Genomic DNA, 67,222 nt, shown 5'->3' with positions numbered 1-67,222 from the left:
TGCTCACCTGAATTCTCTCAAAGCTTCTTGAAACATCATTGCTATTGCTATTAAATAGTATACATATTAATAAGAGTTGCATAACTTGGCTTCTGCCTAAGGGTGCGCTCTGAATAACCATTATAGCTTGGCCCGGATGGATAGTAGATAGCACAAGCCTGGAAACTGAGTCTCAGGGATAGTCACTATTCTCAAGGTCAGCCAGAACACCAAGTCACCATAGTAACAGCTCTGACACCCCTGGTCACTGAGGTCCCCAGACATCCTTGCTGTGAAAACTCTACAGGGGGTCCAACCTTAGGCCTATCACATCACTTTGTTTATTTCTCATGTCACATAAATTTGGGGAAAGACTGTTTTAATACAAGATACTCTCATTTTATGACACCCTAAAGGTGTGTAATTATCTCCAAGTGTACTGCAAAATTCTCAAAAATATCTTCACAAAATGAATTTAAATGCCATCGGTCATAAATTCCAAACACAGTCCACCCTGGCTGAGTAGCTCAGTTGGTTAGAGCGTTGTCCCCATACACCAAGGTTGTAGGTTTCATTCCTGGTCAGGGCATGTACAAGAACCAACCAGTGAATGAATGCAGAAATAAGTGGAACAACAAATCAGTGTTTCTCCCCCCCCTCCTTTCTCTCTAAAGTCAATAAATAAAACTTTTAAAAAAATTATAAACACAGTCCAAACAGGACCTTTAGTCATAGAAAAGGTGGGGCAAAGTTGTTGACCTAAAAATTCAAACTAAGGCTCTAGGAAAATTAGCAGAACATTGCATATGCCAGCTCGTGTTAACTCCACATTGCTTTCCCCAGGCCCCTCTGCATACCTCTCATGCTGTTGTGGCTGTGAGCTTAGAACTGCTCTCTAGCCTCAGAGGAAAGCAGTTTGGTTGTCTTAACTTTTTGATGTGCAGGTTGATTGACAAATGAAACTGAGTAGGGTGGGTGGGCAGGCAGTTCCCCAGCTTGCGACAAATGAAATGACCACAAGGTGGAGTAAACATCTAGTTAGCAAAGTTTAAAACTACAGTGCTCAGACCTGCAGATTTGAACGGAAGAGCTGGGATCTCTAACACTGGGAGAGGGAGTATGTACTTAGAATTCTAGGTAACCATATTTCAATTATGCTGCTGATTTTTAAAAACATGTGTCTAGCCTTCAACCTGCTGACTATCTCCCTGACCTTATCTGGGATCTTGATATTAAGAAAGCACTTACTGCCTGACCAGGCGGTGGCGCAGTGGGCAGAGCGTCGGACTGGGGTGCGGCGGACCCAGGTTTGAGACCCCAAGGTCACCAGCTTGAGCGCGGGCTCATCTGGTTTGAGCAAAGCTCACCAGCTTAAGCTCAAGGTCGCTGGCTCGAGCAAGGGATCACTTGGTCTGCTGTAGCCCCCAGTCAAGGCACATATGAGAAAGCAATCAATGAACAACTAAGGAGCCACAACAAAGAATTGATGTTTCTCATCTCTCTCTCCCTCCTGTCTCTCTGTCCCTATCTGTCCCTCTCTCTGACTCTGTCTCTGTCATAAAAATAATAATAATAAAAAAAAATTATGTATGTATGTGTGTATGTATATACATAATTTGTGTTTAAAAAAAAAAAAAAAAGAAAGAAAGCACTTACCAAAATCAATGAATTAAACCAGTTCTCAATCAGGGGGTTACTTTTCCCCCTGGGAGACATTTGTCAATATCTGGAAATATTTCTGGTTATCACAACTAGGGGTGTGTGTGCTACTGGTATCCAGTGGCCAGAGGCCAAGGATGCTGCTAAACATCCTATAATGCACAGGACAACCCCTGCAACAGGGACTTTCCTGACCCAAAAAGTCAGCAGTGCCCAGGATGAGACGGCCCAGATTAAACCAGCGAACAACAAATTCCTGCCCCCAATGAAAAGAGACGTGGCTCCTTGGGTCTCTCCTCTCTGTGGCCCTGCCCCTGGCCCGGGTGGGGCTGGGACGAATCACTCAGTGACTCTAGAGTGCTGAATTGTATGAGAATGCAGGAAAATAGATCACATCGCTGTCCCCAAGGAACTGACAGCCTGAGGGGGTTGGGAGCTCAGATGCCAACATGGTTGGTGAGGTAATAGGAAGGGGTAAAGGAGACCAGAAGAGGATGAAAGGGGGTGGGGACGGATCTGAGAATGTGGCCCTCCAGGGGGCGCACTGCCATGCAGGACTTGTGGCCTGGGGGACAGGATGCCCTATGACAGCATCCTGCCACAAGCTGGGCGCCTGTTGGGCATTTATTCACCTTATGACCTTGTGGATGTCCCAGCTGTCTTTCACAAGTAATTATTTTAAGTCTAAAAGAAATGCATGAACTCATTTGCTAGTCAAATAGATAGATAGACAGATTTAGATATAGGCACCTATTTACACCTATATCTATATCTATCTATATATCTGTATGTATATATCAGAACACTGAAGGTAAGGCTAAAGCCCCTTTGGTCTTTTGCAGTAACAGGTGAGCATCCCCATTTGATATTGTCAAACTTTAAAATCAATGTTAACCTGGTGGAGAGCCACACAGCTTGGTCTTAATAATAACGACCATTTATTGAGCACCTACTGTATGCTGGGCATGGTGTAATTTAGTCTTCATAATTTCATTTGCTGGATGAATAAACTGAGGTTCAGAGAAGTTAAACACCTTGCCCAACATCACAGAGGAGGTCAGTCGCATAAAAGAAATAAAACCCAGGGCTGGCGGGCTCCGTGCCCACATGCTTGCCCCTCAGCCCTCCTGTTTCTCCGGTAAGTGGGCATGACCAGCCTCCTCCTGCAGCACAAGGGAGTTGTGGCGGAAAGCTATCACAGGTGGATGCATTCCCGACCTGCCACTTGGAGTGCTCCCCGTTGAAGGCAGGTGCCCCTGAGGGGGTGGGGTGGGGAAGGCTGTCAGCAACCAGGCAGGGAGGCTCTTCTCTCACTCTGCCTATCTCCACACACCTTTGAGAAGAGAGAACGAATGGGGAAACCGATGCTCCAAGAGCAGAACCAGCCGCCCTGCGGTCAGACCCTCAAGAGGAGGTAAATCAAGATTAGGACACTGAAATTTTGATGCCTGACCTCCTATGCATTCCTCTTGGTCTAGGGGATGCAGAAACTGGAGCTCAGGCTCTGGAGTGGGCTGCTCAGAAAATCTGCCCCTCTGCGCTCTCTGCTTGTCAGGAGTCTAAAAGCCCGCTGCAAACAGGCTTGAGTGAAAGAACGTAATCATTTACTGAAATTGCTTAACTGAACATCCAGGTGACTCCGGCTCAGGCCCATCAGGTGTGGGTGCTCCAGCAATGGTGCCAAGACTCTCTCCCTCTGGGTCTTGGCCCTGCTGTCCTCTGTCGTCACACTCAGAGGAATTTGCTCCAAGCAGTGGCTCTATCTAGCACCTTACAACCCAGGTAGAAACAGAGCATCCTCTGCCTCCCAATTCTAGCAAATGCCTTAAAGTTCACTCTGATTGGCCTGGATTTGGTCATGTGATGCTCCCTGATCCCGTAACTCTGATTGGCCAGGTTTGTTATGGACCATCTGTGGGGCGAGGGGCAGAGTCAGCCCCATGGATCCACATAGAGTGAGTGGTTGGGGGCGTGTTCTGCACTGTGACATGAGGGGGTCATTGCCAGAAGGTGTAAGTTGCAACTTTCCTTGCTCAGTAAAATGACATGTGTGATATCTTGGCAATTTTCAAATACTGGAAGAGTATTTCCTCAATGTTTTGTGTAATGGTTACACATTTCAGGTTTAATTGGCATTATCAACACTTACTGCCTCACCTTCTTAAGTCTAAACAATCAACAGCCGAGCCCTGCTCCACAGGGTTTGCCCACTTAGAGCGTGTGAATACTACATTGTCTCAAGCTCCCAGTGCAATGTCCCCGAATGCAGAGTTGGGAAGAGGTACGCAGTTCTGCACTATTAGAGAGCACCTTCATCAATGAGCCACAGTAGATGTAAACACGCTCAAGAACAGAGACCAAGGGTCAATAAACTTATTGGGCCAAGGGTCAATAAACATATTGGGCCAAGGCTTATCTTTGAATGGCCTGAGCATTATTCTACATTTTAAAGGGTTGTAAAAATAGTTAGATAGATGATAGATAGATAGATAGATAGATAGATAGATAGATATTGGAACTACACTTACTCATCAATTGCTAACCATAGATGGGCTGCAGATACAACAGTTCAGCAAAAATCACTGACCACATTCTGTGAAAATTAAGACTGTAGGGACAGTATCAAGTGCAATAAAGAGCATGGCATCTTTTGTATTTTTATAAACTATGTGGGTTTTTTTCTAACTATCCTCTCTATTATAATTTATAGTCAGTTTATGTACTCGTGTATCAATGCACGACTCATTTTCACTGATCCGTGCTTGTTGCAGGCCCAGCACAGCGGAAGTACCCGGGAATGAACAAACAAAGAGCCAGAGTCATGCTGTTCCCTTGTCCTGTAACCCTCTGTGGCTCCACATTATCTGGGAAATGGCCAAACAAGTCTCTGTTTCCTATCTCCAGGCCTTTCCTTATACTCTCCCGCCTTGGGGTGGGGGGTGGGGGGCGTGCTCTAAGGAGAGCTCACGTGTGCTCTTCAGGCACTTCCCCTCCAGGGGAGCTGCTGGCTTTGGGGGGTTTGCCTTGCTCTTTCTTCTGTACCAGGGCCCCACCCTGTGACCCGGGGGGGCTCTACAGAACCTCATCTGACGAGCACAAAGGACTCCCTGCCAGGAAAGTGAGTTTCCCAGGACTGAGAGTGGCGAGCCCCAAGGGCAGACAGGAAACATCAGGGTTACTCAAAGAAAACCTCACCCAGGGCGTGTGTCACAGGCCCGAGCAAGAAGGCAGGAGGCCCAGGATGGGAGGCCAAGTGCAGGCCTGGTCCTGTTCTGCCCTCAGTCTTAGGTTGGGGGTGGTCCCGTGATGCCATGGAGGAAGCCCATTGCCCCACCACCTTCTCCAGAAGATAACTCCTTGTTAGGAGCAATGGAATTAAGCGGGGGTGGGGGGGTGGGGGGAGGAGATTTGTTGGAAAGGTGAAGGTGGGGACTTTGGGGGGGCATTTGTTAGAAAGGTGAAGGTGGGGACTCCAGGGGGAGGAGCATTTGTTGGAAAGGTAAAGGTGGGGACTCCAGGGGGAGGAGCATTTGTTGGAAAGGTAAAGGTGGGAACTCGGGGTGGGGGGAGGAGCATTTGTTGGAAAGGTAAAGGTGGGGACTCGGGGTGGGGGGAGGAGCATTTGTTGGAAAGGTAAAGGTGGGGACTGGGGGGGGAGGAGCATTTGTTGGAAAGGTAAAGGTGGGGACTGGGGGTGGGGGGGAGGAGCATTTGTTGGAAAGGTAAAGGTGAGGACTTGGGGTGGGGAGGGAAGAGCATTTGTTGGAAAGGTGAAGGTGGGAACTTTGGGGGGGTAGCATTTGTTGGAAAGGTGAAGGTGGGGACTTTGGGGGGAGCATTTGTTGAAAAGGTGAAGGTGGGGACTTTGGGGGGCATTTGTTGGAAAAGTGAAGGTGGGGACTTTGGGGGGACATTTGTTGGAAAGGTGAAGGTGGGGACTTTGGGGGGACATTTGTTGGACAGGTGAAGGTGGGGACTTTGGGGGGACATTTGTTGGAAAGGTGAAGGTGGGGACTTTGGGGGGACATTTGTTGGACAGGTGAAGGTGGGGACTTTGGGGGGACATATGTTGGACAGGTGAAGGTGGGGACTTTGGGGGGAGCATTTGTTGGAAAGGTGAAGGTGGGGACTTTGGGGGGAGCATTTGTTGAAAAGGTGAAGGTGGGGACTTTGGGGGGCATTTGTTGAAAAGGTGAAGGTGGGGACTTTGGGGGGGACATTTGTTGGAAAGGTGAAGGTGGGGACTTTGGGGGGAGCATTTGTTGAAAAGGTGAAGGTGGGGACTTTGGGGGGCATTTGTTGAAAAGGTGAAGGTGGCGACTTTGGGGGGCATTTATTGGGAAGGTGAAGGTGGGGACTTTGGGGGGCATTTGTTGGACAGGTGAAGGTGGGGACTCCGGGACCAGGTGGAAAGGGGGAAGGAGCAAGGGAACACCATGGGGTAGCGACACAGGATCCACAGGCCTGGACTCAGGGCCCAAAGAGTCTGGTTGGGGCATGTGCCTGTGACGAATGTCCTTGGAACTCATTCTAGCCCACATTTGAGCCCCCAAGGGGAACGTCTGATCGGCTGAGGCTCCCTGGAGAGCGAGGGTCCGAGCGTCTAGCTTTTCTAGCTGGACCCCCAGATCCCCGTTCCCTCCAAGGCTGCACATAATAGGGGCAAAGAGAATGTCCCAGAATGAGGTTGGGGGAGGGATGCCAGACAGCCAAACCGGATCAACGCCCATCACAAGCCCAGTCCAGCCCCAGAGTGACGCCTCTGGGGGCAGTGTTGCCCTCGCTCTCTGAAGGACCATGTTCCCATGGCAATGCCTCTTGCCTGGGGTGACCCAGTTACTGACCCGCAGATGGAGGTTCCAACTTAGACTCTTTTGGGAGCGCTGGGGGAAGTGACCTGGAGACAGAGCAGAGTTCAGGCGGTCTGCATATGGCTGTCCCGCCACCCCCGGTGATGCTGATGAGGAATCAGGCAGGCCAGGTGGGGGTGACGGGACCCAGGTCCCAGCCCCCAGGTTTGCTAGGCCGCCTCTGGGATCCCAGGGACTAATCCACTGCATTCTGCATATCATCCAAGCCTCTATGACAACACCCACTTCCTGGCCCTGGTCTCCAGCCCCCTTCCCGGAGCGCTCAAGAACCACCAAGCCTGTCTAGAGGGGGGACCCCGGACAGCAGAGAAGTCCCTACAGCTGCCCTGAGGCAAAAAGAAACCCCAGCCAAAATTCACACAGATCCCAAGCCCTCCCCTTCTCACTAAGAGAAGACTCTGCAGAGGGGAGGGAGGCCGCCATGGAGGAGGAAAGGGGCCAGGAGGGAGTCGGCTCAGCAGCTGTGCAGCCTCTCTGGGTCCCTAGAAGACAGAAGTACCGCCCTCTCCGCAGAAGCAGGTCTGTATATAGCTCGGGCTAGTTGTCCTGTGACTACCACATAGGGTGGGTTCTTTGCTGTCCCCTGACATATTTCCATGTACTGTATGAGCTCCGGGTTCTGTTTGTTCCTGACAGGTGCACCTTGAATTTATGCGGCTCAGGAGAGAGGGTCCGACTGGTCCGGTGTCTGCCAACACCAAGCATCTGCGCCGGGCAGGGCTGTCACGCCAGCTTTGCCTCCTCCCAGAAGAGCCAGCCCATTCCCACCGAGGCTCTGCTCAGTGCTGGCCCACAAGTGACCCTGTGAATGAGTGAGGGAGTGAGAGAATGAATGAAGTTTTCTCGACCTTCTGGTCAGACTGAATGACACCCTTTGCCCAAGGCTTCTGCACCTCTGCCTTAGCTTCTCTCTCCCACTCGGCCTATCCCAGAGTCAGTGTGCAATGGAGCTGTTCTCACCCTGGCTGGGTCGCTCAGTCAGGTACAGAGTTGTCTTGATATGCCAAGGTTGCGGGTTCGATTCCTGGTCAGGACACATACAAGAACCAATGAATGCAGAAATAGGTGGAACAACAAATCGATGTTTCTCTCTCTCTTTTCCTCTCTCTAATATCATTTTTTTCAATTAAAAAGAAGAAGAAATGGAGCTGTTCTCGTCAAGGCAGTAATGTTCAGACTCTGTGTCATCCTCTGCCCCGGCTCAGCCACTGAATCTAGAAGTGACAAATAAATGCTCCCTGAATTCAACAGGGACTTGAAGTAAGAGCTCCTTTGACAAAAAGAATGGATCTTATTTATGTGCTACCTTCCCTCTCTGTGCCCAGCACAATGCTCTACATACAGAAGGGGTCCAATAAATGCTCCTTCCATCAGATATTTATACAAAGCATTTATGGATTGCCTACTGATTGCAGGCACTGTGCCTAGCTGAGAGGGAAGTAACACTTACTAAGCAGCTGTTATGTGCTAGGGACTGTGCTCGACACATTTAACCTCAGGCAACGTTATGAAGTAGACACTGCTACTGTACTCACTTTCCAGATGAGACAGATGAGGTACAGACAGGCCACAGAACTTGCCTGAGCAATGGAGTTACGGTTCCAGCCAGGCGGTCTGGTTCCAAAGATGACACGTTTAACTGCTTTCCCAATTAAACACGGTATTAACTTCTGGAATTAAACAAGGTCTTTCGATGCAGCCAAATGAAATTAGAAAAATACTATCATCAATTAATCTCTCCAACAGATATTCATAATGTGCATGCCCCGCCCAACCCTTGGGGAGATGGTGTATGGGAACAGAGTGAAGAAGCCACTTCACACGTGGCTCAGAAAACAAAAACAAAAAACTGCAATGCAGATGACTGTTGTTTGTCAGGCACAGTGAAAACATTGTGTCCTCTTGTCTAGAGAGGTTTGGCAGATGTGGTTCCAAGAACAAGTTGTGAAAGAGCAAACACTGGGCACATCTGTGGTGCTGGCACATCCAGGGGCACGGCCACCTCACACTGCTGCTCAAACCCCACGAGCTCCAGGCCAGGCTCTCTTGCCAGGAAAAAGCGGCTGGGACACCAGCCCACCCACGCCACCGTGGTTTTCACAGCGTGGACTCCCAGGGAGGCTGGGACGGCCTTTTCAGCCTGCTTTGCTCTCTGCGAAGCCCCCTGTCCCGTCCTGCATGGCAGAGCCTGCCTGCCACAGACAGACAGGAACAACGTCCCTCTCAGTTCCCTCAGCCATCAGCGTGGACAGCCATGTGTTAGGGGTGTGCTTCAAATACCAACCGGGGCAGAATGCTTCCTGGCAGAAGTTCATTTCATTTCAGTAAATGATTCTGTGTGACCGTCAGAGCGTTACAACCTTAGGTACTTGTTTAAAATAGTCCCCCTAACCCATACTAGACCTAAGAAGTCAGACTGAGGCGATGGCGGGAAAGTGGGGTGTGGCTTGGCATCCTTCCCACCTCTCTAAGTGATTCAGCTGCGTAACCAGGTTAGGAGTTGTTCAGATGAATGAGGCACGTGGCCCCTACTCCCCTCTCCAAAGTGTACTCGAACTACGCCCCTCCCACACTAGCCCAGGCATGCTGGCCTGTTTCCTGAACACGTCAGCCTCTCTCCGGACTCAGGGCCTTTGCTTGAGCTGTCCCGAGAGGAATGCAGCTGCCTGGTCTCAGTGCCAGGGTCTCTCCACTCGGGCTCACCCTTCCGCATTCTCAGTGCCAGCCACTTTGTTTCCCCTATGCCGTCACTGTCCCTCTCCAGCAGTCTAAGTTTCATGTCACCTCACCACTGAGAGCCCATGGCCTGGGCATACAGTAGGTGTAGCAGAGGGGCTACAGAACGGATACTCGCAGTGACGCAGATACACAAAAAGGTCGGGGCCCAGTTAATTCTAGAAGGTGGTAGAGGAAATGCTCACAAGGGAGAGAGCCAAGGGCAGGCCAGACCACGGAGAATGTGTTACCCACCCTCACTTCCTGTGCCAACCACGCCCCTCCCCTCCCCCCTCCATCACGGGCGCCCCTACAGCCCACTGCGGAGAAACTCCCATCTCCCCAGAACACCATCAGGAACGTGGAGCCAGACAGTCTAGATAAGTTTATTATCATTCAAATATTTCATACAAAAAGGAACATAGCAGTTGGATCAGGGTTCATTTAAAAAAAAAAATGCAGGTTTGTACACATTGCTCTATTTACAAGGGGGAGCAGGCTCTCCCCCACGTCACGCACAGCAGCTGCACTTGTCCAGTGCTTCCTTGCAGACGCAGCCCTGGGCACACTTGGCACAGCCCACAGGGCAGCAGGAGCAGCAGCCTGGGGAGAAAGGGCAGAGGGAGAGGTCAGAGCGCACATTACGGGCACCTCCTGCCCACCAGCCAGCCTGGCACAAGCTCCTCCCAGGCCGGATGACCCTGAGTTTGAGATGCATGTGTTCTTCTGAGACCATGGGTAGAACCTCTGGAAAAGGTCCACTCACTAGGAAAGGGCTGCCCTGCCGTTCTGAGCCCAGAAGGGGCAGAAACCCTGGAGAGACGGTGCCAGGGCCTCCGGGGGCAATAGAAGTCAGTCCCTAGCCTCCTAGAACCATACAGTGAAGGGAGAAAAGTCCTCAAGCTCAGAGAGGGGCAGCACCCTGGCCACAGCAGTGCCCCGGAGGACCAGGTCAGCTCTGGGCTGACTCTACAGGAAAGAGCTGCCCCAGCAAGTCAAAGAAACCAAGTTCATGTGCATCAAGTGCTGGGGACACTAGAGAGGTCAGAAGGCTGCATCAGGAGACGGGTTCTAGTTCTGGCTCCATCCTTGACACTATCTGGTGACCTCTCTGGACTGGACTGTCCTTGTGCTAGCGTGAGAGGTTAGGCTCACCACCTCCGTGGCTCTCTCAGCTCTGATTCTCACTCAGCGGCTGAGAGGAGGCGGCTAGAGATGCTGGGTCACTGGTCTGCTGCCCCCTGCTGAGCTCGGGGCCCCCTCCTCTGAGGCAGCCCAGCCCCCAGGTTCCCAGAGAAGGTCCCCCACTCACTCTTCTTGCAGGAGGTGCATTTGCACTCTTTGCACTTGCAGGAGCCGGCACAGGTGCAGGATCCACCTGCAAGGAGGGAGAGACAGCAGTCCATCAACAATCGCTCCCTGCACCTCCTCTGTCAGACACAGCAGAGGGAGCTCTTTCCCACTTAGGGCAGATAAAGACAAGCCTCCCTTTTTTCAGTATGAGGGAGGTAGGTCTCTTCCTGATTTTACCCCAAAGGGAGGCCCCAGGCTCCAGACACAGCCCAGGTAGGGCCTTATGTCCTGAACTGCAAACAGGCAATGTCCCCACCGCCCACCAAGTCTTGGCAGTTCTGCGGCCAGTCCAGCAGCCCTGTGATCCACTGGTTGACTTGGAGAACTCAGTACCACCAACTCTAAAATCCAGGCAAGGGGAGACTGGAAACGCTCTCAGCACCTTGGTCAGTGGAAGGACGCACTGACCAACTACAGGAATCCACTCCAGTCCCGATTAAAATACTCCCTGCTCCACCACAGGGACACGCGGTCCCGTGCCTGGGTAAGGGGCAGCCTAAGGCCCAAAGCCGGGCGTTCTTACCAGTTGAGCAAGAGCAGTTGGGGTCCATTTCAATCAGAGGCGAGGCCTGACGTCCAAGTCAAGAGAAGAAGAGGAATTCGTCCTTGTGCAAGGCGTGCTGGTGCCTAGGAGCCCGCGTGCTCATTTTATAGCCAGGCAGGCGGCCCGGGCGCAAAGGACCCGCCCCGGCCCTTGCACCCCGCCCTGCGGGATCCGCGCCGGCCGCAGCGTCCTTGGCTGGGCTGAGTGCACCTGGCAGGGCCGCGCGCACTGTTTGCGGAGGCCTTTGGACTCGCTGCGCACCACGCGGCCCGCGCCTCTGGCGCCTGATCACGTGGAGGAGCTGGCGTGCCGAGCGGCACACGGTGTCCCAGCTTCGGGCCCTCCCCAGTTTTCCCCAGGGGGCAGCCAGCCCTGTTCCCGGCTTTTCCAGGAATTCAGCCCCTGAGTCCTAGCAGTATTCCCCACCCCTGGTCCCCTAGTTTTGTACTCTGGTTCACTCTTTCCCGGAGCACGTGTGCAAACCCACCCTGTGCTCACATCTCTGACTTGGCTGGAGCCCGGGAGTGGTGTGCAAAGACCGGGGGTGGTTCTGACCTTCACCTTCTAGCTACCCCACCCCAACCCCTGTGTTGATGTCTGTCCTTGCCTGTCTCCTGTTCACAGCAACGCGGGCAGTTAGAGCGCCCTCCTCCTTCCTTTCGCCCTCCTTTGCCTAAACTTTCCAGGGCTTTCCTCCGCTTGGCGGACCCACCCCAGGATGGAGTTCCCAAGGCACTCTGTCCCACCCCTCTGTCCCAGGGAAGAAAGCGTTTTAGGCGCTAAGCTGACCTAGCTAAATAACAAGCAGGGAAAGTTACTTTCCTTTTCCCTTTCAGTGTCCCTGACAATGGCATAACGTTTAGTCCCCGCCAGCCTTGATCAGTCCCTTTCACTCTTTAAACCCGACAACAACTCTGAGGGGAAATCCTAGAATTACACACAGCACAAGTTTACATGAGCACACTGTGCTGGGACGTGCTGGGGGGTGGTGCTGGGTCTGATTCCTGTCACTTCCCAAAGGAAAGAGAAAGAACCTTCCCTGTGGCCCAGAGGTACGTCTTCACCGCCTCTGTCGTGTCCAGTCGAATCCTGGAAGTGACAAAGTGATGCCTACAAAAGAAACACACACATATATATATATGATTTTGTGGCTACCTTCTATGTCTGGAAGTAAACTGATTCTCATTTTGAGAGTGATAAGGTATTTGCTTTTCATATAAATATATTTAAGGAAATATGAATGGTTTAAAAATTGTTGCATAAACTACTCTCATCCTGTATCTGTGATGAGATACGACTGCTCGTGCTCTGCATCCGTGGTGCTGGTGCGTCTTTGTGGGAAGAGAGACTCACCTCCTCTGGGCCACTGGACTCCTCAGGTTCACGTGGTGGATGAGGCCAACACAGGACACAGAGCCAGGCACACCAGGCCTGGTGTATTTGTCTGCAAGTAGGAAAATGTCTCCTATGCTATGAATGGTAAATAGAAATGAATAGCTGAATTTATAGGTTACTTGCAGTGCTCTAAATTCTAAGTTCTTTGCATGTATCAAATCATTCAATTCTAAGAACCAGATGCTACTATTTTCAATTTTCATAGCGGAGGAGACTGAGCCACAGACAGGTCATGACAGCCAGCTATCAGCGACACAGGAGGATTGGTACTCACGCCGGCTGCCTGCAGCACCGTGCCCTCACCAGCCACCCAGCAGCACGACACCACATGAACGAGGAGGCGGTGGAGACAGCACTGAGGGGCAGTCAGACCCCGGTGCACAGCCCTGTGCCTTCTCTGGGCTCCAGTTTGCCGTCTCTCAAGCGGGGATCACAACGGGACTGTCTCTAAGGCCCCTCCAGCTCTGAACAATGAGAGGCAGGATTTAACGTGGACGGACATCATGTCCCAAGGGACTTATTGCAGGTCATCCACACTCCCCATAGCGCTGGGCCAGCAAGGATCTAATGCCGTCTCTAGCTTCCGACCCAGAGTAATGCTTCAGAATCAATGAGCAGGTTGGGAGTTAAAAGGGTTTTCTCTACACGAATGTCAGCACAGAAACAGTGATCATAACAGCCACTGTTTATTCAGCCCTCGCCTGGAGCTAGGAAACTATCTTTCATTCCATACATAGGGACAGAATGTCCTCTGTACAAATGGAGAAAAGGACCACAGCCAGGAAGTGACACAGTGGTCTGTGAACCACGATGCCTGACCCCAGAATCCATGCTCTCAGCACAGGCTGGTTGCTGAGAACCCTCTTCACACGGGGCACCTGCGGGCAAGCCCGGTCCTGACTCTGCTCCAGGTGACTTGTCTTTCTCTTTGATTTTACATCAAATAGCAACTCCCTCCACAAACAGCCAGGGGGGACTAAACCATTGTCATTAATTACAAGTCACTCCGGGCTTCTCTCCTGCCTAATAAACACTACCATGCCCTCCGGATAGCAGAACCTGCCATCACCCTGTGTGGGCAAAGTCCCTCATCTGGAACCAACTCTCAGGCACACTCCATCATGCTGAGAAAAGCCCTGACAGTTCCCTCTAGAGCCCTAGTCACTTTGCTGGTTTCCAGCAGCCAAGGGCTGGATTTTGGAGAAGCAAATATCTGCCTGACTCAGGAGAGACTTCCTGAGAATCAAAGCCCAGCCACAAGTAGGAGCTCTCAGGGGGGTGGCAGGAATCCTGTCAGAGACCCTGGGCCAGCCAAGAGTGACGGTTCCCTGTGGGGTATTGGAACGGCTGTGTGCACTGCTCTGTAAGGTTGTGGGCTCCACCCTCTGGGCCGGTTAGGACTTGGTTCAAGGACGAAAGGGACACTTCTGATAGACATATGCACAGCGTTTGTAAATATCTGATTCTCTTATACGACTTCTTCATATATTTATTGCAATTATGTATGTTGAATCTCAAAATGGGTTTCATGTGCTGTTCTTTTGAACATTTTCTTAGTAATTCATTTTATTTTACTAAAGTTGATATTCGTGAATGTTATAAGTGCTAAAATGGTCTTCAACACCAGGATTTCAGAAGTAAGCCCTCACCACACATGAGGCTCTTGCATTGACAGAGAATGAAGCCCATTGAGGTCACCTGCTGGACTTAGGGCACTCAGTCAGGGGACAAATATTGCCATGCACAAGACAACTCAGTAATCTTCTAGACCATTCCCTAACCTGGCCCTGGTGGGCACAAAATTCCTCATTTCCAAAGCACAGAAAAGGAACCAGATTAGAGGACAGTCAACAACTTTTATTATCGCTCACGTATTTCATAGAAAAAAGAATGTGGCAAACAGGTCAGGGTGGAATAAAAAATATTGTAAAAGGCAGGTTTAAACGGGAACATGTTGTGTTATTTACATCAGGGAGCGGCTCCCCGGAGGTCACGCACAGCAGCTGCACTTGTCCGATGCTCCTTTGCAGACGCAGCCCTGGGCACAACGGGCACAGCCCACAGGGCAGCAGGAACAGCAGCCTGGGGACAGCAGGGAAATGAGAGGTCGGAGGTGACTTCACCAGGCACCTCACAGCCCAACACCAGGCCAGACACAAGCCCTCAGCTCCAGAGGACCCTTGGGACGCAAAAGCATGCTCTTTTGAAATATAACTAGCAATTCGCTTGGAGTCTGGATTTCACCAGAAGACTGATCTGCCCCATTTGAACCGAGGACAGTCAGGGCAGAGAGCCTGCAGAGGCAGTGACAGGGTCCCAGGGGCAAAGCAAGACCAGTTTCCCCAGAACTATCCACTCTAAACCAGCTCAGGGTGCCCTCCTCTGACTCAGCCCAGCCCCCAGATTCCAGAGAAGACCCCCACTCACTCTTCTTGCAGGAGGTGCATTTGCACTCTTTGCACTTGCAGGAGCCGGCACAGGTGCAGGATCCACCTGCAAGGAGGGGAGAGACAGGTGGTGAGGTGTGACGTGGGAGAGGCAACCCTCAACTATGCCTCGTGCAGCCCCTCCTGCCCCACTTAGAGCAGACACAGGCCTGCCCACCCTCTCTGCCCTTGTGCTGGAGAGAGCAGTGCACTCCTGCTGCTTACCCCCAGGATGGTCCCAGGCTCCAGACCCAGTTCAGTGAGGATGGGTCTGGGGGCCAGGAACTTATGTCCTGAGCTCAGAGGATACACTGTCCCCTGCCCCAACCTACCACACAGGACTTAGAGTCCTGGGCCCAGCAGTCCTCCACCCCCACCTGGTGATGGGGAGCAAGACAGCCCTGAGCCTCAGCCTCTCTGATAGGAGCAGCTGGGCGGCTGGAAATGCTCTAAAGGGGATGAAAGCCCTTGGCCAGGGAAAAAGCCCAGAACCTACTATCTCTCTGCAGAGGACCATTTCCTCTCAAGCTCAACATGCTCCCTCCCACCCCAGGGACGCTGTCCTGGAGCTGGAAATGCTGCCCCCTAAGTGTAGATCCCGGGTCCTTACCAGTTGGGCAGGAGCAGTTGGGGTCCATTTCAATCAGAGATGAGGCAGAGAGGTCCAAAGCCAGCGACGAAGAGGCACTGGTGCTGGTGTAACGCGTGGTGGCGCCCAGGAGCCCTCGTGCTCACTTTATAGTCCGAAGAGGCAGCCGGGTGCAGAGATCTCGCCCTGGCCCTGCACCCCGCCCCGCGGAGCCCGTGCCGCTCGCAGCGTCCTTGGCTGTGCTGAGCGCACCGGGCCGGGCCGGGCCGGGCGCAGTGGTCCCCTATCGCGGCGGGGTTCCGAGCGCACGCGCCCGAGCACCTTTGGCGCCTGATTAGGTGGAGGGGCTAGTGTGCCGTGTGTCGCGCACGGTATTCAGCCAGCGTCCAGGCCTGGTCCTTCCCAAGTTTCCACTGGGTCTCCTTGCCCTTGTTACTGAAACCCAGATCCTGTGCCCTCCCGGTCCTCGGCACCTCGGTCCCCAGGCTCTGTCTTCAGTTTTATCCCTTCCAGGAACTGGAGTGGGGGAGAAACCAGAGGGAGTTGTGTGCAGAGGACCCTGTGCAGTGGGACTGTGGCGTCCCACCCGCCATTTTTCTCCCCGTCCCCCATTTTCGGTCTTCAGTCCTTCTCGGCTGTACAGCGCACCTAGCCATCCAGCACAGGCCTCTGCCGCCTTCCTTCCCTCCGGGCTCCACCCGGGGAGATCCAGGGGCCCGTTCCTCCAGGCCCTCTGCAGAGAACGCTGTTGCTCCCACAGCGGCTGGGACACCGGCTCCCTGAGGTCCTCACAGCGGGGCGGACCTAAAGGAGCCATGTTTCAGGTCGTGGGCAGACTTGGTTTTGAATAACCAGAAGGAAAAGTTATTATTTCCTCATCACCTTCTAACCATAACAGCGTTTAGTAAGTGCTCTAATCACTTTGCATCTTTGTACCCTCACAACACCCCTGCAGGAAAGTACTTTTACTTTTTTTTTTTTTTTTTTTTTTTGAGCTCTTTTTGCTAGAGGACAACCACTTCAACATAAAAAGACTAAGTTACTTGCCCAAGGCTCCATAGCTGAAAATTTGTATACTACCTAGTCAGGCTCCCAAGGGAGGGAGAAGTTTCCTGAACCGCTGGTATGAGGCCTAGGTCTGTTGACAACACTTCTCTACTGTCTTTTTTCTTTTTAAAATGCGTTTTGGGAATTGTTTGAGTGCTCACTTATTGAGTATACACTTATGAGTATAGGTAAAGCATTTTAACATTTTTTATTTAATTTTAGGTAAAGAGAGGAAAGGAGAGAGAGATAGAGATGTTGTCCCACTTATTTATGCATTCATTGGTCGATTCTTTTTTTTTTTTACAGAGACAGAGAGATAGATAGGGAGAGACAGACAGGAACGGAGAGAGATGAGAAGCACCAATCATCAGTTTTTTGTTGTGACACCTTAGTTGTTCATTGATTGCTTTCTCATATGTGCCTTGACCATGGGCCTTTAGCAGACCGAGTAACCCCTTGCTTGAGCCAGCGACCCAGGGTCCAAGCTGGTGAGCTTTGCTCAAACCAGATGAGCCCGCACTCAAGCTGGTGACCTCGGAGTCTCGTACCTGGGTCGTCTGCATCCCAGTCCGACACTCTGTCCACTGCGTCGCCACCTGGTCAGGCCATTGGTTGATTCTTGTATGTGTCCTGACTGGGGATTGAACCCGCAACCTTGGCATATGGGGACAATGCTCTAACACAGTGGTAGTCAACCTGGTCCATACCACCCACTAGTGGGTGTTCCAGCTTTCATAGTGGGCGGTAGCAGAGCAACCAAATTATAAATAAAAAGATAGATTTTACTATAGTAAGTTGTTTTATAAAGATTTATTCTGCCAAACTTAGTAAAAATCCAACATAAAGTACTTGGTAAATAATTACTATTATATGCTTTAACTTGCTGTAACTCTGCTTTATAAATTTTATAAAGTAAAGTTATTTCCCTACTTTATAAATCACCATTACTGTGGAACTGGTGGGTGGTTAGAAAATTTTACTACTAACAGATACAAAAGTGGGCGGTAGGTATAAAAAGTTTGACTACCCCTGCTCTAACCAATCAAGCTACCTTGTCAGGGCAGTAAGGCATTTTAAAATGTCATATTCTAATTGGTGGTTCATATATTTATTGCAATTATGTGTTGATTCTCAAAGGTGATTTTGTATACTGTTCTTTCAAAACCTTTTCTTACTAATTCATTTTATTTTACCAAAGTTGATATCTGTGAATATCATAAATGATGGAATGATCCTCAACACCAGTTTCAGAAGCAAGCCGTCACAGCATGTGGATAAGGCTCCTGTAATTGACAGAGGATGAAGCTCAGCGAGGTCACCCGCTGGCCTTAAGGCAGCCATTCCCCAACCCGGCCCTGGTGGGCACAAAATTCCTCATTTCCAAAGCACAGAAAAGGAACCAGATCAGAGGACAGTCAACTTTTATTATCGCTCACATATTTCATAGAAAAGAGTGTGGCAAACGGGTCAGGGTGGAATAAAAAATAAAAGGCAGGTTTAAACGGGAACATGTTGTGTTATTTACATCAGGGAGCGGCTCTCCCCGAGGTCACGCACAGCAGCTGCACTTGTCCGATGCTCCTTTGCAGACGCAGCCCTGGGCGCAACGGGCACAGCCCACAGGGCAGCAGGAACAGCAGCCTGGGGACAGCAGGAAAATGAGAGGTTGGAGGTGACTTCACCAGGCACCTCACAGCCCAACACCAGGCCGGACACAAGCCCCCAGCTCCAGAGGACCCTTGGGACGCAAAAGCATGCTCTTTTGTGATATAACTAGCAATTGGTTTGGGGTTTGGATTTCACCGGGAGAAGGCTGGCCTGCCCCATCTGAGCCCAGGACAGTCAGGGCAGAGAGCCTGCAGAGGCAGTGACAGGGTCCCAGGGGCAAAGCAAGACCAGTTTCCCCAGAACTATCCACTCTAAACCAGCTCAGGGTGCCCTCCTCTGACTCAGCCCAGCCCCCAGATTCCAGAGAAGACCCCCACTCACTCTTCTTGCAGGAGGTGCATTTGCACTCTCTGCACTTGCAGGAGCCGGCACAGGTGCAGGATCCACCTGCAAGGAGGGAGAGACAGGTGGTGAGAGGTGACTGTGGGAGAGGCAGCCCTCAACTATGCCTCGTGCAGCCCCTCCTGCCCCACTTAGAGCAGACACAGGCCTGCCCACCCTCTCTGCCCTTGTGCTGGAGAGAGCAGTGCATTCCTGCTGCTTACCCACAGGATGGTGCCAGGCTCCAGACCCAGTTCAGTGAGGATGGGTCTGGGGGCCAGGAACTTATGTCCTGAGCTCAGAGGATACATTGTCCCCTGCCCCAACTTACCACACAGGACTTAGAGTCTTGGGCCCAGCAGTCCTCCACCCCCACCCACAACCCCCACCTGGTGATGGGGAGCAAGACAGCCCTGAGCCTCAGCCTCTCTGACAGGAGCAGCTGGGCGGCTGGAAATGCTCTAAAGAGGATGAAAGCCCTTGGCCAGGGAGAAAGCCCAGAACCTACTATCTCTCTGCAGAGGACCATTTCCTCTCAAGCTCAACATGCTCCCTGTCACCCAGGGACGCTGTCCTGGAGCTGGAAATGCTGCCCCCCTAAGTGTAGATGCCGGGTCCTTACCAGTTGGGCAGGAGCAGTTGGGGTCCATTTCAATCAGAGATGAGGCAGAGAGGTCCAAAGCCAGCGGCGAAGAGGCACTGGTGCTGGTGTAACGCGTGGTGGCGCCCAGGAGCCCTCGTGCTCACTTTATAGTCCGAGGAGGCGGCCCGGGCGCAGAAGTCTCGCTCTGGCCCTGCACCCCGCCCCGCGGAGCCCGTGCCGCTCGCAGCGTCCTTGGCTGTGCTGAGCGCACCGGGCCGGGCCGGGCGCAGGGGACCCCTATCGCGGCGGGGTTCCGAGCGCACGCGCACCTTTGGCGTCTGATTAGGTGGAGGGGCTAGTGTGCCGTGTGTCGCGCACGGTATTCAGCCAGCGTCCAGGCCTGGTCCTTCCCAAGTTTCCACTGGGTCTCCTTGCCCTTGTTACTGAAACCCAGATCCTGTGCCCTCCCGGTCCTCGGCACCTCGGTCCCCAGGCTCTGTCTTCAGTTTTATCCCTTCCAGGAACTGGAGTGGGGGAGAAACCAGAGGGAGTTGTGTGCAGAGGACCCTGTGCAGTGGGACTGTGGCGTCCCACCCGCCATTTTTCTCCCCGTCCCCCATTTTCGGTCTTCAGTCCTTCTCGGCTGTACAGCGCACCTAGCCATCCAGCACAGGCCTCTGCCGCCTTCCTTCCCTCCGGGCTCCACCCGGGGAGATGCAGGGGCCCGTTCCTCCAGGCCCTCTGCAGAGAACGCTGTTGCTCCCACAGCGGCTGGGACACCGGCTCCCTGAGGTCCTCACAGCGGGGCGGACCTAAAGGAGCCATCGTTTCAGGTCGTGGGCAGACTTGGTTTTGAATAAGCAGAAGGAAAAGTTATTACTTCCTCATCAACTTCTAACCATAACAGCGTTTAGTAAGTGCTCTAAGCACTTTGCATCTTTGTACCCTCACAACACCCCTGCAGGAAAGTACTTTTACTTTTTTTTTTTTTTTGAACTCTTTTTTGCTAGACGACCACTTCAACACAAAAAGTCTAAGTTACTTGCCCAAGACTCCATAGCTGGAAATTTGTATACTACCTAGTCAGGCTCCCAAGGGAGGGAGAAGTTTCCTGAACCGCTGGTATGAGGCCTAGGTCTGTTGACAACACTTCTCTACTGTCTTTTTTCTTTTTAAAATGCGTTTTGGGAATTGTTTGAGTGCTCACTTATTGAGTATACACTTATGAGTATAGGTAAAGCATTTTAACATTTTTTATTTAATTTTAGGTAAAGAGAGGAAAGGAGAGAGAGATCGAGATGTTGTCCCACTTATTTATGCATTCATTGGTCGATTCTCTCTCTTTTTTTTTTTTTTTACAGAGACAGAGCGATAGATAGATAGGGACAGACAGACAGGACCGGAGAGAGATGAGAAGCATCAATCATTAGTTTTTCGTTGTGACACCTTAGTTGTTCATTGATTGCTTTCTCATATGTGCCTTGACCGTGGGCCTTCAGCAGACCGAGTAACCCCTTGCTTGAGCCAGAGACCTTGGGTCCAAGCTGGTGAGCTTTGCTCAAACCAGATGAGCCCGCACTCAAGCTGGCGACCTCGAGGTCTCGTACCTGGGTCGTCTGCATCCCAGTCCGACGCTCTATCTACTGCGTCACCACCTGGTCAGGCCATTGGTTGATTCTTGTATGTGTCCTGACTGGGGATTGAACCTGCAACCTTGGCATATGGGGACAATGCTCTAACCCAGTGGTAGTCAACCTGGTCCATACCGCCCACTAGTGGGTGTTCCAGCTTTCATGGTGGGCAGTAGCGGAGCAACCAAATTATAAATAAAAAGATAGATTTTACTATAGTAAGTTGTTTTATAAAGATTTGTTCTGGCAAACTTAGCAAAAATCCAACATAAAGTACTTGGTAAATAATTATTATTATATGCCTTAATTTGCTGTAATTCTGCTTTATAAATTTTATAGTTATTTCCCTACTTTATAAATCACCATTACTGTGGAACCGGTGGGCAGTCAGAAAATTTTAGTACTAACAGAGATACAAAAGTGGGCCGTAGGTATGAAAAGGTTGACTAACCCTGCTCTAACCAATCAAGCTACCTTGTCAGGGCAGTACAACATTTTAAAATGTCATATTCTTATTGGTGGTTCATATATTTATTGCAATTATGTGTCGATTCTCAAAAATGATTTTGTATACTGTTCTTTCAAAACCTTTTCTTGCTAATTCATTTTATTTTACCAAAGTTGATATCTGTGAATATCATAAATGATGGAATGATCCTCAAAACCAGTTTCAGAAGCAAGCCGTCACAGCATGTTCTAAGGCTCTTGTAATTGACAGAGGATGAAGCTCAGTGAGGTCACCTGCTGGCCTTAAGGCAGCCATTCCCCAACCCGGCTCTGGTGGGCACAAAATTCCTCATTTCCAAAGCACAGAAAAGGAACCAGATCAGTGGACAGTCAATAACTTTTATTATCGCTCACAAATTTCATAGAAAAAAGAATGTGGCAAACGGGTCAGGGTGGAATAAAAAATAAAAGGCAGGTTTAAACGGGAACATGTTGTGTTATTTACATCAGGGAGCGGCTCTCCCCGAGGTCACGCACAGCAGCTGCACTTGTCCGATGCTCCTTTGCAGACGCAGCCCTGGGCACAACGGGCACAGCCCACAGGGCAGCAGGAACAGCAGCCTGGGGACAGCAGGGAAATGAGAGGTCGGAGGTGACTTCACCAGGCACCTCATAGCCCAACACCAGGCTGGACACAAGCCCCCAGCTCCAGAGGACCCTTGGGACGCAAAAGCATGCTCTTTTGTGATATAACTAGCAATTCGTTTGGGGTTTGTATTTCACCGGGAGAAGGCTGGCCTGCCCCATCTGAGCCCAGGACAGTCAGGGCAGAGAGCCCGCAGAGGCAGTGACAGGGTCCCAGGGGCAAAGCAAGACCAGTTTCCCCAGAACTATCCACTCTAAACCAGCTCAGGGTGCCCTCCTCTGACTCAGCCCAGCCCCCAGATTCCAGAGAAGACCCCCACTCACTCTTCTTGCAGGAGGTGCATTTGCACTCTTTGCACTTGCAGGAGCCGGCACAGGTGCAGGATCCACCTGCAAGGAGGGGAGAGACAGGTGGTGAGAGGTGACTGTGGGAGAGGCAGCAGCCCTCAACTATGCCTCGTGCAGCCCCTCCTACCCCACTTAGAGCAGACACAGGCCTGCCCACCCTCTCTGCCCTTGTGCTGGAGAGAGCAGTGCACTCCTGCTGCTTACCCCCAGGATGGTCCCAGGCTCCAGACCCAGTTCAGTTAGGATGGGCCTGGGGGCCAGGAACTTATGTCCTGAGCTCAGAGGATACACTGTCCCCTGCCCCAACCTACCTCACAGGACTTAGAGTCCTGGGCCCAGCAGTCCTCCACCCCCGCCCACAACCCCCACCTGATGATGGGGAGCAAGACAGCCCTGAGCCTCAGCCTCTCTGACAGGAGCAGCTGGGCGGCTGGAAATGCTCTAAAGGGGGATGAAAGCCCTTGGCCAGGGAGAAAGCCCAGAACCTACTATCTCTCTGCAGAGGACCATTTCCTCTCAAGCTCAACATGCTCCCTCTCACCCCAGGGACGCTGTCCTGGAGCTGGAAATGCTGCCCCCTAAGTGCAGATCCCGGGTCCTTACCAGTTGGGCAGGAGCAGTTGGGGTCCATTTCAATCAGAGATGAGGCAGAGAGGTCCAAAGCCAGCGACGAAGAGGCACTGGTGCTGGTGTAACGCGTGGTGGCGCCAGGAGCCCTCGTGCTCACTTTATATCCGAGGAGGCAGCCGGGTGCAGAGGTCTGGCCCTGGCCCTGCACCCGGCCCCGCGGAGTCCGTGCCGCTCGCAGTGTCCTTGGCTGTGCTGAGCGCACCGGGCCGCGCCGGGCGCACCGTTTGCCTATCCGAGCGCAACGCACTCTGAGCGCTCCGCGCGGCAGTCACCTTTGGAGCTGATCACGTGGAGGGGCTAGTGTGCCGTGTGTCGCGCACGGTATCAGCTAGTCTCCAGGCTGGACCTTCCCAATTTTCCACTGGGACTCCTCGCCCTGTTACTGAAACCCAGGCCCTGTGCCCTCGCCCACAGACGTCCACCCTGACTTGCCATGGAAGATGAGCTTGCTGAGACTTGGCCCAGAGGCAGCACGGTGATTGCTGTGAGCCTCATTTTCCCATCTCTCATACCAGGGGCACAATTGGTTTTCTTCAGAAGTTCCTTCTAGATCTCACTGTGAGAGGCAGGATTAAGCATCCAGTGACATCATGATCAGCCTGCTGTGGCCAGCAAGGTGTAGACCTGTGGCTGCTGAGCTGTTACCTTGGGCAGGTTGCTTAACCTCTCTGGAAAAGGACATTGTCACTTCAACCCTTGCATTTTCAGTGTCTTGTTGGCTTCTCTGTGGATAAATGACATAAAGGGTGGAAAAGTTTGTCCAAATGTTGAGGCAGTGTCTTGTCCCAGTTTGCTTACTACAGGAGGTCATCTCTAGTCTTCCTGGAAGCAGGTCAGCAAGGTTTTAATCCCACCCATAATGTCTAACCCAGAGTGATACTTCTAAACCAATGAGTCTTTTACTTCGTCTGGCCCTTTGGCTGAGATCAGTAGTCGTATCCAGCAGGCCTTCTCCTAAGGGCTTGTTGGAAACTGGAAGGGATTCTTTTCCCATGGATTTCAGTGTGGACATAGTGATCATAATGGCCACATAGGGCATAATGTTTATTAAGCCCTAGCTAGGAGCCAGGACACTCATTTATTCCTCACTTAGAGATTATATCATATTTCTCCATGTATAAGATGCACTTTTTTTAAAAATTTGGGGTCCTAACACTGGGTGCATCTTATACAGTAGTGGTTGTAGTTTTCTTACTAGCATTTCCCGCTTTTTCACGCAGATGAGGAGTTGTATGAATTTTATGATGAATAAAACTTGAGTTCAATAACTTTATGTAATACATTTTGTTTTCAAATTTTGGGCCCTAAAATTAAGGTGCATCTTATACATAGGAGTGTCTTATGCATGGGAAAAAATGGTAACCTGTTTTCTACAAATGGGGAAATGGAGATCAGAGAGTTTCAGTGATTTGCCAAGGACATACCACTGGTGGCAAAGTAGGCTCTGAACCAGGATGCGTGACACCAATACTTATGCATCAAGCACAGGCGGGCTTAATGTGATCCCCTCTTTACACAGAGCCTTGTAGACAAGCACGGTCCTGACTCATGGTCTTTCCCTTTGATTTTACATCAAATAGCAACTCCCTCCACAAATAGCCGAGGGGGACTAACCGTTGTCATTAATTACAAGTCACTCCCTCCAAACTGCAGAACCTGCCGTCACCCTGCATGAGCAGACGCGGAGTCCTGGAACCAATTCCCTCTTGCCGAGAAAAGCCTTGGCAATTCCTTCCAAAGCCCTAGTCTCTTTGGTGGTTTCAAATAGCCAACAGCTGGATTCTGGGAGCCAGATTTCAGCCTGCCCTAGGTAAGAACTTGCAGAGATTCAGAGCCAAGTTCAAACAAGGAGCTCCCAAGGTAGCAGGTGTCCTGTCAGTGACTCCAGGCTAGCCGAGAGTGATGGTTTCCGTGGGAGCATCAGGAGCGGTGCTGCTGCAGGTGTTTGTGGTCCACACATTGGGCCACTTATGAATTGTTTTCAGTGCTCAATACACGCTTCTGTTGAGCCATGTGCAGCTTTTTAAAATCTCTCATATTATTTATTCTTTATATATTGAAATTATGTGTTGAACCTAAACGTGTGGGCTTTGTATTGTTCTTGTATGCCATTTCATAGTAATTATTATTTACCAGGATTTAGGTCTGGGATGGATAGGGAAACAAGGAACTGATCCTTTAGTACAAATGATTTTTACACCCGTGTCAGAATCAAGCAAGTGGGGTGTGGTTTTCCATTCTCTCTAGTTACTTTCAAGCCTTAAATCCAGTGAGGAACAGAAGTTGGGCAGGGAAACCACGGAGAATGAGAATTTTGGATTGCGAAGTTTCATACCATCAACGTCGCTATGACAGCAGAGGGGCTTCTGTATCCACCCAATGCCCTTAGAGCCTCTCAGTGAGGTCACCTGGCTGGCCTTAAGACTATTAGAGAATACCACTTCAGTCCAGAACCCAGGTCTCTGCCCTGCCCATCCAACCCCCAACTCAGCCCTAGTGGGTATGCCAAAGAACACCAATCAGAATAAAGCCAAAAAACTTTTTATTATCATTCATGTATTTTATAGAAAAAGCAAAGGAAATGTAGCAAACGGGTCAGGGTTATACAAAAAAAAATTTACAGGTTTGCACAGGTTGCTCTATTTACATCTGGGAGCGGCTCTCCCCCACGTCACGCACAGCAGCTGCACTTGTCTGATGCCCCTTTGCAGATGCAGCCCTGGGCACACTTGGCACAGCCCGCGGGGCAGCAGGAGCAGCAGCCTGGCGGAGGGAAGGAAGTGGCAGAGGTGAGTGTTTGGGATAAAAAGAATACAAAGGGTCCCATCCTTACTGCCCTGTTTAAATTCCCCTTGGGGTGGAAGAGAGGGTGGGCAGGGCCTCAGGATGCAGGGGAGAGAGGATTCCACTCACTTTTCTTACAGGAGGTGCATTTGCATTCTTTGCATTTGCAGGAGCCGGCACAGGTGCAGGAGCCATCTGCAAGGAGAAAGCCAGGTGAGAGTGGTCCTTGGAGACCTGAACGAGTGAATGGACGCTAGGAGCCCGAGTTCGAATCCCAGATCCATAAAGTACCCAGCTCCACAACCATCAGTCAAACGGAGGCCAGTAGGGAAAGGTAGACCAAACGCTTTAGAAAGAGGCCACTAGTACCCAGAAACCCAGTCATGAGAAAGAGCAGGAGGGGTCCTCAATTGCTTGTCTAGCTCTACAACCGACACCTGGCGTCCCCAGCCCAGACCACGTTCCCTTACCGGTGGCGCAGGAGCAGTTGGGATCCATGGCGAGCTCAAGTGGTGGCTGGAGTCCAGGGACAGCTGCAAAGCCGATCGCTGGGACTTCGAGGAGTCGTAGTGAAGCGCAGCGCGCGGAGGGCTTCCTTTATAGCGGGAAGGAGCCGGGACGAGTGCAAAAGCCCGGCGCGGCGGGGCGCCGCCTGCACACGCCCTGCGCTGACTCACTGGCGCGGCCGGGCCACCTGGCGGAGCGCACGGAGCTGTGCACACGGACCGCGGGGCGACAGTTCCGAGAAGCCGCCCCACGTGCGCCCCGGGCGACCTCGGCGCCAGTGGGGCCGCGTGCAGAGCTCTGCGGTGTACGAGGGGCAGCCCGGGCCGTGCGCCGAGCACCCTGCCCCTGCCTTCCGCTGTGACTTTGCACACTGCTACGTGCCCCGCCGCTGCGCCGTGTGCCCCGAACTTGAACCCAAGTGGTTAGAGAACGGGTGAAAGCCGACCTTGCGGACACTGCTCAAACAATCAGTTGGACGTGAAGACAGATTACCAAAAACTCTTTGTATCTGTCAAGGATTAATAACTGTGTTGCATCATATTAAAGCAGTGGGATGGTTATTGACGACATATCCGTTGTACAGACAGTGCTTTGATATGCAATAGCAAGTGTAGTAAATGAGTTATGTGTGAGCTCTCATTTAGTCCTTTATCAGCCCTGTGAGGTAAGGACTATCTGTTATTCCCGTTTTTAAAATTTTATTTTTGAGAGAAAGAGAGAGAGAAACATCTATTTGTTGTTCCACTTATTTATGCATTCATTGGTTGATTCTTATACATGCCCTGACCAATCACAACCTTGGTTTATCTGGATGATGCTCTAACCAACTGAGTTCCCTGGCCAGGGCTCTTGTTATTCCCATTTTAAAGAGAAGAAAGTGGCAGGTAACTTGCCCAAGCTCACAGAGCTAGGAAGTGGCAGAACCTGGTGACTCAGGTTAGAGGGCCCAGCAGATGCTGAAAGCTGTAGCAGGGTAACGTCATCCACTCACAGAGGAGAACAGACATCAAGAAGCCAGAAGCCTTGTGCTTGCAGAAACTCATGGTCATGGGGGCAGTGAGTGTCACAGGGGCCCAGGGAAGTGACACCGGGGTCATGGCTAGGGCACCCTCTGAGGCAGGGAGAGCAGAGAGGGGGAGACCCAGTCCAGCACAGGAGGGAGTGAGCCCGTGAGGTGAGGAGGGTGAGAAAGTCTTGCCAGGCAGGGGAAGAAAAGGAGCAGAGGAAGCAGTCGGCTGGAAAGTTGGCATCGTCCTGGAACACGAGGAAGGGAAAAACCCCACCAGAACTTTCTTCCCCAGGGGATGTTAAGAGGAAGAGAGGTCAGGTGGGTCCGGATTCCTCTCTGGGTCACCAACCTCGGAATGCCCGGTTGCGTCATCCGTCAGGGAAAGAGTCACTGGAAGGTTCCTGGCAGGCTTGGGGAATGCTGGCTGCGGGGACTGGCGGGGAGTTCAGTGAGGAGGCTGCAGGAACAGGCTGTCCTTGCAGAATTTACTGTAAGACCCCGTGGAAATGTCTTCACGGTATAGCTCGAATGTCACTTCCTCTGGGGAGCCCATTCTGACCCACTGGCTCGGTCAGGGTGTCCATGGAACGTACTGGAAAACATCCCTTCCTTTTCCTTTCTGGAACTTTTCACATCCGTAATATGTAGGAACTTGGCTGATTCTCGGATTGATACTTGTGTCCTTCCCCAATCCAGGATGTCATTGGAAACTCCAGGGGCAGTCACTGCCCCTGAAATGTGTCGCCAGCCCTGGGCACAGGGCAAGTTTGCACTGAGTGCTTCATAAATATTTGTCAAGCTTTATGTTAGGGCCCATTGCAAAATGGAAGTCACTCCTTTGGGACCTGTGTGCTAACTCAAAGAAAAACATAATCAGGGAGAAAGAGTTGGGTCATCAGAGGGACTAAATTCTATCGGTAACTCAACTGAATGACCTGGGGCCAGTTATATGCCAGGGCCCCTCCGAACCTCAGTATACACTCTGTGAAATGATCAGATTGAACTAGAAATTGAGAGTCACAAACTTTCTCCGACTTTAGAGCCGAGGTCTTGGAAACCTCACCGTGTCTGGCAGCCCTGTGGACAGAGAGTGTTGGAGGGCTGGTCTTTGGCAGTGGGCTGATTGTCTTGTTGTTATTTCCATATGTGCACACATTCTATGCAAAATTCCTGCATTCTAATAAACCAGATGCTCATTTGTCCACTCGGTGGAAACAATCCAACTCTGTGAAGAGACAATTGGGCTTGTTTTTGCCCTGAAAGTATTAAATCTGGCCCTGGGTTTGGGCCATCCAAGTTGGCAGTAAAACTTGCTTCCAGTCTCCACTGTCTCCCTTGAATCATTTTGACTCTGCAAGGGGAGGGATGACCAATCCACACAGATGAAGAGGTCCTGCACCTAGTCTTGCTCATCTCCATGCTCCTGAAAGCCTTCCTGTGCTTGAGACAGAGGTGGAGAGGGAAGACTTTCTAGTGTCTGCATCCCTGATGTGATGAGTGTGTGCGCGCGTGTGGGGTGGGGTGGGGAGGATGAAGCCAGGCAGCACTAGATGGAGAAAAATATCCCCCGGCAAATCTGATGTCATTTTCTGTGTAAAACAGTGATGTGATCCTAGCCTGCATTAATGGAAGTATGCCAACTGGAACCAAGGAGGTGATCTTTACCCCTTTGCTAAACTGGTGGGGAAAAAAAAATATTTTAATTTGCATTTCCAAAGATGAGATTGAATATGTTTCATCTGTTCTTTGACCTTTCAAGTTTATTTTCCCATGAATTGCTTATTTTTATCCTTTGTGTAGTTTTTAAAGCGGGCTGTTTATGTCTTATCATTTATTGTAGTCATTGATCTTTTGTCTCTTACACACATACACACTGTATTAGTCAGTTTGGGCTGCTATAACAAAATGCCATAAAAACAGGAGACATTTATTTCCTCACAGTTCTGGAGGCTGGAAATCCAAGATCAAGGTGCCAGCAGGGTTGGTTTCTGGTGAAAACTCTCTTCCTGGTTTGTAGGCAGCCACCGTCTGGCAGAAGAGAGCTCTCTGGTGTCTCTTCTTAAGAGGACACTAATCCTAATCTTACTATATTTCAAGGCCCCACTTGTATGGTCTCATTTAACCTTAATTACTTTCTCACAGGCCCTGTCTCCAAATAGTTATGTTGGGCATTAAAGCTTCAACATCAGAATGGGGGTCCGAGGGGGACACAAGTCAGTCCATAGCACACTTATATACCAACTCTCTACTATTACCATTTAACTTTACTTATTTTTATCTTATTTTTAATTATGGTAAAGTGCACACAACATAAAATTGACCATCTTAACCATTTTTGAAATGTACAGTTAGCGTGCGGAGGACCCGGGTTCGATTCCCGGCCAGGGCACACAGGAGAAGCGCCCATTTGCTTCTCCACCCCTCCGCCGTGCCTTCCTCTCTGTCTCTCTCTTCCCCTCCCGCAGCCAAGGCTCCATTGGAGCAAAGATGGCCCAGGCGCTGGGCATGGCTCTGTGGCCTCTGCCTCAGGCGCTAGAGTGGCTCTGGTCGCAACATGGCGACGCCCAGGATGGGCAGAGCATCGCCCCCTGGTGGGCAGAACGTCGCCCCATGGTGGGCGTGCCGGGTGGATCCCAGTCGGGCGCATGCGGGAGTCTGTCTGACTGTCTCTCCCTGTTTCCAGCTTCAGAAAAATGCAAAAAAAATAATAATAATAAAAAAAAGAAATGTACAGTTCAGTGGTGTGAAGTATATTTAGATTGTTGTGCAACCAAATCTCCGGAGTTCTCTTCATCTTGCAAAACTGCAACTCTGGGCCCTGGCCAGTTGGCTCAGTGGTAGAGCATCGGCCTGGCGTGCAGGAGTCCCGGGTTTGATTCCCTGCCAGGACACACAGGAGAAGCGCCCATCTGCTTCTCCACCCCTCCTCCTCTCCTTCCTCCCTGTCTCTCTCTTCCCCTCCCGCAGCCAAGGCTCCATTGGAGCAAAGATGGCCCGGGTGCTGGGGATGGCTCTGTGGCCTCTGCCTCAAGCGCTAGAATGCCTCTGGATGCAACAGAGCGATGCCCCAGATGGGCAGAACATCGCCCCCTGGTGGGCATGCCGGGTGGATCCCGGTTGGGCGCATGCGGGAGTCTGTCTGACTGCCTCCCCATTTCCAGCTTCGGAAAAATGAAAAAAAAAACAAAAACAAAACTGCAACTCTGTCCCCGTCAAACAATTCCCCATCCCTTTCTCAGTCTCTGAAAACCATTCTATTTTCTGTCTATAGATCTGATGACTCCAAGTACCTCACAAAGGTGAAATGTCACATGGTATTTGTCTTTGTATGAGTGGCTTATTTCACTCAGCATAATGTCCTCAAAATCCATCCATGTTGTAGCATATGCAGAATTTCCTCCCTTTAAGTGGCTGAATAACAGTTCACTGTATTATAGGTCACATTTTGTTATCCTGTCATCCATCAAAGGATGCCTAGATTGCTTCTACCTTCTGGTTATTGTGAATATGCTGGTATGAACATTGCTGTACAAATATCTCTTCGAGACCCTGCCTCCAATTCCTTTGGGTGTATACTGTGAAGTGGAAATTCCAGGTAGCATGGTAATTCTGTTTTTAATTTTTTGAGGAACACCCATACTGTTTGGCTAACGGCTGAATCATTTTGCAAGGGTCCCAAGTTCACATTCTTGCCAATGCTTCTTTTCTGTTTTTCTGTTTTGTTTTATAGTCGTCTTCCGCCTTTCCGTCAGAATGTTTGTTTCCCCTGGATCCTCTGGGAGATGCTTAGGTCATGAGGGTGGAGCTCTAACGAATGGATTAGTGCTCTAATAAAAGACACCTCACCAAGCTTCCTATCCCTTCCACCACATGAGGGTGAGTAAGTCTTCAACCTAGAAGAGGGCCTTTCTCCTATGTTTGCACCCTAATCTCAGACTTCTAGCCTCCAGAACAGTACGAAATAAATTTGTATATTTTTACGAGCCTGGGATACTTTGTTGTAACAGCCCAACTGTATAAAGACACCATCCTAAGGGGTATAAGGTGATTTTCGCTTTTTTTTTTAAAATTTTTTTTTATGCTTCTTGTAACACAAGGCAAGGCAGAAGAGAAAGAACAAACATGGTCAGGTTTAAGAGCCTTGACTTTATTCAAACAGCCTGCATTCAAATCCTGGCTTTACCACGTTCTAGCTATGTGATCTGTGATCTTAAAAACAAGCAACAGGCCCAAAATGGAGTCACTTATGCTAAATCCCACATCCTCCATTACTCAATTACAGTTCTGCCTCTCCCAGAAATGAGATCTTAAACGAGTCAGTTAGGAGTCCCCTGACCCCCACTAGTTAATTAATCTGCCTGATTGACCCCTGCCATTCCTTAAGAGAAAGTAACTTTGCAATAATCAACATATTTTGTTTTGTTTTTGCCTATTATACCCTTCTTGTTCCTGCTCCCTTTGGCCGCTAAAAATCTTTCATTTTGTGCAGCTTCTTGGGGCTTCTTTCTATTTGCTTGATTGGATACTGCCCAATTCAAATTGATTTTTGCTTAAAGAAACTTTTAAAAATGTTATGCCTCAGTTTACTTTTCCAAAGAACTTATGCAAATTACTCTATTGCCTCATTATAGAATGGTTATAGCAATCATACCCTTCTTCTAGAATCTGGAAGGTTTAAGGGTCAAGTAAGATGATGTATTTAAGGGTAATGAACACAAGGCAATACATTTATCAATTCTTTCTCTTATGTCAATTTTAAAAGAATCATCTCCATGCCAAAGTAATAAATCTTCTCCTATTTCCCACTTTGAAATTCCTGTATAGCTTTGATTTTTTTTTTTTTTTCATATGCCATGCAGAAGGGTAGCCAATTGTTTCAACACTTTTCACTGACTAGTGAGTTCTTTTGTCACTGACTTTGTCATCTGCTTCTTCCAGCTACATAGCTGTCTGGTTTTGGACTCTGTCCAGTTCTCTGTTCCTGAGCTGATACCGCTACCTAGAGCTTTAAATTTTATTTATTAATTGATTTTAGAGACAGAGAAAACAAGACAGAGAGAGAGAAAGAGAAACAAGATTTATTGTTCCACTTACTTATGCACTCATTGGTGGCCTCTTGTTTGTGCCCGGACTGGAGATCGAACCGGCAACCTTCGCATATCGGGACGATGCTCCAGGCAACTGAGCCACCCCTCCAGGGCTCCCACTCCTTCTTAAAGCTTTAGAATAAGCGGTGCTAGCAAGTTAGAGCAGGCCTTCTGTTGTTGTTGTTGTTGTTTTGTTTATAAAACTGGCTTGGCTTTTCTTGCACTCTGATTTTCTAAACTCAGCCGAATAGGTTAAAAAACAAATCCTGGTTGGCTTTTTTTTTTTTTTTTTTTTTTTTTAATTTTTCTGAAGCTGGAAACAGGGAGAGACAGTCAGACAGACTCCCGCATGCGCCCGACCGGGATCCACCCGGCATGCCCACCAGGGGTGACGCTCTGCCCACCAGGGGGCGATGCTCTGCCCATCCTGGGCGTCGCCATGTTGCGACCAGAGCCACTCTAGCGCCTGAGGCAGAGGCCACAGAGCCATGCCCAGCGCCCGGGCCATCTTTGCTCCAATGGAGCCTTGGCTGTGGGAGGGGAAGAGAGAGACAGAGAGGAAAGCGCGGTGGAGGGGTGGAGAAGCAAATGGATGCTTCTCCTGTGTGCCCTGGCCGGGAATCGAACCCGGGTCCTCCGCTCGCTAGGCCGACGCTCTACCGCTGAGCCAATCGGCCAGGGCTTGGTTGGCTTTTGAATGGACCGTTCAGAAAAGCTAACTGGGAGGAAAACTGACATGTTAACAGCATTGGGTCTTCCTACTGGGAAACCTTTCTCTCCTCAATTCTATTCTCCTTTCTCAGCCACCCAGGTGGAGCTGGGGGTTCTCTTTCGCCAAGGACTGGACCACAACCGCTGCAGATAAAGCTCTTATCACCCCACTTCCCCACGAAGAAAGAAGAAGCGGGGACAAACTGCCAAAGGAGAAGATCTGCAAAGGAGTTGAACTCTGTTTTGGGAAGACAGGCTGTTCAGGGCCATGACCTTGGAAACGCAACCGAAAGTTTGCCGAGACAGGCCCGGGAGCCTCCCGGACTCTCCTCCAATGACTCTGAAACAGGCTGCTGTGTAGGGGTGACTGGAAAATTCCAGAAACAAGAGGCCTTTAGTTCTGGGGCTGGTTTTATCTTCCCCCAGTCCCACTGAACAGATGAAGTGAGGCTGAGAGAGGGAAGAAGAGACACAGCTCCATGGGCCTGGTCTCTTCTCTTTCCCCAGAGTTGATCTGGGCTTAGCAGGAGGACCGAGGGCCATCTGAGGGTGAAAAGGACGAACTCCGCCCATCTCAACCCCACAGAGAACAGTAGCCAAGTCCCATGGTTTCACTTTTCACTGGGGCAGTGCCTTCAGATTGGGTCCCCCTCCCCTCCCCTCCTTCCCCTTTAAGAAGAGACCAGTCCTTGGCTCATGCCATTCATAGGATTTATTGTCACTCGGCAAGGTGGCCCTGGGCCACCAGCACTATTTACAGTGTGTCACGGAGGGGCAGGGCCGCATCTCACTGGCAGCAGCTGCACTTCTGGGCCTCGGCCTCTGCCCCCTCTCCATCTTTGCACACACAGTCCTTCGCGCATTTCTCGCAGTCTGTGGGGCAGCAGGAGCAGCAGCCTGCAGAGAAAACAGGGGCGTCCCATCGGATGGCCTTCCCCCACGTCCACTCCCATCAAAGGCGGGGGCGGGGAAAGGAGGGTGCCCGGAGACTGGTCGCTGTCCCCTTCCTCCTCTCACACCTGGTTTGGCTCAGCAGCTATGGTGTGTCAGCTGCGTGCCGGGCTGCCTGTGGGAGGGGGTACCCAGCATCTAACCCCCAGCCCCTTGGGTGAGTGCAGGGTAGTAAGAAGCGAGGGAAATTCCTTGGCAGGTGGAATGGGGAAACTGAGACAGAGAGCTGAATAAACTGGCCGAGCTATTTACAGCCAGATACAGGAGGTCACCAGGGCGAGAAGCCTTGGGTGCCTAGCAACAAGCAAAACTGATGCTGGACCTGTCCCCAGGGTGGCCTTTCCTCCCCTGGCATATCACTGGTCCTGCAGCCCCGACCCTTCCCTGACCTTTCCTCCCTAGAGAGGACATCTAGGGCTCAGCAGGCCCCAATGCCAGGACCAGCAGCAATGACTAACACCCCCCGCCCTGGCACTGACCAATCGGTGGAGACCCACCAGCCTGAATGGGCACACCTGGGAATGCTGATCACTATGCTATTGATATACCCTGAACCCTCTCCCTAAGTCCCCACCTTTGGAAAGCAGATAAAACCCCTCAAGACAAAGAAGCCAGCGTGTCCTCCTTGGGGCATACCCACTGGAACCTCCTTTTCGAGTGAATTTTCTTTCTGCTAAACTCGCAACCGGGGAGCAGCCGGCAGCGGCAGCGGCAGCTGGTCCCAGGCTAGCCCCCTGACCCTCTCTCCAAGGCCCCTTTTCTCTGACTCTCCAATGAGCTGACAGCAGCCCCGCCCTGGCTCACGGCTTTCCTATCATTGTTTCTAGAGGGCCGAAGCCAAGCAGCTCTCCCCAGGCTCTCTCCTGTGGCTTCTCCCATCCTAGCCCTTCCTTGGCCCACTGTCCCAGCTTTAACAAACACACTCCCCAAATCACCTGGACTCATGTTATGAAATCTTTCCTGCACGAAGTCAAGAACCCACACACTATCGGCTGGCCCTAGACAGACCAGCTCGGGGCCCTGTCCCCTTTCTAGAACACAGGCAGTCCAGGGTGGTAGGGTCAGGCCCAGGCTGAGGGAGGGCTGGGCCTTGTGGAGAAAGCATCACAGGGTAAAAAGCCCCGAAAAGAGACTTTAACAATAAACTTGGGGGTGTAGAGATGGTACAGGCGCGGGGGGGGGGGGTCCAGGAGACCCATGGGGTCATCCACCCCTAGTCTTCCACGGGAAAGGGACCTTCCTCCCACCTCCTACGCCCCGTGTACACTGCACTGCTTCTGCATCTGGGGAGCCCACAGAAGGTCAAACTGAGGGGAATTCACAAAGGCCTGAGAGGGGCCAAGGGACCCAAATTCCAGAGATAACCCCCAGCTTCACGAATGGCTTCCCTGGGCACAGGAGGTTTTAAGGGGAGAGGTTGGACCACCAGGGTAACAGTTCTCAGTTCTGGCTGCCCATTAGAATCTTCTGGGAATTTCCAAAACCTCTTGCGCAGGCCTACTGGATCCATGACTGGGGGTGGGGCCAGGGCGATGGTATCTTAAGGCCTCCCCAGGTGTTTCTGTTCCAGAGAGTCAGAAGCGGTGAGATGGAGGGCCTCGGGGTCTCTCCATTACGCATTACGCACAGGGCGGCTGGGGGAGCAGAGGGGCAGGGGCAGAGGGGTTCCCACACTCACTCTTCTTGCAGGAGGTGCATTTGCACCCCTCACACTTGCAGGAGCCGGAGCAGGTGCAGGATCCACCTAGAGAAGGAGAAGCCACAGGAATGGTTCAAGTGTAAAACTCGGGTGGGACTCGGCCTGCAGGGAGAAGGTGGGCTGCCAAATCGCAGTGCCCTTTGGGATATAGCCGTGCCTACCTTTACCAGGTTCAAAATGGGGAATAAAGGTCCCTTCCCCCAATGTCCTTGACGCAAGGAAGCCGTAGGGCATGGAATTCTTTGCCAACGAGGGGCGCGCCGTGCCGCAGCATGGGGGGGGGGGGGCTCACCAGTAGGGCAGGGGCAGGTCTCAGAGTCCATGTCGAGAAGAGATGCCGCTGGAGAGGGCGAACTGGCTTCTCCCGCAACTGGATGCTCTAGTGGCAGCAGGTGATGAGGTTTTTATAGCCCCAGGCGGAGGCGCGCATGCACAGCCCTCTGCGCGCTCTGCGCCCCCTCTCCATCTGGGCTCCCAGGCGCTGGCGGCAGCGCGCATTGCGGCAGCAGTCTCCCCCCCCCCCACCCCAGTCGCACTCCTAAGTCCCCCCCCCCTGCGTGCAGCCACCCCACTTCCCACCTTGTGCACAAGAGAGGGCGCCAAGCCAGCGTGCACGCGCGTGGGTGAGATCGAGGCTTCAGAGTTGGGAGAGCAATCGCCCCCTACGCCCCAGAGACACGGATAGTTTCATGTGTCAATTTGACTGGGCTAAGAGGTGCCCAGCTAGCTGGTAAAACATTATTTCTGAGTGTGCCTGTGAGACCGTTTCCACAAGAGATTAGCATTTGAATGCCTGGCGCAAGTAAAGACTGCTCTCACCAATGTGGGTGAGCATCGGCCAACCTCTGGAGGCCCTGAACGGAAAAAAGGCAGAGGGAGGGCGAATTTACTCTCCGCCTGAGCTGAGACTTCCTTCTTCTCCTGCCGGGAGGCTGGCGATCCAGGCTGTCAGGTTTCCAACTCAGACTGAATTACAAAACCGCTTTCTGGGTTTTCCAGCCGGCTGGGCGCAGACTGTGAGAGTTCTCAGCCTCCATAATCCTGTGAGCCAAACGCTGTAATAAAGACACAGTATTTATACACACCCGGTGGGGCAAAAGTGGGTTTCCAGTTGTGAGTACGTGGGACACAGTTTATTCTTGTATTATTATTTATTTATTATTATGTTATTTTCCATACAAATAACTGTAAACCCACCTTTGCCCCACCATATATATCTATATAACATAAAGGTATATATTTGAACCAAATAGAGATCTGGAAGCAAGCTCTGAACAGACTAACAGACCGGGCTAAACGCTTCAGAGAACAACAGTTTGCAGTTTCTTTTATGCATCTGTGATTAGGGGGGAGGGAATGTAAGGAAGATTAAAAGAAGGTGGGAGAAAGCAAGGCTGGGATCAGGTTAAAAAAGATCATAGACACAGACATCAGTGTGATTACAGGAGGGAAGGGGGTGGGGAGGTGGAGGAGTAGAGGAGGGTGAAGGGGGATAAATGGTGACGAGAGGAGACTTGAGTTGGGGTGGGGGACACACAGTGCAGTGTCCAGATGACGTACGATGCAACGGCACACCTAAAACCCATGTCATGTTATCAAGCAATGTCACCCCAATAAAGTCAATTTAAAAAAAAAATTATGCGCTCTCTTGAGGGTGGCCACACTTTAGGAGTAGGGACCTGCAAGGGGGCATTTCAAAGGTATGTTAACTTAGATGTACAGAAACTGTGGTCAGGGCTTGTTTAAGGCAAAGACAAGCCTTTGACTAAAGCAGTTTTACGCCTGTGGTGTGACTACTCACCGTGACCTGCCCAGTGAGGGATTTATAATCAGATCACCATGTGAGGTTACTTTCCATAGAACCTTCCGAAGGTCCCGGTGCTGAGGTTGAGAAACCCTGCTTCATTTTATCCTAGAACAACTCCAAGATGATTTTTAACAACCCAAACGTGTGGGGAAGGGAGTCCGGAGAATCAGAAAGCTGGCTTTCCAACCTCTGCCTTATCGCCAGCGTGCATCTTTGGACCTCTGCCTTATCTTCTGTCAAACGTGGATAGTCCAGGCTGGCCCCGCCTCCTTGACAAAGGTGTTTGGGGGCTGACACATGAGAAAGCAAGTGAGAACACTCGCCTGGGGAGGAGGGTGGTGAGGCTGGGCACAGAGAGGAAGGAGCCACAGGTTAGCCTAGTGTAGTCACGTGGCCAAAATTTTCCAAGGTGGATTCACTGTCAAGTATGCAGTCCTTCCCTTGTCTTCAAAAGTAAATTGCAGGCCCTGGCCGGTTTGCTCAGTGGTAGAGCGTCAGCCTGGCGTGCAGGAGTCCCGGGTTCGATTCCCGGCCAGGGCACACAGGAGAAGCACCCATCTGCTTCTCCACCCCTCCCCCTCTCCTTCCTCTCTGTCTCTCTCTTCCCCTCCTGCAGCCAAGGCTCCATTGGAGCAAAGTTTTCCCAGGCGCTGAGGATGGCTCTGTGGCCTCTGCCTCAGGCACTAGAATGGCTCTAATTGTGGCAGAGCTATGCCCCAAGATGGGCAGAGCATCACCCCCTGGTGGGCATGCTGGGTGGATCCGGGTTGGGCGCATGCGGGAGTCTGTCTGACTGCCTCCCTGTTTCCAACTTCGGAAAAATACAAAAAAAAAAAAAAAAAAAGTAAATTGCACGGTTCAGGTCATGTGTGCCTCAGATTAAAAAACACTCGGCTCTAGTTCCCTCCCACTCTTCTTTCTTTTTTTTGTCCTTTGTTGTTGTTAGTGATTTGAGAGAGATCAGTTTGTTGCTTCACTTATTTCTGCATTCATTGGTTGATTCTTGTGTGTGACCTGACCCAGAATTGAACCTGCAACCTTGGTGTACTGAAATGACACTCTAGCCAACTGAGCTACCGGGCCAGGCCCCTTCTTTTCTATTTTCTTTACTTTTCAAATAGAAGCTTACAGTATACACTGATTTATAAATGACTTCTCCCCATATGTATCAGTAGATTATAAATATCTGCCCCTGAAAGTAGTTTTATTTCTATAATTTTATTTTAGTAGATTAATCTCACAGTCTATTTAACCAGTCTCTGACTTTGAGACGTTTTTGCTGTTTTCAAATCTCCCCTCTTCTAATCCATGCTCTGGTCAACATCTTGGTGGCTTTTGTGTATGTACATTTATGATTTTTTTTTCCCTAGGAGACATTTTTTAAAGTAGAATTTCTGACTCAAAGTATACATTTTTTTTTCTTTTCAAACAGTATTTACTTATTTTAATGAAAGCTATGTCAGTAAATTTTGGAAAAGTCAGAAAAATAGAAAGAAGGAAAAATATCTACAGTTTGAACACAACCACTGTTAACATTTTAGTTAACATTTTGTATTCTATATGGCTTCTTTTTAGAAAAAAAATTATTGCATAACTAATTTGTAGCCTATAATCTGCTTTAGATTTTTTTTAATGCAACCATGTCTTTTATGGGTGAAGCTTGCTTATTTGTCTAAGATTGTGATCGTAATCATTTCCTGTGCATTTTTAGTGGCTGTGTCATATCCTATCATGTGCGTGGGCCAGGCTTACTTGAACAATTTCATAGACCTGGACTTGTGCTTGTTTTCAGTTCTCACAATTATAAATAGTACCCGCAATGAACCATTTTGTGAGGCTTCTCCCCGCTCCCTGAATTCATGATGAATTACTTAGAATAGATTTCCAGAACTGAAACTATTGGGTCAAATGGGCAAAAAACATTTTCATGGTTCATTGATGTACAATGCCGAATTATTTTAGAAGCCTTATGTCCTGTGAATCTGGGTGGTTTAAACATTGTTTAGGCCTTTTACACCTATGGCTTGTTCTGATTGATCTTCCCAGCATGATGTCTGAGGGGTCTGGGTCCATAATCCAGCCGGACTGAGGCAGGAACAGCCTCCTTAACCCTGGTACAGTCTCCAAGAGCTCCAAGTACTTCCTACTCCAGCTGCCTCTGGGACTGGAGCACCCCCTGCAGGCTATACAAGCAACTTCCTTCCTCAACCTGTGACCTGGGCTCCATTTCTCTTTCCCCATCAAGCCCTCCTCTGGTCTCTATCCAAGTTGGAATATGTCCTGATCAGGTGCAGATTATGTCCCAGCCTGTCCGAGGTCTCCATTGTCTTCCTTAGGCAACACAGGAACACAATCCATGGTGTGTCAGCCTTCTGACTCAGCACTTTCCTGCTCCAGGAAGCTTGGCCGTGAGAAAGCTCTTCTTTTTCTTGATCTCAAATTGTTTCCTTGGTGTTTCCTCTGCTTAAGTTCAAGGTCATGGGTAACCAGTCTGCTTATGTTTCACTTCCACTCCCCCACCCCTGGTTCATCTTCCCACATGGTCTTCACGCTTCTTTCTCAGACGGCTCTGTCGGAATTGGGGTCTTCTCTGAGTCTCAGTTTCCCCACCTGTAGAAAGCAGATAGTAGTTCCCAGCCTGCAGGGTTGTTCCAAATATCAGCAATTATAGCCGTAAAGAGCCTACCCCAGACTTTGACTCAAGATGATCGACTGAAAACATGCCTTACCTCTGTGTGCCTTGGTATCCCTACCGGTGAAATGGGGTCATTTTGTAACAATTGAATGAAAATAATGCGTGGGAGATGTTGGACCCAGTGCTGACAGGTAGTGAGTGTTCAATATTTTAACCTATTTTTAGACTACTTGATTCTTTTAAGTAAGAGATCCCATGAACCATCGATTTTTAACCGAGAGATGGCTTCGGGGGCCTGTGAATTTCTCACGACGACATGTAAAATTGAGTGAGGGTATTGGTATGTGTGTTTTTAGGGAGAGGAAGCTTCATTGCTGTTGTTGAATGACAAGTTCTCAGACGGGTTTACAATCCCTGCGCTGCATGGTCCCAGGTGCAGCGCTACGCTCAGTGGGCCTTGAAAAAGACCGAAAAACTTTGTCACAGCCTCAATTGCCATCGGCAGCTCTACTATGGCAGTGATTTTTTGCCTTATCCCCCCTATTTTTTAAACTATTTGTTTCATTCATTTTTTTTCTTGTTTTGTCCATTTATTTTTTGAAAGTTTAATTTTTAAAAATTTTTCTTTCACATTTTCTTTTTGGTGGAAAAAATTGAACTTGGCAAAGCACTTCCTATATAAGGGAAACCACTTGCCAAGGTTCCCAGGATATAAGGGGCACTGCCCTGTGTGTGTGTGTGTGTGTGTGTGTGTGTGTGCGAGATGCTATGTGTCGTACACACTTGTACAGGCCCGGGCTATCCCTGGGAGGTTCCATCACTATAGTAGTCTTAGGGAGGAGGAACCGGGCACAGAGGACACTCCTGTTTGTCATTGGTGACAGGAGACTCACACCCTTTGTATCTTTCGTGTTTTGTAGATTGGGTAGGTGGACCTATTTAAAAATAACTAATTTTAAAATAATCAAGTGTTCCTAGACAACCCACCCTTCTCCAGAGTTATTGTAGGCCTTGAATGGGAGCACGTGTGTAAGATGCTCAGCACAGTGGCTGGTGCATTCTAAGAGGTGCATAGAGGGTGCACATGTCACGAAACTTCATTGGAATCGTGCTGGGGTAGTGAGAGCTCTGAGCTGCCCCTCGGCTGTCTGGGAGAAATAATAAAACCTCATTTTCTCTTTACATTGATTTCTGTGAAATGGAGAAGCTTTAATGAATGAGCAGAACCAGTTTCTCCCGCTTCACATCTGCCCTGTTAACCTGTCCTCTAGGTTGGCTCAAATAACCAAACCAGGGAAGCTAATGCCCTTAGTCCTAGACCTTGAGGATTTCCATGAGATCCTCACAGACCTCCTAGCTGTTCACGGCTGATTCAATGCTGAAGTCCCTTCAACAGCACCATTAACAACACTATGCCAGGAGAGCCTGGCTGAGATAGGCTTTGATACTCCCAAAGCAGATCCTGTACAAGTAGTTTCTTTGGGTGGGGACCCCAGGAAGCAATAATAAGAGGATGGAGAAGTGAGGCAGAGGTGGAAGGAAGCCAATAGGACGTTAATGTTAATGGGCAGGTTACTGCAGTGGTCAGCTGGGGCTCAACTCTGCTGGGGACTCTGGGGGACGATATGGTCCAGGTCAACGATTTGTCCCACCGTTAGGGTCAAGATACTGGGGGTATTTATTTTATCTACTAATTCCTGTTTGTCATCGGTTAAAGGTTGTTCCCAGTGGGCTTGACTACCCAGTCCTCCCCGCTACCCTGTATTTGCATCAAGAAAGTTCAGGCACCTCACTGGTGGTGGCACAGTAGATAGAGCAGGCATGGCCAACATACGGCCCGCAGGCCGGATCCGGCCCATGTAATGAGTTTATGTGGCCCGCGATTAAATTTTTAATATTCTCTGCTACTTTAAAATCTCAGCTACTCAGAAGCGGAAGTGTCTTTGATTATTGGAAATTGAGATATTTAAGAAGATAGTGATATGCGGAAAAGAATTCCGCGTGTGACTAATCTAGGGTTAACTTCCAATAATTGGTCGAATGGATTCGTGATACTTCTTTATTTTTTAAAAAATATTCCATTATAAATATTTACAACTTTTGTACTGGTCTGTACTCAATATGAACTGTTTGACGTTTAATGGCGATGTGAAACCCACATTCTTTTAGGTGGAGTTTGCCAGTGTGCACCCAAGGTCAAACAATTCATTATTTTTGTGGTCAAGTGTGCTGAGTCAAGTGGCATTGTAGCATAGACAATAGCTGCAGTTGCTAACTGAAAACGTGTCCAGGCAGTTTGTAAAACGAAATAATTGTTTTATTTGTGATATAACCCCTTCAAGCTCATTCTATTAATTAAATATTATTTCGATTGATTGCGATACAGTTTGGATAGTTATATGGTATGTAATTATATTTTTATTAAAATAATATTGTATATTATCCCTGGCTGGTTGGCTCAGTGGTAGAGCATCGGCCTGGCGTGCAGGAGTCCTGGGTTCGATTCCCGGCCAGGGCACACAGGAGAAGTGCCCATCTGCTTCTCCACCCCTCCCCCTCTCCTTCCTCTCTGTCTCTCTCTTTCTCTCCCGCAGCCAAGGCTCCGTTGGAGCAAAGTTGGCCCGGGCACTGAGGATGGCTCTGTGGCCTCTGCCTCAGGTGCTAGAATGGCGCTGGTTGCAACAGAGCAATGCCCCAGATGGGCAGAGCATCGCCCCCTAGTGGGCATGCCAGTGGATCCTGGTCAGGCGCATGCAGGAGTCTGTCTGACTGCCTCCCTGTTCCAGCTTCAGAAAAATACAAAATAAATAAATAAATAAATAAATAAATAAATAAATAAATAAAATAATATTGTATATTAAATTTTTTTTCACTCACTAACATTTATTCATAAACAAATTACATAATAAAATTTTGTTTACTTAAATGAATCGTTTTTGTATTTAACACTTTTTAATTTTAATATTTCACCTGGCCCGTGAGAAATGTTTTCTTTCTAATCTGGCCCGGGGACAAAACCTGTTGGCCACGCCTGGGATAGAGTGTTGACCTGGGATGCTGAGGATCCAGGTTCAAAGCCCCAAGGTTGCTGGTTTGAGCGCAGGCTCACCAGCTTGAGTGCGGGGTCGTCAGATTGAGCATGGGATCATTACATGATCCCATGGTCGCTGGCTTGAAGCCTAAGGTTGCTGGCTTGAGCCCAAGGTCACTGGCTGGAAACCCTGGTCAAGGCATATATGAGAAGCAATCAAAGAACAGCTAAAGTGAAGCAATTACAAGTTGATGCTTCTCATCTCTCTCTCTTTTTGTCTGTTTCTCTCTCCCTTTCTCTAATAAAAAAAAAGTTCAGACATCAGGAGAAATCCCATAGGCAGAGCTTGTATGAGCATGCCTTTAGTTGTCATGCGCAGAAGGGGTGCAGGCTGGCAACCACTGCATCTGCAGGCGAGTCAGACGTTCTTGGGCCTTCTGGGTTAGAGTAAATCAGTGCTCTGACCACCAGACAACCATGAGTGAAAATTTTATTGCTCCAAGACTTTACACGAATGTCCCAACACCTCACTGGGGCAAATATAGAAAAGGCACAATCATTTTAACTAAGTCACTGTACAGACGCTTCCCGGCCTCACCCTCAGCATGGTGGGTGCATTTCAGTGGCAGCAGCTGCACTTGTCTGAGCCTCCTTTGCAGATGCAGCCCCGGGCACACTTGGCACAGCCCGGGGGGCAGCAGGAACAGCAACCTGGAAGGGTCAGGACATGGACAGATCAGCTTTGGGCCCACACTGCTCCCTTACCGCTTCCCTTCTCGCCACTTAGGGGAAGTAGGAAGAGAAAAGCCTGCCACAGGCTCCAATCCACAGTCACAAAAGCTCTTGGAGCCTGACCAGGCGGTGGCACAGTGGATAGAGTGTCGGACTGGGATGCTGAGGACCCAGGTTCAAGACCATGAGGTCGCCTTCTTGAGCGCGGGCTCATCTGGTTTGAGCAAAGCTCACCAGCTTGGACCCAAGGTCGCTGGCTCGAGCAAAGGGTCACTCGGTCTGCTGAAGGACCGCGGTCAAGGCACATATGTGAAAGCAATAATTGAACACTAAGGTATCGCAACGAAAAACTGATGATTGATGCTTCTCATCTCTCTCCTTTCCTGTCTGTCTGTCTCTATCCCTCTCTCTGACTCTCTCTCTGTCTCTGGGAAAAAAAAAAAAAAAAAAAAAAGCTCTTGGACTGTACGTTGTGGGATGTTGAGGCTGGAAGGGCTCTCAGAGACCGTGCCACGTCTATCAGAGGCCCAGGGGAGGGGAGCGGTTTGCCCGAGATTGTCAGACAGTGGCTGGTCTGAGATCAAAACCCAGAGCTCCTGACTGCTGGCCAGTGTTCTCTTCCCTTCACCACTGGGCAGGCTGGACCCTTCTCTCAGTCCTCTTCCTACTCCCAACACCTGGGACACTGTGGATGCCCTCACCCAGGAGGACAGCAGCCCTGGGGGGCACAGCTCTCAGTTCGGATGGCTCCCAAGTGGGTAGAAGACACCCAGACCTCCCTCCTCCCCGCCGTGGCTGGAGGGTTGAGGACGGAGGGAATATACTTCCTTAGCTGCTGGCCCCCGGCTCCCCGGTCACCTGACTCACTTTTTCGACATGTTTTGCAGCTGCAGGTTGTGCATTTGCAGTCATCTCCACAGATGCAGATTCCTCCTAGAAGAGAGGACAGAGCCACACATGTGAGGACCAAGGCAGAGCGGGGAACCCAAGGTGTGCTGCACAACCGCCGCGGTGGCAGGGTTTCTGGATTGTCCCACGGCAGTGGCTGGGCGAGAGGGTGAAGATGCTGCCGACCATCATCCCAAGTGGCGAGGATTGTCCAGGGGTTCCCAATCATGGTCCACCCATGGAAACCAGAGCAGCTGCCTCAGCATCCTCATTAAACATCTAGATTGATTCCTGGGGCCAACCACTGAGATCCGCTGACTCACAGGTCTGGGTGGGGAAAGGGAGATGGAGTTTTTAAAAAGCAACACAGATGATTCTGCTGTAGAATCAGGTTTGGGACCCACTGGACTAGGCCAATTCCACCAAGACCAATGCTCCCAGGAACTGTTGAAGTCTTTTGTACCCTCCTCCACGTTTTCAGGTGCCAGGCAACATGGGAAGCTTGAATGGTTAGGAGGGAGAGCAAAGGGCATAGACAAATCCAAAGGGACAGCCACAGGCATTGCTGTTTCTGTATCATAAAAACCATCTACACTTAAACAAAAAAATCATCCTAAGGCCCTGGCTGGTTGGCTCAGCAGTAGAGCATCGGCCCGGCATGTAGAAGTCCCAGGTTTGATTCCCGGTCAGGGCACACAAGAGAAGCGCCCATCTGCTTCTCCACCCCTCCCCCTCTCCTTCCTCTCTGTCTCTCTCTTCCCCTCCAGCAGCCAAGGCTCCACTGGAGCAAAGTTGCCCTGGGCGCTGAGGACGGCTCCATGGCTTCTGCCTCAGGCGCTAGAATAGCTCCTGTTGCAATGGAGCAACGCCCCAGATGGGCAGAGCATCGCCCCCTGGTGAGCACACCAAGTAGATTCTGGTTGGGCGCATACAGGGAGTCTGTCTATCTGCTGCCCCGCTTCTCACTTTGGAATAATACCAAAAAAAAAAGAAATCATCCTACCTATCATTTTGGATTTCAAGATGCTGGACGCTTCTGTCTCTTTGGCAGGTTTTGGTACAGACAAGTCCTGTTAAGGACCATGGAGGCTTGTGAGATATCTTCATACCATGTCTCAAGACCATAAAACTCAGTATGGCTCATAAAACCCTCTCCTCTCAGCCAACATGCTTCTATGGAATTAAGCGGTTTCAGAGCCTTGGGAGTCCACACACACTTCTAATGGCTCCCCTGACATATAATTCTAGCACTTTCACAGCTTCCCTGGGAGACGGGCAGTGGGGGATGAGTGACTTGTGTTCTGATGAGGAAACAGGCTATAACAGACTGAGAGCACCTTGCCAGGGTCTGGGTTGGAGCTCTTCCCCTGTCCTGGTGGCAGCCCTTAAGGGCCTGCTGCTGAGTCCCCCCACAGTCATTCCAGACCAGGTTATCGATCCCAGCAAATCAGGCTGGTGGCCAACAGAGGGTAAGAGCGGCCCCAGGGGTCTCCAGTCTGAAACAAACACCACTGACGGCTCCTAACTGCAGGAAGAGAAGCATTCACCAGACACTCACAGGCTCCCTGGAGGAAGCTGGGACAAGGTCCCAAAGCCCAAGGGTGGGCATCCTCACTCACCAGACATACAGGAGCATTCCCTGGGGTCCATGGTCCAGGTGTCCAAGAGGCTCCCGTGCTGTCTGTGCCGGAGAAAGGGGGCTGAGTGAGAAGCCACTGGAGGCTGCCTATTTATAGCCGTGTAGCTGTAGCTGTAGGTTCACCCCACCTCTCCCTGGGGCCAGACGCGCTGCTCACGGCCGGGCCAGACGCCTTGCACATGGACCAGCCAGATTCCATGGGCTGGGGGTGGGGAGAGCAGGCAGAGAAGGACAGAGGAAAGTGAGACTAGTCCAGTCTCAGGTGGCTTTTCTGAATGCTGTCACCATTCAGAAAGGGAAAAAGGGGGGGGGGGGCTGGACATAACCAGTGGAGAGAGTCCCTCCCAGCTTGTAGGTTAGTGGGGTCTTCATCACTCAAACCGTAAGGAGCACTAGGGGCCTCAGTGTGACCCATGGGACCATGGGTTTGAGCTGAGAACATCTAGAAGGAGAAAGGGATTAGTCTAATCGTCACCCGCTGGGCACCGGGGAAGGATAGGTAGGGGAAATATTGTAGTGATCTCAAAAATGATCCCTTCCGGATTGGAGGTCACAGCCCAGTAGGCGACCCAGGCACGTTCATTCATTCAACAACTTCCAAGGGCCAGCACTGTGCTGGGCACTGGGGAGCCGAAGATGCATAAAAATAGAGCTCATGGTTCAGAAGGTCAGGAGGACATCTCAGCCCAGGAAACCCACGACTGGGCAGGGCGTCTCTCAGAGTCCAGACACGGGAACCATCTTCGTGGGCCTGCATTGCCAGCCCAGTGCCATCTCTTGGCAGGACCAGCTTCCCCCCACAGCTTGGGTGTGCCATCTCATCAATAATAATGCCTGAGAAGGTCTGCAGAGAGAGATGAGGATTTCCCCTCACCCTTGTCTAAGCCACCTCTCCTTCCTCCTCACCTGCCCGTCAATTCACTATCTGTGAGCTACCTTCTGCAATACCTGTCCAGGAATTGTTTCTACCTCAGACGACTGATGCTCTGACATTGTTTAACACCTCGACTGAATAATAGCAAAATCCAGTTCCCTAGCAGGAAGCTGTTTGCCAGTTTCTGGCTGTGCATGTTGACATGACTGTGCAGGGAGCAGTCGAGTCCCGCTGAACTGTGCCCCCGGCTGTCCAGTTTCTTTCACACAGTGCTTCCCCGCATCCACAGGCCCCATTTGTGCTTCGGCCCACCTACTAAGCCCCACTCCTGATCTCTGCATGGCAGAGGGAAACAAGGACACCCACAGGCCCTCCGAGACCAGGCAAGGGCTGGCAGGTGCAGCTACACCCACACTTAGAAAGTAACTCTTCAGAGACATGATTACTGGCCTTCTCAGGGGATTCGAGGAGCCCTTTAAAAATCTGATGAAAACTCTGAACCCTCTACCCAGAAAAAAAAAGCACAAATATGCAACACTTTCTCACAAGTTCAAGGATTTTGTGGCTCTCCAAAATCCCACTGGCGTCCCCCCACCCCCGCCAGGGTTCCTGAGTTAAGAACGCTTCTGCAGAGAGGCAGTCTGCCTGCGACACCTCCCCTGTTACTGCACAGCAGTTGTAGCTTTTTCGAGCAGTGAGCTCCTCCTCCAGTTACGGCCTCTACTTTGGGCATAAGTCGTGTCAACCGGTTATCTTAGAACAATGAAACAGGTTGTTCCAAAGAAGCTTCTAATATGCTCCACCACTTACAAAACACAAAATGAGAGGGTTTTCGTCTTGCCCCCTTTGCATAAAAGCTAAACACGTTCCTGTTCCTGCGTCCAGCAGTTTCTGCCAGAAAGAAGTTTCTGGGACTCCTGGTCCAGGAATGAAGGTTCAGCCACAGGATGATGGCAGAGACCACTCCCCCGCCATGGCTCCACGCCCTGGTCAATGCTCTGCTCCTGAGATCGCCATCCTTTCCCTTGGAACCTTCTAGACATACCTACGTGGCTCTCTGAGAACAGCCTGGAGGCATTGGTTTTATTATGGTGGTTTGTAAACTGACTCCTCTCTCTAGACCACACCGTTCTCAGGAACAGAGGGTGTGCTCGTTAAACTGAGCATCCCATGGCTGGGCACCCTGGGTGCTGCCACACAGTGGGTGCTCAAGGAAGATGCATGGGCTGATGATGGATACGTGACTCAATTAACAGCGTTGCGTCCAGGCCATCTTCTGAGGCTCTTGGTGAAGCGTTTTGGAGGACCTTGTCACTCACTCAAGGGCTTGCGATCTGGACTTACGCTGCCCAGCTCTGCTCCTTTGTTGCACGATTTGGGGCAAGTTATTTGACCTCTCTGAACCTCAGTTTATTCCATCTGCAAAGCCAGACGAATGAAAATGATAACCCTGAAGCCCTGTCGTGTGGGTTTAATGAGGGAATGCATAGTAAGTACTTAGCTCAGAACCTGGCACATAATATTAATGTTATTATTATTAATAATATTATTATTATTACCTGTGCCGATTACAGCCTGGCAGATTGGTTCGCCACCCACCCATTTGTATGTCTCAGGCTCACCAGCCCCTCCTGGAGTGCCGAGCAAGGTGAGTTCAGCAGCAGTTCTCTGCTTTTAAGCTCAACCTAATTCTTTTTGGATCCCAGGTTCTGGGGACCTCAGGGCTCTGTCCTTTCTGCCTCCCTTTTGCTGCAGTTTCTGTACGTTTGGAGGCAGAGTTGACTTTCTACCTACAGGGACCTAATTTTTTTTTTGTATTTTTTCTGAAGCTGGAAACGGGGAGGCAGCCAGACTCCCGCATGCGTCTGACCGGGATCCACCCGGCATGCCCACCAGATGGCGATGCTCTGCCCATCTGGGGCATCGCTCTGCTGCAATCAGAGCCATTCTAGCGCCTGAGGCAGAGGCCACAGAGCCATCCTCAGCGCCTGGGCCAACTTTGCTCCAATGGAGCCTTGGCTACAGGAGGGGAAGAGAGAGACAGAGAGGAAGGAGAGGGGGAGGGGTGGAGAAGCAGATAGGCGCTTCTCCTGTGTGCCCTGGCCGGGAATCGAACCAGGGACTCCCACACGCCAGGCCAACGCTTTACCACTGAGCCAACTGGCCAGGGCTACAGGGACCTATTTTGGGGTGTTTCTGGCCTCATCTCTAGGACTAGGCGTGAGAGATGGGGACACAAAGTCAAAGCAGGCAAGGCTCCTTGGGGGCCAGCTTGAATCCTGGATGGTCAGCATTGGAACAACCCCAAGAAGTCATGGGCCAGCTTCTGTTGTTCGAGCGGGGAAACAGAGGCCCAGGAGACACTGTCAACTCCTGGTCACTGAGCATAGTGGTGGCAGGGGGATTTGAACCTGGCTCCTCAGCTCACTGCCAGCACCCGTGCTTATAGACTGTTTACTAATGAACTTTATTATTAAGAAGTTCAAACACACTGAAAAATATAAAGAACAGTCGGACCAGCACCACTGTGTCAACACTGTCATATTTGCTTCGACTCTTTTATTTATAAGAAATAAAATATTAACAGGCGCACAGCTTTAAATTCAGTCTGTATGTTGGAACTCCCAATTTATATTCCTTTTAGCAATTTCTGAAGAATCCTCATTACCCTACCTCTCTCTCCAATACTTCCTACGTTCAGACGTTGAAATGTTTGCCCATCTGATAAATATGAAGAGGTGCAATGGTATCTCACTGAGGTATAATTTGCATGTCCCTGCTTCCCACCATCCGTTAACATGCAGAACATGAGCCACGGTCTAGTCATCCTCACACGGACTGTGGATGTCTCATCAGCCTTCCACACTCTAGCAAGAGAGAGCATAGTGAAGACCCTGGGCTGCGGTCCTTCACACGTGGTTCTAAGCTGGCTCCTCCATCTGCTTGCTGTACAACCTCAGACAAGTTCCCTTACCTCCGTGACCCTCAACCACAAAGTGGAGATAACTGGGCCTATTCATGGAGTCACGGTGAGGATTAAGAGGAAACGACAAAGATCAGGCATTTAACACACACTCTCATTGCTCAAGGAATAGTAGGTTTTATTGAGAGTTCATGCTTACAGTGGAGCGATAGGTTTACAGGCAGCTTGATATGCAGTCAGATAGGCCTGGAGCTCAGCCCCACGCTTTGGCATGGCATGTCACCTCTCCAAACATCAGTTTGTCATCTTTAGAAAGGAGGCGATCATGAGCAGGCTAAGAGACACTAGGGTAGAAAGCTCAAAGGAGAAGTAAGAAGCTTTAAAGAACACAAAAGCCCTGGCCAGTTGGCTCAGCGGTAGAGCGTCGGCCTGGCGTGCGGGGGACCTGGGTTCGATTCCCGGCCAGGGCACATAGGAGAGGCGCCCATTTGCTTCTCCACCCCTCCCCCTCTCCTTCCTCTCTGTCTCTCTCTTCCCCTCCCGCAGCCAAGGCTCGGGCACTGGGGATGACTCCTTGGCCTCTGCCCCAGGCGCTAGAGTGGCTCTGGTCGCGGCAGAGCGACGCCCCGGAGGGGCAGAGCGTCGCCCCTGGTGGGCGTGCAGGGTGGATCCCGGTCGGGCGCATGTGGGAGTCTGTCTGACTGTCTCTCCCCGTTTCCAGCTTCAGGAAAAAAATAATAATAATAAAAATAAAGAACACAAAAGACAAAATCTTCTTTATCACAAACCTGTCCGTGGCCTGCCCTGGAGCAGCAGCAGTACAGACCCTCAAACCTGGGCGGGGTGGGCTTTGGGGTGAGAGGCTGGGTGAGCAGAGCCGGGGCAGCCCTGCTCTCTGGACACACTGCTTACCCCTCCCCTGCCGGGCTACTGAGGGCTCCCTCTTCATGATCCAAGCTCTGACAGCGGTGCTGAGGGACTTTTAATGACCTTACCACCAAGAAGAGGTTCTGTGGATTTTGATAATCTAAACTTTTTCACACTTTTTTTTTTTTTTCAGAGAGAGAGAGGGGTAGACAGGGACAGACAGACAGGAACGGAGAGAAATGAGAAGCATCAATCACTAGTTTTTCATTGCGTGTTGCAACACCTTAGTTGTTCACTGATTGCTTTCTCATATGTGCCTTGACCGTGGGCCTTCAGCAGACCGAGTAACCCCTTGCTGGAGTCAGCAACCTTGGGTTCAAGCTGGTGGGCTTTTTGCTCAAACCAGATGAGCCCGCGCTCAATCTGGTCTCCTCGGGGTCTCGAACCTGGGTCCTCTGCATCCCAGTCCAATGCTCTATCCACTGCGCCACCGCCTGGTCAGGCTCACACTTTTTTTATATCTATATATATACTTGGGAGAGAAGCATCAACTCATTGTTCCACTAGTTGCACATTTGACCAGGGCTCAAACTCTTGACCTTGGCAGGTGGGAGGGAGTCTAGCTGGCATCCTCAGGATGGAGCCGGTGACCCTGGGTTTGAATCAATGACCTCAGTGGTCTGAGATGACACTATGTATTGCACTGCTGGCCAAGGTTTAAATGTATTTTTCTAGAGATTTGTTTCACCAGTTAAGGTAACAATACATCTGTGTGTGTGTGTCTGTCTGTGCAAGGGAGAGAGAGAGAAGTTGAGAAGGCTGTATGTGCCAGGGAGGCTGGGGTTGTTCTTACTCAGACTAGTCCTAAGAAAGCCTCCCCCTCAACCAAAACACACGCATGCTTTTCCTTTTCTGGCCCCCAATGCCATTCACGGAGCCCTGGTAAAGCACCCCCCCAGGCAGTGTGTGAACGGCCTCCCGGGAGGGGGCTCCCAGCAGTGCAGATTGTGGAAATCAGGCCAAGGCTCAGTAGGAGCCACTCTGCTCTGCCCAGGCACCTGCGCAGGCGGCCGGCTTCACAGACTCTCCAGGGCCAGCTGCTGCTGCTTAATTACAGGGGACTCCAGCTCTGCGGCTGTAATTTAGTACCCGCCGGGCAAGTGAAACCCTCCACCTTGCACAGGGCCTGGAGGAAGCATGAGTAAGGCCAAAGCCGCCAATTACCCACCCTCCTGTCCCCAGCAGCAAGGTGTCTGGGCCAGGTTGGCTGGCAGCCCCGATCAGGGCTAAGGGGAGGGGGAAGGAGGCTTACGGTCTCTTCCTTCCTTCATTCTCCTTCTCCTCCTTTTCCACCTTCTCTCTCTCTCTCTCTCTCTCTCTCTCTCTCTCTCCCTCTCTTTTCCCTTTAATCAATCATTCAACAAACACATTCAGGGCTGCCTATGAGTGAAGCTTCGGGTTAGCCCTCTGAATGGGTGAGTGGACCAGACACAGAGCCTGGTCCTCAGGAGCTCAATTTCCGAAGAGCCTGTCCATGGCTGTCAGAAAAGAGAGCGCGAGCAGGTGTCTGTGGGGATGCGCAGGCGCAGGGCGGCACTTGAATAACTCAGGGATGAGCCCTGTCTAACCTGTGTGGTCCTAACGCCTCACTTGCCTCGCCCTAGTCTCTTCATCCCTCCCAGTCTAGGGATGAGGGGCCGACAGTCTAGGGAACTCTGGTGGGCTGGACCAGGGGTTTCAGGGGCCTGCCCGGAACCCGGGGGTTCTCAGAGATGTCTGCAGGGGCAGCTGCGGGCAGGATGCTAGGTCCCTCCCCGCCCCAGTGGGAGGAGCGGAGGGCCAGCCCCAGCGGCATCCTCAGCCTTCAGGCCCTCCGCAAGCCAGCACTAAGCCCCCCGGGGGCATGGTCATGCTGGCCAGGTTCATCTTAGGTTCCTGGCTTTATCTCCTGTGTTTAGAGACCCTTCCTCTGGCTGTAACGGATTCCCAGCCAGGAGTCCCCGCTCGGCTCTGCTGAGCCTCCCAGGAAGACTTGACGAAGGGGGAAAGCAGAACTCCTGGAGTGGCCCTGATTCTAGAACGCCAGAGCTGGGAGGGCAGAGATGTGGTCCAGACTTCTCCCAACTCCAGCCCCAACCCCAACTACAGACTGGGAGGCTGCGGCCGAGAGGGGCGGTGCCCCGCCTGTCACCCCACCGCCACCGCCACCGCCAGCGTGGTCAGGGAGGAATCGGGGAGGAGAACCTTCCAGGCCCATTTGCAGAGTCACCCTCTGCTTGGATTAAGCAAATGTTGAGGGCCCCCACGGTGCCACACGCGTCACCCAGGGGTGCTGAGAAGAAGGTCTCACCGTTTAATTGGGACGCTGAGACTCCCAGAGAAGAAATATCTGGCGAGCATTGCAGAGCTGTGTGCTCCAATGATAAACTACACCAGGGGCCTCGTGTGATGTCTCTCTGTCCCTTCTGTTTTTCTTCCTTCTCCTCTCTCCTCCTCCTTTTCTCTCATTTCCCCTTTATCCTCCCACTTTTTTCCACGTCTTCTTTTCTCTCTTAGTAAAAAGAGACCAGGCTGGGACTCGGGGCAACTGCATCTTCTAAATTCCCTCACTGACATCACTCAGTCACAAGCTCACTTCCCTGCCCCGGGACTCAGTTTCCCCCAAACAACAAGGAGGTGTCCATAGCTAGATGACCACTGAGGCCGCCCCCAGCTCGGTTCCCGGTGCTGGTAAAGACAGTGCTTTTTAGGCTGTTTAGGAAGTTTCTATCTCTAAGGTTTCTAGAGAGGCAACCCCCTCAGCCAACAGCCCCAAAAAGCCCTTCGTATCTAAAGTCCTGGGGTCAAAGCCACGCTTTAGAGAAGCTTCGCTAATTGCTCATTGTCTGCGGGCACTATTTGGTGTTGCCTTTCCTTCACAGATGTGAAGATGGATTCAGCAGCTGGGGGCCCTGCAGCCCCTGCACGTGCTCTCGCCAGACCTCCAATGCTTCCTGCAGGTCGGAGATCCTGGGGGCCTGGGGACTTCTAATTAAACAGGCGTCTCAGGTAGAGGGGCCAAGAACCCTTCCCCACCTGTCAGGATGTCTGTCACCCAGAACTCTAAACCTTAGTGCATTTGCATTTTAATTTGTTGATTTTTGCACTAGAAAAAAAAAATAGTTCTCTGCAGATACTTGGATCATCCCTAATCCGTGGTAGGGAAGAAAAAAACAAAGACGACAGTTTGGGGGTTTTATCGAAGGGGAATGATTAGCCATCGTTGTCATTGCCTGCACTCTGAAGGGGTGGATGACCAGGCTCATTGCTCCCGTCGGCGCCTGCCTGCAGGGTTAATGACCCAATGCCTTTGCGTAGCTCTGGTCTGGGGAGCTCAGCGTGAGAACCAGGAGGGGTGACCAGGCTGACGCAGCTGGGGGTGAAAGCTAGAACTCCCGGGTCAACTGCAGGTCGGAGTGAGCCTCAGGTGGACATGGATGTATTCCGCCACTGCTTTGATTTTGTCTCTCTGGCCTTGGGCGAGCCATCTGACCTCAGTTTCCCTGCCAATAAAATGGAGTTAATAACATACCCTTCTAAGGGCACCTCTTAAGCATAATTGGCCAGTTCTTGCTGGGTGCTTTGAAGAAAATTGCTGTGAAGATATTCTGCCGGCCCTGGAATTTTCCTTGGTGCCTGAGGAGAACCGGCTAATGTTCTGATTCTCGCCCTCCCGGCTGAACCATTTTCCCCAGTTCAGTTGGAAGAGAGGCAGGCAGGGGAGGGGCTGTGACCACAGCCTGGGCCTGCCTGGAGTATTAGAGGCACAACCTTGCCTTTGATGCCTGCCTGCATCGCTTGTTAATTTTAATAGGAAGCGAGCAGAGGCAGGAAGCTTCTGCCTGGCAGAGAAAAACAGGTTGAGGCCAAAGGGGGTTGATGCCAACTCAATTTGGAGCTTGTTTGGCTTTGAAGCCCTTGACCCCAGTGCTAGAGTCACAGGACAACAGGGTCAGTGTGGACAGATGTCTGGGGACAGTATGGGCCTTAGGCTCCTCAGTTTCCAGCTCAGCCAGGAACACATGGCCCCCGTCTCAATTTGGGAATCATCTTAGAGTCAATAATCCCCCAAGATGGTGAATTTCCAGGGACACCCCAAATAGGGGTCTCAAATGTAAGTGACCCAAGGGGCTAGGTGGTTAATTAATGCATAAGAGTGAAGTAAACTGATTGTAGGTAATAAGGAGTGGTGGGAGTGTGTCAAACTAACTAAGCTCCAACTGAATAGTGAGATTTGAGAATGAGGGTCAAATTTCAGCTCTTCTGATTTTATAAGAGAAATTTAAAACCTGAAGTGTGTGTGTGTGTGAAATTTTCTAACTTTGAACACAAGAGTTGTTTGTTTGTTTATTCGTTTTAACTATTCTCTCCATGAGCAATGCAAACGTAAGCCAGAGAAGCCCATGGGGTCCTGTTTTGTGACCTCTTTTAGAATCCTAAAGCTTCCGCAGTGCAGAGTCTCCTAAAATTTACCACAGCCTTCAGTTACTATTTTCTAGACCCTTCAGACCGATCCCCTGGTTGAGGGCCTCAGAGTCACCAAGTGAGAGCTTTTCAAAAAACACAATTTTTTAGGGGTTCTGATTCAGCGGGCTTAGAGTGGGGTCTGGGGAGGGTTCCCATGTTTTATTTTTAACTCTTCAGATGATTCTGGTGTACAACCAGGCTTGGGAAACGGTGACTTCTTTGGTTCCTCTCAGTGATTTTTTTTATCTTTTTGAGTCAATAAACCCTTTGAGAAGTTGAAGAAAGTAACCAACACTTCCAAGGGAGAAAAAATGAAGACACTTATCCAGGAGGTATTTTGCAACACTGTCATGGGGCCTGAGTGCCTCCCTCTGAGAGTCACCCATAGCCACCAAGTGGTTGGGGAAGAACCCGGAAACTCCTTGGTGCTGGAATTCCATCCACAGGAGCTGCAACAATGGCCTCCAGGGTCTCACATGTACCCTCCAGAGCAGAGGGATGGATTAGTAACAGTGTCATCTCCTTAGAGGGACAGGCTGGCCCTGCTCTTCTGTGATCTCCATTCCAGGACACCAGCACCTCCCCTGCAGAGTAAGGAGCTCTTGTAAATCTGCATTTCAGATGGGAACACTAGTTCAGAGAGGTCAAGGTCAGCCAGCCAGGATCTGAACCTCCATCTATCTGGTTGCCATCCCTGAGCTCTGTTCCCAGGGCTGGCGTGGTCAAGGTAATGACTAGTACCCTGGAAATGACCTGCTGCAGTCACATTCCCAGGGAGAAGAAGCCCGTCTCTGGAGCTCTCCTTTCAGATGCTGCAAGGGGAAGAATCGCTCCTCTCAATTCTACGTTAGTACAGAGCTGGGTGGAGGGAGCTCCGCAGGGAAGCAACGGAGGCTGAGCTCTGCATATATTTGCATACTAATGAGGCAAGGACGCCAGGGGCTGACTAAGCAGGGCCTGACCCCCAGGGTTCCCAGGCTGCCAGCTTTTGTCCAAGACTTTCTCTTTCACAGAACCTTGAGCTGGTGCCTGGACTCGATGCCCACAAAAGGGCCTTTCAGGGCCTTCTCTGAATAAAGTGTTCTGTTCCCACCACAGTTTTTTAAGTCGTGGGGGAAACAGCAGAAACTCAGAGAGACTAAGAAGTTCTGTTTCTTGGGGGCGGGCAGGCTGGTAAGCTGTACAAGTCCCAGGACAGGCTTTCCCGTGACTGGGGAGCCCGCACTTCCTGGGCCCGGGCTGAGCCACGGTCCCTGCCCACGTGGTACATATCACCCTTGGTTACAGCTAGAAATCCCGAAAGAATAATCCAGGTGCACCAGGATGTACCAATCCTTTCTTTCATCCCCTACACGGGGCCAAAGAGGGGCTCCTCTTGAGATTCACGGCGTGGGTTTCCCCGCAGGAGGGCTGGGTCTCTGGTAGAAAATTTAGATCATTTATATAAGTGTCAGGAGGGATGACGGAGAGAAAAATAAATCATACAAGTTGCTTTTAGAGCAAGTGATAAGATACTCATCTGCACTTATGATCATAGAAATGCAAATTAAAGCTACAACCAGATATCACGTCTTAAACATCTATCTGATGGGCAGAGATTCCAGAAGTTTTCGGGGAAACAGGCGTGCTAGGACCGGGATGGTGACACGCTGACCATGGGACATCCGGAACAGCCTCCAGAGCACAAAAGGTGTCTGTGCTTTAGCAAAACAACACGGTTGTTGGGAAATGATCCTATCTTTGCATCTATTTCCATATCGTGCACACAGACGTGGGAGCAATGCACTGCTATCTCCCTTGTAACGGATCAGAGAGGGACTGAATATTCAGGGGCCGAATGCTCCTGTCAGGGATGCATGAAACATCAGTGCTGTGGAATTCCAGGCAGCCCTTCAAGACAGGTGAGAGGCTCTACACGTCCTGATTGGGGGGGGAGGGCGTGGGGGATCGGGAGATACAGTGTTAACAGGACAGGCAAAGCGCAGAATGGTGGCTTCAGGGAGGTACTGGATGCCACCATGTGTGGAAGGAGAGTGGAGAGAGGGGGCCTTGTATCTAAATGTATGTGATTAGAATGCATCCGCAAGGAGACAGAAGAAACCGGCCACAGTGGTTACCTCGGAGAGAAGCTTGGGAGCTCGGGTCCTTCCAGCCAGGAGGGAGACGTACACTATATGTATTTTTTTTTTTTTTTTGCATTTGACTCCGTTTTGCTATATGCTTTTATTTCTTTTTCAAAGGAAGAGAAAGAAAAGAAGGAAGGAAGGGAGGAAGAAAGGTAGGAAAGAAAAAAGAAAAGAAGGAAGGAAAAAAAGGGATGGAAGGAATGAGGAAAAAATAAAAGAAATATAGATAGAAAAAAGGAAAAAACTTTATAATAATGATGTCCCCATCCACATCCGTGTTTCAGGAGAGTGGCCTCTGGACCTGCCTGCTGCTTCCCAGGGCCTCCTAGGGGCTCCTTTGACCTTTCTAGAAACAACTAAAATCTCCCAGAACCTACCCAGCCTGATGGATGAGGTGGGCCAGCCCCTTGGGGTCAGGAAACAAGCTCTGGCTCTCAAGGCATGCCACAAGCATCTCTCTGTAGAAGAGAAATGTCCTTCTCCATCCTCAGCATCTGAGAGAGACTGTATCAGCCCCGGTTCTGGGACGTCTGAGCTGCAGGAGTCAGAAGAAGGTGTGGGGGTGAGTGAGGCCCAGGACCTGGTGTCAGGGGCTTCTCCAGAGAAGGGGATCTTGGTGACAAAGGCAGGGTTGGGGGGTCCTTCCTTTTGAGTATAGGAATATATATCTACTTATATAGTCATCTGTCGATGGTCACTTTTTAGCTATTGTGAATAATTCTGCTGTGAATACTGGTGTAGAAGTATCTGCCATGAACATGTGGGTACAAGTATCTCTTCAAGACAGCGATTTCATTTCCTCTGGATCCGTACCCAGAAGTGGACTTGCTCAGTCCTATGGTAGATCTACGTTTAATTTTTTGAGGAGCCATCACACTTCTTTCCACGGGTGGCTGTATCATTTTACATTCCCACCAACACTGCACACGGGCTCCGATTTCTCCACATCTTTGTGTGTATGCTTTCACATCTTTTAATTGGGTTGATATCAAAGTGTTCCCTATACAAGTAATAAATTAAATGTTTTAAAAAGACATGTTGTGTTCAGGAGGTCAGAGGGGGTGAAGGAAAGAACAGGACAAAACCCAGCCCAGGCTGGTGATCTCTCTGGCCCCTTCCTACTCGGGAATGCCGTTACTGCAGAAGTGGAACCTGCTGTCTCCTTGAGCCCGCTCTGCCCCTTGAAGATGTGATGCTCGCATCTGCCAGGCTGCACACTGCTTGCAGCTACAGGAGTTCACACAAAGGTGGAAAAACCCAAGCCTTCCAGAGCAGGTGCCCAGAGGTTGGCTTCCCGCCCAAACAGGTAGTTACCAGCGCCGAGTCAAGCCTCAGCCAGCGTCTGATGCTGCCCACACCCAGGTATAGCTCCGGGGCGCTATAAAAAGCACACTCCTTGGAAAGTAGAACACATTCTAGCCATCAGCTTTGATCTGAACCCCGCAAGTGGGCTGGGCCAGGAGCCGGCTCCTCTGCTCCTTGGATCTGGGCTGACCGCATCCCGCTGTGGACTCCTCTCATTCCAAAATCATTCGAAGGCTCTTGGGTCCTTCTTGCTCTGTCAGAGGCAAGTTGCCATTGTCAGCATGCCGTTGATCACACCTTCCCATCAATGCCTCTGTGAGCTCGGAAGGTGCAGCTCAAAGCAAGATGAGTTTTTCATCAACCGCAACAACAAAAAGATTAAAGAGAGTTCATTTGTAGATTTAAAAAAAAATAATCACAACTTACATAAGTCATATGGGTATTTCAAAGTCAGAAGCTTATGCCTAAAGACAGAGAAGGTTAGGAAGAACCACATCAACAAAAACGAATCAAAATGTGTTTCTTTGAGTGAACTGTTTGCAAGGCTATTGTGATATTGGGATCCCACTAGACCAAATCTTTTCTTTGTTTTCTTAAATAATCTTTAAATGGAAGCTGAGGGGGTCTCTGGCTCACCTGGAATCATGACTCATGCCCAGAATCTCCAGCGTGGTCTTGTGGGTGTCACTGTGCAAAATGTCACTTCCCAATGCTTGTCAGCATAAAACCAGCCGATCTCTTTTGAACTTTGCAGTGGGGAGATGTAGGCCAATTCTACAGGGTGAGAGCGACAGAGCAGGGTAATGAGAGGGACTGTTGGCTCAGGACAGGCCTCTGTGACAAGGGCAGCGTTGAGCTGAGATCTGATTGACACGTAGGAGCCAGACTTTAAAACATCTGGGAACTGAGCACTCCGGTGGACAGAACTATAAAGTGGGGGAGTAGGTCCTGCCAAATGAGTTATTTAAGGTGTAAATATTGATTTATTTGAATGGACCATCATTCATTGACCAAATATCAGAGAGCCCCCGCTATGTGCCAGTAAGGTTGAGGGTGCTTGGATGACGTTAGGCTAGAATGTTTCCTGTGGAGGGAGCAGGCATATTGTTAACAGTCCTGGTGTCTCTCACCCCTGCTGCTCCACGCTGATCCCTGGGTGTGCAGCTGCTCTTGCTCTTGAGTGGGGGCCCGTCTACTCACTGACCAGTGGTGGAAGAGGCCTGTCCTGGGATTTGGCCTGAGATTCTGCACTGATAGACAAATCTCCCTGATTCCAGCGTTCAGAATTTGGAAGTCCGTTTTCCAGCAATTACAGAAGTCACATTCTCCATGATCAGTTCTTATCAGGTAAAAGGTAAAAGTAATACTTGTGCTTTTGTCTGCTTGCCTGCTTCTCATCTCTCTTTCTGTTGCAGTGGGGCAGGCTGCTAGTTACTGGGCTCCCTTACCAGAAATGGGCAAGGCACTTGCATTCTAGTGTGGAGGGACAGATTAAAAAGGAAAGAAAGAAAGAAAGAAAGAAAGAAAGAAAGAAAGAAAGAAAGAAAGAAAGAGAAGGAAGGAAAGGAAGGAAGGAAGGAAGGAAGGAAGGAAGGAAGGAAGGAAGGAAGGAAGGAAGGAAGGAAGGAAGGAAGGAAGGAAGATCACTCAGAAAGAGACAGGTGCTGTGAAGGTGACGTGCGAGAGAGAGCTGGGGCACAGGCAGGCTTGCTGAGGCGGGGCCTCTGAACTGAGACCTGATTGGCCTGCAGGGGCTAGACTGGACAAGACCTGGACACAGAGCATTCTCGGTGGAGGGAACTGTACATGCAAAGGTCCTGCGGTGAGACCGTTCTTCAGGTGACTCACAGACACCAGAGCTCTGCAGGCCAAGTTAGGAGTTTGGCTTTTATTCAATGTGTCATGGGAAGCCACTGGAGGGTTTTAGGTATAGGAACGACACAATCTTCTATTTTGATTAAATTTTTCTTTCTTTATGTCTACCTTTTATAGGCATAATTTACATACAATAAAATTACTTATTTTAAACGTACTGTTTGATGAGCTTTGATAAATGTACACATCTTTGTAAACTCCCCTCAAATAAAAATATATGACATTCTTATCACCCCAAAAAGTTCCCTTATGTCCCTTTATAGTGAACCTTCCTCCCATCACCACCCCAAGCCCCGGGCCTAGGTGAGAATTGCTATAGATGCTTCATCCATCTTCCTATAATGTTACCATCATACATATCCCTGGTACAAAGAAATTAATGCTGGTACAATATTACTAACCAAACTATGAACTCTAATCAGATTTCACCCATTCTCTCACCCATGTCTTTTTTCTGTTCCCAGATGCAATCCAGGATTGCATTTTTTTGTTTAAATTTTATATATTTATTTTTAGAGAGAGAGAGAAAAAGAAGGAGGGGAGGAGCAGGAATTATCAACTTCCACATATGCCTTGATGGGGCAAGCCTGGGGTTTCAAACCGGAGACCTCAGTGTTCTTTTTTTTTTTAATTTTTTTAATTTTTTATTTTTCTGAAGCTGGAAACGGGGAGAGACAGTCAGACAGACTCCCACATGCGCCCGACCGGGATCCACCCGGCACGCCCACCAGGGGGTGACGCTCTGCCCCTCCGGGGCGTCGCTCTGCCGCGACCAGAGCCACTCTAGCGCCTGGGGCAGAGGCCAAGGAGCCATCCCCAGCGCCCGGGCCATCTTTGCTCCAATGGAGCCTCGGCTGCGGGAGGGGAAGAGAGAGACAGAGAGGAAGAAGGGGGGGGGTGGAGAAGCAAATGGGCGCTTCTCCTGTGTGCCCTGGCCGGGAATTGAACCCAGGTCCCCCGCATGCCAGGCCGACGCTCTACCGCTGAGCCAACTGGCCAGGGCTCAGTGTTCTATGTCAATACTTTATCCACTGCACCACCACAGGTCAGGCCGGGATTGCATTTACTAATCGTGTCTCCTTAATCTCTTCCACTCCATGACGGCTTCTCAGTTTTTCCTTTTTTTCATGATCTTGGCAAGTTTTGAGAAGTATTTGTGAGCTATTTTGCAAAATTTCCCTCATCTGGGGTTTATCTGATGTTCCCACACAATTAGACAGGGTTTATGGGTTTGGGGGAAGACACCCCAAGGTGAACCGCCCTGCGTGATAACGTGACTTACCTCTGGTGACATCAGTGTTGATCCCACGGTCAGATGGTGTGTGCCTGGTTTCTCTCCTATAAAGTTACTATTTTTTCCTGTATTATTATAGAAATTATATTAGCGTTATATGCTACTATTATATAATTAGATTACATGTAATCTAATTATACAATATTTATTACATGCAATCTAATTATATAATTGTGTTATTTTATATTAATATAAAAAGCACTGTTTTCCATACTGTACTCTTTGGAAGCAAGTCACAGACTCCAGCTCACCCTCAAAGCGGCAGGCAGGTCAGCCCTGCCTTCTAGAGGGGAGAATTTACATACGTTATTTGGAATATTGTCGGGAAGAATTGCCCCTTGTCTCCCTTTAATTTACCTGTTCAACCATTTATTCAGAGAAAAATTTGCTCAAGCTGGCAGAAATGATAGCATGTTTGTGTATTGATGGAAGGAATTCAATAGACCAGTGGTCCCCAACCTTTTTTGGGCCACGGACTGGTTTAATGTCAGAAAATATTTTCACGGACCGGCCTTTAGGGTGGGACAGATAAATGTATCATGTGACTGAGACAAGCGTCAAGAGTGAGTCTTAGACGGATGTAACAGAGGGAATCTGGTCATTTTTAAAAAATAAAACATCGTTTAGACTTAAATAAAAATAAAACAGAAATAATGTAAGTTATTTATTCTTTCTCTGCAGACCGGTACCAAATGGCCCACGGACCAGTACCGGTCCGCGGCCTGGGGGTTGGGGACCACTGCTTTAGACGGCAAGATACTATGGGAGTGTCTTTGGTTTCTTTTGTCCCTATTGAAATTATTTTTTCACTTTTCGAGTTTTCACCAGGCAGGTTGTCATGTTTTCTTTTTAATCTTCATAATATATTTTTATTTAACGCAATGCATTGAAATACTGTCATGCATCATTTAAAAACATAAACAACATAAAAATATCGAGCAGATAGTTAAAATGAGTTTTCTATGAATTCATCAAAATCCAGTGTATACTTTAAACCCTGACAACTTGCCTCCATTGGAACTAGCCACGTTTTAAGTTCTCAGTAGCCGCATCTGACATGTTGCTACCATCCAGGAGGCCACAGCTCTAGACCAGTGATTGTCAACATTTGCATCTCATGGCACACATAAACTAATCACTAAAATTCTGCAGCACACCAGAAAATATATATATTTTTTGCCAATCTAACAAAAAAATAAGTATAGTTTTGATGCATTCATGCCGATGGCTATTGTGTTGGCTATTGCATTTTTTAAATCTGACAGTTTAGGGGAAAGGAGGCCAGTGCCTCTTACTAAATAGTCAGGTATTACATATTTTAATAATTCTTGCCCTGGCCTGATGGCTCAGTTGGTTAGAGCATCATCCTAGTATGCAAAGGTTGTGGGTTCGATCCCAGATTAGGGCACATACAGGAACAGAGTGATGTCTGTCTGTCTCTCTAAAATTGATAAATCAATTAAAAAAAAATTCTTGCAGCATACTGGTCGAAAACCACTGCTGTAGACCATTCTGAAATCAGCACAAGGCAGGGTCCAACCCTGGTGAGTATGCTCTTCATTTTCGGTCCCTAATCTGAGCACCTTTGTGATTCTGTGACTCTGATCCCTGAGAGCTCATGCTGAGGAAGCACCTTGATACCTAAATTCTGAGGTGCCAGTTTTAGACTCGGCTAAAGCTGGGAGCCAGCCACATCAGCACCTGGAGTGGTCATGTCAGTTCCCCCTTCCCTGGCTTCGTAATTTCACAGTCCTGTGTTCTTTTTATGGGGTTTTTTTCAGGGTGCCATCCATGCTGATCCTTCTCTGTTCTTCACTTTGAATTTTTTAAAAATTCCACTTCTTATTCTGAGATAATTATAGGTTCACGTGCAGTTATAAGAAATAACAGAAAGAGCTCTCATGTACCTTTACTCGGTTTTTCTCAATGGTAACATCTTACAATAGCCCTGCTCCAGCTGGACACCCTGCCCAGGTCCACCCCCAGAAGTCAATGCTGTGACTGCTGCACATCTTCTCCTCAGGGGGGCCCTTTCACCCTGCCTCTCTCCAGGCCTTCTGTCCAGCGTGCTAAGGTGCTTAAGTTCTGTTCTCTACTCCTACACACCCTCTAGTGGGAGTGCTTTGCATATGCAAAATGAGGACAAGGAGACAGAGGGACAGGCAGGCAGCAGTGGTGTAAGTCTATATAAATTTTTTCTTTTTTTTTAAAAAGATTTTATTTATTGATTTTAGAGAGAGGATTGAGAAAAAGGCAGGAGGAGGAGCAGAAAGCATCAACTCTTAGTAGTTGCTTCTTGTATCAATACATGTCTTGACCTGGTAAGCCCGGGGTTTTGAGCCGAGGACCTCTGCATTCCAGGTTGACACTTTAGCCACTGTGCCACCACAGGTCAGGCAGCATCTAAATTCTTGGTCTCACCTAGTTCTCACCAGACATTGACCAGCTATGGTGGTCTTTCTCACCCCAAAGGCTGAGAGAGAGCCTGGAACAATGCTACTGGCTAAAATGAAGGAAGGAAGGAAGGAAGGAAGGAAGGAAGGAAGGAAGGAAGGAAGGAAGGAAGGAAGGAAGGAAGGAAGGAAGGAAAGGAAGGCAGGCACTGGATTTATTACAATAGCTACCCCAACAAGTAAAAGACAGCCTTTTCATCTAGAGGTAATAATAATAACAACCTATTAATACTAACCATTTATGGGAGCTTTTATTAAGTGCCAGACATAGCTTTAAGTGCTTTATTTATATTAGTTTGTCTAATTCTCGCAACGACTATTTTCCTTTTTCTAGAAGAGGATGCTGGTGGTGGGGAAGTGCACTGCCTACGCAGTATGTGCAGTGGTTAGCAGCTCAGGCGACTGCCTGTGTTTCCATCCTGGTTCTGCCACTTAATCGCTATGTGGCCTTGGGATTATGTTATATAACCTCTCGTGACTCAGTTTCCTCTCTTGTAAAGTAGGTATGACGACAGGCTCTCTCCCCAGAGGATGGTTGTGAGGATTGAATGAGTAAGCATGTGAACCGTGGATGGTCAGGATTTGATCTTCATAAGTGTCAAAGAACTTGAACTTTCTTCAATTAAAAATGGGGAGCTGCCTGACCTGTGGTGGCGCAGTGGATAAAGCGTCGACCTGAAAATGCTGAGGTCGCCGGTTCGAAACCCTGGGCTTGCCTAGTCAAGGCACATATGGGAGTTGATGCTTCCAGCTCCTCCCCCCTTCTCTCTCTCTCTCTGTCTCTCTCTCCTCTCTCTCCCTCTCTGTCTCTCTCCCTCTCTCTGTCCTCTCTAAAAATAAATAAATAAATAAATAAAAAAGAATAAATTAAAAAAAAAAATAGGGAGCTGCCTGACCTGTGGTGGTGCAGTGGATAAAGCATCGACCTGGAATGCTGAGGTCACTGGTTCAAAACCCTGCACTTGTCTGGTCAAGGCACATATGGGAGTTGTTGGTTCCTGCTCCTCCCCCCTTGTCTCTCTCTCTCTTCTCTCTCTCTCACTCTCACTCCTCTCTAAAATGAATAAATAAATTTTTTTAAAAATGGGGAGCCAATGAAGAGTTACGAAAAAAGGAGGGGACAGTGGTCAAGATTTGTTATCTGTAACGTGGGATAACAATAGTCCCCGCATTGTCAGGTTGTTGTAGGATTGAGATGATACATATAACGTACTTAGAATGGCACCTAGAAAATGCTCGGTAAATGTCAGTGCTGCTGCTGATTCTAATGTCCTATTAGGAAGAGGAGCTGCAAAGTTGCAGGCCACAACGGCGGTACCTCGAGAAGCGAGGCTTGGCGGGGTAGATGGCCTGACCGGTGGCGGCACACTGGCTGTAGTGTTGACCCAGAGCACCGAAGTCACCACTTTAAAACCCGAGGTCACCAGCTCGAGCCCAGAGTTGTTGGCTTGATCCCAAAGTTGCTGGCTCCATTCTGTGGTTGCAGGTTTGACCCCTGGTCAAGGAATGTGCGAGAAGCAATCGATGGACGCACAACTGCAGTGGAGAAACGAGTTGATGCTTCTCTCTCTCATCAACCTAACAGTTTAAGGTAAGGGGCAGAAAAGGCAGTCAAGACATTTCTTGAATGAATGACTCTGGAGGGTGGTAGCATATGTGTAACACGCAGGGGTGCAGTTGGCTGTAGTGCTAGAAGGAGAAGGTCTGGGGGTGCGCTAGCTCAGACATGGTCACTGCAGACACCTCAGTGGAGCCGCAAAGAAAGCGGAGAAGTTACAGCCGCAAAACACACTACTCCATCGCAGAGGGAGTCGATTTCGGGCTTTGCAGAGGAAAAAGCTCGACTGCGCAGCCGTAGGAGCTGGGCGGAGCCTGCGCAGCCGCAGACGCAGCTGAGCGGGTCTGCACAACTGCAAAAGCAGCTGGCGGCGCGGGGGCCTCTCGGACCCGTGCTGTTTTGCATCTTGGCTGAGGCAGCAGGAGCCGAGTTGGTCTGATCCCTGCGCCCCTCACCGCAGCGGGTGGGACCGGCTCCGCTGTGCCGGCTTCGGGCCACCAGCCGTCCTGCCCACAGCCGCCGCCATCATGCTGCTGCCCGTGTTCACCCTGAAACTGCGCCACAAAATCTGCCCACGCATGGTGGCCGTAGGGCGCTACGACGGGACGCACCCGTGCCTGGCGGCCGCCACCCAAGCGGGCAAGGTAACCGCTCCCACCTGCGCGGAGCCGGGGTCCCTGGAGGCCCACGGTCCTCGCGGGCCGCCACCCTGCGGCCCCGCCCCTTAGTCCCGCCCCCGCCCCCAGCCAGGGTTGCCCGGCAACCGGACCACAGTCTTCTCAATCCTGGGCACAGTAATGAATGATGGGGTCTCGCTGGAATGGCTTTTCCTAGCAGTTAACTTGACTTAGACTCGGACAGTGTTGGAGTCCCCGTACAGATAGGGAGCTTAGGAAGGAGAAGTCCACAGAAGGGGGAAGGGGCTGCTCAGGGTTAGCAGTGGTAACACCTCAGACTAGAGCCCTAGGGCCTCTGTCTGTCACTCTGAACTCCTTCCACTATCTCAGGCTGCCTCGAGCCAACCTAGTTGATGATAAAAACAAAACAAAACAAAAAACAACAAAAAAGAACAAAGACCCCCAAATGAAGTGATTCAGATTGCACTTTTGA

The 67,222-nt window shown here is 50.2% G+C and overlaps 8 protein-coding genes across 8 annotated transcripts in view; 1 reads left to right on the top strand and 7 right to left on the bottom strand.

Annotated features, from left to right (window-relative positions):
• Nucleotides 1-9,594: 9,594 nt before the first annotated feature.
• LOC136381418 (metallothionein-1-like) lies at nt 9,595-11,253 on the bottom strand. Its single transcript, XM_066350143.1, has 3 exons — nt 11,101-11,253; nt 10,537-10,602; nt 9,595-9,827 (listed from the first exon to the last, which is right to left on the bottom strand). Exons 1-3 carry the CDS (start codon nt 11,126-11,128, stop codon nt 9,736-9,738), a joined length of 186 nt encoding a protein of 61 aa, XP_066206240.1. The 5' UTR covers nt 11,129-11,253; the 3' UTR covers nt 9,595-9,735.
• Nucleotides 11,254-14,354: 3,101 nt separating this feature from the next.
• Nucleotides 14,355-15,705, bottom strand: LOC136381421 (metallothionein-1A). Its single transcript, XM_066350146.1, has 3 exons — nt 15,553-15,705; nt 14,944-15,009; nt 14,355-14,598 (listed from the first exon to the last, which is right to left on the bottom strand). The coding sequence occupies exons 1-3, from the start codon at nt 15,578-15,580 to the stop codon at nt 14,507-14,509; spliced, it is 186 nt and encodes a 61-aa protein (XP_066206243.1). The 5' UTR covers nt 15,581-15,705; the 3' UTR covers nt 14,355-14,506.
• Nucleotides 15,706-18,074: 2,369 nt separating this feature from the next.
• Nucleotides 18,075-19,342, bottom strand: LOC136381419 (metallothionein-1A-like). The gene is made up of 3 exons (XM_066350144.1): nt 19,190-19,342; nt 18,568-18,633; nt 18,075-18,219 (listed from the first exon to the last, which is right to left on the bottom strand). The coding sequence occupies exons 1-3, from the start codon at nt 19,215-19,217 to the stop codon at nt 18,128-18,130; spliced, it is 186 nt and encodes a 61-aa protein (XP_066206241.1). The 5' UTR covers nt 19,218-19,342; the 3' UTR covers nt 18,075-18,127.
• Nucleotides 19,343-21,607: 2,265 nt separating this feature from the next.
• LOC136381420 (metallothionein-1A) lies at nt 21,608-22,924 on the bottom strand. Its single transcript, XM_066350145.1, has 3 exons — nt 22,825-22,924; nt 22,198-22,263; nt 21,608-21,849 (listed from the first exon to the last, which is right to left on the bottom strand). Exons 1-3 carry the CDS (start codon nt 22,850-22,852, stop codon nt 21,758-21,760), a joined length of 186 nt encoding a protein of 61 aa, XP_066206242.1. The 5' UTR covers nt 22,853-22,924; the 3' UTR covers nt 21,608-21,757.
• Nucleotides 22,925-25,376: 2,452 nt separating this feature from the next.
• On the bottom strand, nt 25,377-26,471 carry LOC136380581 (metallothionein-1E-like). Its single transcript, XM_066348541.1, has 3 exons — nt 26,106-26,471; nt 25,765-25,830; nt 25,377-25,614 (listed from the first exon to the last, which is right to left on the bottom strand). Exons 1-3 carry the CDS (start codon nt 26,131-26,133, stop codon nt 25,523-25,525), a joined length of 186 nt encoding a protein of 61 aa, XP_066204638.1. The 5' UTR covers nt 26,134-26,471; the 3' UTR covers nt 25,377-25,522.
• Nucleotides 26,472-33,643: 7,172 nt separating this feature from the next.
• On the bottom strand, nt 33,644-36,600 carry MT3 (metallothionein 3). The gene is made up of 4 exons (XM_066348677.1): nt 36,419-36,600; nt 35,892-35,978; nt 35,579-35,644; nt 33,644-33,846 (listed from the first exon to the last, which is right to left on the bottom strand). The coding sequence occupies exons 1-4, from the start codon at nt 36,432-36,434 to the stop codon at nt 33,737-33,739; spliced, it is 279 nt and encodes a 92-aa protein (XP_066204774.1). The 5' UTR covers nt 36,435-36,600; the 3' UTR covers nt 33,644-33,736.
• A 6,949-nt stretch (nt 36,601-43,549) lies between these two features.
• MT4 (metallothionein 4) lies at nt 43,550-46,402 on the bottom strand. The gene is made up of 3 exons (XM_066349391.1): nt 46,312-46,402; nt 44,672-44,737; nt 43,550-43,783 (listed from the first exon to the last, which is right to left on the bottom strand). The coding sequence occupies exons 1-3, from the start codon at nt 46,340-46,342 to the stop codon at nt 43,692-43,694; spliced, it is 189 nt and encodes a 62-aa protein (XP_066205488.1). The 5' UTR covers nt 46,343-46,402; the 3' UTR covers nt 43,550-43,691.
• Nucleotides 46,403-66,427: 20,025 nt separating this feature from the next.
• Nucleotides 66,428-67,222, top strand: part of BBS2 (Bardet-Biedl syndrome 2) — an 18,413-nt gene continuing 17,618 nt past the window's right edge. Inside the window, exon 1 of the mRNA XM_066349237.1 lies at nt 66,428-66,756. Coding sequence (XP_066205334.1) covers nt 66,640-66,756 — 117 coding nt within the window. The 5' untranslated portion in view covers nt 66,428-66,639. The remainder of the gene's footprint in view (nt 66,757-67,222) is intronic.

This window comes from Saccopteryx leptura, chromosome 9 (genome assembly GCF_036850995.1).
Source record: "Saccopteryx leptura isolate mSacLep1 chromosome 9, mSacLep1_pri_phased_curated, whole genome shotgun sequence".
Taxonomy (NCBI): Eukaryota; Metazoa; Chordata; class Mammalia; order Chiroptera; family Emballonuridae; genus Saccopteryx; species Saccopteryx leptura.
Note: the sequence above shows the minus strand (reverse complement) of the source record. Positions and strands in the feature narration are given on the sequence as shown.

Excerpts from the sequence above, each read along its gene's own strand:
- LOC136381421 (XM_066350146.1), bottom strand. The coding sequence starts at position 15,580 with ATGGACCCCAACTGCTCCTGCCCAACTG. Across the intron at positions 15,010-15,552 it reads CAACTGCTCCTGCCCAACTG|GTGGATCCTGCACCTGTGCC; the intron begins GTAAGGACCCGG and ends CCCTCCTTGCAG. Across the intron at positions 14,599-14,943 it reads ATGCACCTCCTGCAAGAAGA|GCTGCTGTTCCTGCTGCCCT; the intron begins GTGAGTGGGGGT and ends TGCTGTCCCCAG.
- LOC136381419 (XM_066350144.1), bottom strand. The coding sequence starts at position 19,217 with ATGGACCCCAACTGCTCCTGCCCAACTG. Across the intron at positions 18,634-19,189 it reads CAACTGCTCCTGCCCAACTG|GTGGATCCTGCACCTGTGCC; the intron begins GTAAGGACCCGG and ends CCCTCCTTGCAG. Across the intron at positions 18,220-18,567 it reads ATGCACCTCCTGCAAGAAGA|GCTGCTGTTCCTGCTGCCCT; the intron begins GTGAGTGGGGGT and ends TGCTGTCCCCAG.
- MT4 (XM_066349391.1), bottom strand. The coding sequence starts at position 46,342 with ATGGACCCCAGGGAATGCTCCTGTATGTCTG. Across the intron at positions 44,738-46,311 it reads GGAATGCTCCTGTATGTCTG|GAGGAATCTGCATCTGTGGA; the intron begins GTGAGTGAGGAT and ends CCTCTCTTCTAG. Across the intron at positions 43,784-44,671 it reads CTGCAAAACATGTCGAAAAA|GTTGCTGTTCCTGCTGCCCC; the intron begins GTGAGTCAGGTG and ends TGACCCTTCCAG.
- LOC136381418 (XM_066350143.1), bottom strand. The coding sequence starts at position 11,128 with ATGGACCCCAACTGCTCTTGCTCAACTG. Across the intron at positions 10,603-11,100 it reads CAACTGCTCTTGCTCAACTG|GTGGATCCTGCACCTGTGCC; the intron begins GTAAGAACGCCC and ends CCCTCCTTGCAG. Across the intron at positions 9,828-10,536 it reads ATGCACCTCCTGCAAGAAGA|GCTGCTGCTCCTGCTGCCCT; the intron begins GTGAGTGGGGGA and ends CTTTCTCCCCAG.
- MT3 (XM_066348677.1), bottom strand. Across the intron at positions 35,645-35,891 it reads GACCTGCCCCTGCCCTACTG|GTGGATCCTGCACCTGCTCC; the intron begins GTGAGCCCCCCC and ends CTCCTTCTCTAG. Across the intron at positions 33,847-35,578 it reads ATGCACCTCCTGCAAGAAGA|GCTGCTGCTCCTGCTGCCCC; the intron begins GTGAGTGTGGGA and ends TTTTCTCTGCAG.
- LOC136380581 (XM_066348541.1), bottom strand. The coding sequence starts at position 26,133 with ATGGATCCCAACTGCTCCTGCGCCACCG. Across the intron at positions 25,831-26,105 it reads CAACTGCTCCTGCGCCACCG|ATGGCTCCTGCACCTGTGCC; the intron begins GTAAGGGAACGT and ends TTCTCCTTGCAG. Across the intron at positions 25,615-25,764 it reads ATGCACCTCCTGTAAGAAAA|GCTGCTGCTCCTGCTGCCCC; the intron begins GTGAGTGGAATC and ends TCCCTCCGCCAG.
- LOC136381420 (XM_066350145.1), bottom strand. The coding sequence starts at position 22,852 with ATGGACCCCAACTGCTCCTGCCCAACTG. Across the intron at positions 22,264-22,824 it reads CAACTGCTCCTGCCCAACTG|GTGGATCCTGCACCTGTGCC; the intron begins GTAAGGACCCGG and ends CCCTCCTTGCAG. Across the intron at positions 21,850-22,197 it reads ATGCACCTCCTGCAAGAAGA|GCTGCTGTTCCTGCTGCCCT; the intron begins GTGAGTGGGGGT and ends TGCTGTCCCCAG.